The 72,089-nt window shown below is 42.0% G+C and overlaps 1 long non-coding RNA gene across 1 annotated transcript; it reads left to right on the top strand.

Annotated features, from left to right (window-relative positions):
• Window positions 1–20,260: 20,260 nt before the first annotated feature.
• On the top strand, window positions 20,261–60,056 carry LOC138753826 (uncharacterized). Its single transcript, XR_011351451.1, has 3 exons — window positions 20,261–20,653; window positions 56,578–56,637; window positions 59,389–60,056. It is a non-coding gene; the product is annotated as an uncharacterized lncRNA (long non-coding RNA).
• The last annotated feature ends 12,033 nt before the right edge of the window (window positions 60,057–72,089 follow it).

The raw sequence follows: 72,089 nt of genomic DNA, 5'->3' as shown, positions 1-72,089 counted from the left end.
TCTTCAAAATGGGGTTTTCAACAAGCCTGCCATCTTGCCATTTTGTAGTCTCAACTACTGGACTTCTCTCTCTCTCTCTCTCTCCCTCTCTCTCTCTCTCTCCCCCCCCCCCCCCTCATTCTCTCTCTCTCTCTCTCTCTCTCTCTCTCTCTTGACTTCTTCCAAGGCTTCAAATCCAATCCTTGAAAGATTTTATCAGTATCCCTGATCCTGGACCTTATTGCCCATACACAATAAATCAACATTCTTCATTGCTTCTGCAAAGCCAACTGGAGCCTCAACATCTAGCTTCAGCAAAGCTCTTGCATTTTAAATGAGATATGTCTTTTTTGAAGTGTCACTCTCTTTGTTAAGTGACCTACACTAAACTATCACAATCCATCTTTATCAAAGACATATTTTACCCATAACTATTCTAGCATGTCCCGTAACAGAACGTTCTCCCCCATGTCTGTGTGAGTTTCCCTTGGGGGCTCCGGTTTCCTCCCACCATTCAAAATGTACTGGTGGTGCAGGTTAATTAGGTGTAAATTAGGCGGCACGAACTTGTGAGCTGATATGGCTTATTACCTTGCTGTATGTCTAAATTTTTTTTTAAATAAAATTTAAAATGATGGCCAGGAAGACAGAGGAAAAAAAATAAACATTCCCACAGCCTCCTTTACGTGCATTCGTGATGATCTCGAGACCCTCAAGCCTCTACGTGTGGCATCTTGCTTTAAGAGGTGTTCCATCTCACTTGCTATCCCTAACATCACCTCTCCCCACCCCCAATTCAGGCACCTCCTGCCCCATTGAAGGAAGAGTCTCCAGTACACTCATCAGTCCCCTCAGGATCCACAGATCACCCTCAATACAGTCAAGGGATTGCCTTAGAGTAATGAAGCCATTGAAAGATATTGTGATACTAAGGGTCAGGCAAAGATACAACCACATTCATCCTGTTTAGTTACATCCAGCAGCTGAAGCATTCATATCTTTGGTGGGTGGACAGGGAAGGTCGATTTATTACATCGTTATGTAAATTTGGCTGAAATCTGACATTCAGCATCACTTATTATTCTCGTATTCATCAATGATTTTGGATGTAACTTACTTACATTTCCCCACCTATTGTGGCAGTTTGTCCAAATCAATTGGAAGTTAGCACAAATCAAAGCAGGAACTTCCTCCTTACTTTGTTGTGTTTTTGCTCTTTGCAATAGCAGCAAGACCTTTCCACAGTTTAGTCTAGGTGTTTTGAAAAGCAAATGGTGAGAAATAAAGCACGCAGAGGGTGTACTGTGAGTAAGGGACATCATTACACATATGTACCTAGAAACAGGGATACAAAGAGTGTTCTCAGAGAACCATCTTTTGTCCGTGTTCTTTTATTGTGGACATTTGGTTCGTTTACAGAAAAGCTTCTGTGGAGATTCTGCCCCAACGCTTTGTACTTTGAAATTCTTTCCGTAATCAGGGCGAGGACCACCGTTGAATCTCAGACTTTGTTTCTCTGTAGATGAGATGACAACAACATTTAACATAATGCTGATGTGAGCCTTAGTCTCGTTTGCCATATATTGGTCTAAGTAAGGCACCTATTGAAATTTCATTTAAGCTGCTACATTAGTTTGAAAATGAACCTGACTATATTTTCAATTGCTAAGATAAAACATTGGCGACGATTATTAAAGATAGGATCTTTAAGAGAATTATTCCATGCCAACCTCTAATTTGACATTAATTTATCTGGGATCAGGAGAGGAAATTATATTTTTAATTAGCACGCTTCAATTGCACTCATTCACTTTGGTGGTTTGAGGTTCAGATTCTGTGAAAGATATTCAAGTGGTTTTTTAACATTCCTGCTAATATGCTAAAATCTGGTGTTAATCCACCATTCTTTAGCTGCCTGGATGCGTGTGAAATGAATCATGTGGACAAAATAAACTGCAGCAGCCGCAATATTCCATTGTACGCTAAGCTTCCTTAAGGAGCCTCTTCAAAAGTCCTGCAAGAGCCACTCTAGGCACTTCACATATTTTCTGAAGATCTTCCCTTTATGCCCACAACACATTGCTTGCTGGTTGGGGAGGATTTGAAGCGGGAAAAAAAGGGAGCTGCAACATGAAGGGGAGGCTAAAGTAGGCCAAACTCATTTCTCCACACACAGGGAGATAATTGGTGCTGAGGCAACGTTCCAAACCTTGCATTTGTTGAATACGTCGTGACATGGGAAAGAGGAACCTTGAAAGGCCTGCATGCGTTCAGAGGGCTTTTTTGGGGGGGGGCCTCATAATTATTACATTGGGTCGCATTTTTTTTCTCCTTTAGATTGATTGATGGGAAAAACGAACAAAACATTTTTTCCCTCTCAGTTCTGCTGCAAACTTTTTTAAAACTACCTTGGAGTGTTTCCCTTTGCTAAAGAAAGGTGAAGGAGGTGAAGGGAAGAATGAATTGTCTTCTTGCTATTACCTATGGTGAGGATACAAAATGAAAAGGAAAGGGAATAGGCAGGACAGAGGGAAGAGAAATGCATTCTGCTGTGTTTATAAGAAATGTCCAAGCAAACACTTCACTGATCAAAGAAATTCAATTTTCAGAGAAACAAACTGTATTATTATCATAATTTATTTTATTTATTTGCTTTTAGGGAGCTGTGTGTTGCAAGCCCCTCCTTGAACGACTGAACAGGAGTTCTGGCAAAAGTTCTGCAATAATGCGGTTAAGAATAAAAAATAGATAGAAGCAGGATCCACACATGCAGAATGGAATTAAATAACCTTCAATCCAGTTATTCAATAGGATCATGGTTAATCTTACACCTTAGCATCACTTTCCAGAACAAAGTTGATAATGATATTGAGTTTATTGTCATATACATAAGTACAAAATCATTGAGGACCCCTTCCACCCAGCACACAGCGTCTTACAGCTGCTCCTGTCAGGGAAGAGATACAGGAGTATCAGTGCCAGCACCACCAGGCTGAGGAACAGCTTCTACTGTTATAAGCCCAGAGGACCCCAAAACCCAGCAGCCAAGACAAATGGATACTTAAACAAAGGTTGCTTTTAATTATCTTTAAACATGAAAACAAAATCACACTTTAACGAATCACTATTGAATTAACGAACCTAACTTAACCCCCCCCCCTTCTAATTCTAAGTGCACGTGTGTGTAATAAGTGTGTAAGTTCAGAAAAGTTCTTTGGTTCACAGTCCAATCTCACTTCTCATTCCTCCAAGTTCACTGGTTGCAGGCAATTCTTAATCTGTGCACAGAATTTAACATTTATGAATCTTAACCAGGCTTTGGTGCTTGAAAGGTAAATGGTTACTGCTCAGGAAGGTTATTATAGGTTTTTAGAGAGAGATTTGTTGTATGATGGACATCCTGCCACTTCATTGTCTTGCTGAAGAAGCTTTCCCCCTCAGGGTTCTCCAGATGATAACCTTTTTCTTTCAGGTCATCACCGAGATCCCACTTGTTTCACTTATTCTAAGTGAAACATTAGACAGCTAGTCCTCTCCTCCTCTATGAACCACAAGGGCTTTGACCAGGCTGAACTAAGCACTCACAACCCATCTTCCAAATGGGGGTTTCCACAAGCTTGTCAGCTTGTCCTGTTCCTGTTCCAGTTGCTGTTGCTGAACTGTAAAAGTGAACTCTCTCTCTCTCTCTCTCTCTCTCTCTCTCTCTCTCTCTCTCTCTCTCTCTCTCTCTCTCTCTCTCTCTCTCTCACTCTCTCTCTGTGAGAGAAAGCCTGTTTGATTCTCTTTATTTGCAAAACCACATGACCCTCCTAGAACAGCGAATTCCACTGAAGACAGAAAGTGGCTCCGACAAGTTCTTTCATCTGTTGACTTCTTGTAAACAACACTCCATTTACTCCATTTGTGAAGTCTCTTGGGCACTCTCCAAAGCTCTTGCAAAGGCTGTGGGGTCGATATGTCTAGCATTAGCAGAGCTCCAGTATTTCAAATAAGATCTGTTTTATAGTGTTTGTATGTGACCTACACTAACAACCTTTCCCAATTTATCTTCCAAAAACATGTCCATATTCTCTCTCACATTACCCAAGGGCAGTGGGAATCCTGAACAACCAAAGAAACTGTTCACACGAACCATCTGAGAATCTAATATTTACAAAACAATTTTTTAAATTATTTTTATATATGTACATTTTATCCTGCCTATATATTGTTTGTCTGTATGTGTGTTATGTCTGGTTGTGTGTCTGCATGTTCTGCACTTTGGACCGGAGAACGCTGTTTTGTCAGGTTGTGGATGCGCAATCAGACTTGGCTTGACGTGACTTACCTACAATGTACAAACAACATTCTTGTGCAGCCAAACAGGTACTAGTTAAAAAAAACTCCAATAGTAAACATGACGTTAACATATGTAAATAGATAATAAATATAAAAGATAATAAATAGTTGTAAGTCAACAGATGAAAGAACTTGTCGGAGCCACTTTCTGTCTGCAGTGTAAGATAAAAAGTGATATTTCAATAGTGAACAAATGGTGTTCGAATATTTTAAGATAGGGTAGTGAGGAAGAGGAACTTTCAAGAGCCTATAATTTGTGGGTAAGAAAATGATCTTGAATCTTAAGGTGATGATCTTTATGCTTCTATTCATCTGCCCAAAGGTAACAGTGGAAAGAGATTTTGATGCTTCTTTTAAGCAATAAAGAAACTTGGATTCTTTTAAAACAACTATACTTTATTAGCTAAAGTAAACACTCATGACTGTGTGGAGGCATCCATCTTGAATCCAATTGAAGCTGTTACAAACTAGTCTTCAGTTCCCTCTAGTGTTCAGGAGGATCACTAGCACTTTATCACTACATCCTCTTTCTTTGAGATGTTTAATCTAACAGGATGACACACTAATAGAATATTCATTTCATTTTAAAGTTCAAGACAGACATGAACACAAACATCAGCAGCACAAACTTTTTAAGTACGCAGTTTCTTTTCTCTTAGAGATTCAGTCCGTCAGGTGCTTTGATAACACGCGTGGATCTTCTTAACACAGGTGCTGTGTTGACTCTGCTGGTCCATGACTGTCGAACACTGGTGGTGTTTCCTCTGATGCTGTGCAGGCTGGATCTTTTGCATTTGTCTGTTCCTGCAGTGTCTCTTGTGTTTTCAGCAGGCTCTTTCCATTCTTTATAAGTACTTGACTGTCCTCTGTTCTGACAGTGTAGGATCTTGGATTTACTTCCTCCGGAACAGTAGCATTTTTGTCCCAAGTATTAGAATCTCTGAATCTCATTGTGTCATGTTGTGCCAGTGGCTCTAAGCTTGTTGCTGACTTGTCATAGTTTGCTTTTTGTCTCCATTGCAGACGCTTTTGTTTCCATTTGACATCTCTGTTCTTGATTGGGCCTGCAGAGAAGGGAAGTGTGGTGCGTAGTCAATGTCCCATCACATTTTCAGCGGGTGACCTGTGTTAGGTCTGCTTTGTTCAAGAATGAGTGAGTCAGACACCAGAATGAGTCGAAATCAAGGTTCTTTATTACCGGATTGTAACACTTACAACTAACAGTGTTAGTTGGAGAAGGCGCATTCTCCTGATATCAGCAAGTGGTGTTTTTTCATACCTCAGGACACATACTTAGTAAATTATCATACCATTACACTGTCCAATGAATAAGCTGTTGCTACCCTTCACTGTTAGTCTGCTGCTCATCAGCTTGTTAGTGCCAAGTTTATCTTGAATGTACAAGGTCACATCTGCATTCTGTTGCTCCTTAGTACTGGGTGACTCCTTCTCCGATCCCATCTCATGATGTTTTTACCTTACACCTGCCATGTTCAAGTGGTGAAGCTCTTTAACTCAATAGAGCTAGATATGGATCTGAGCCACTGTCTAGCATTTGCTTCAGCAACTCTTTAACTATGTGAACTCCTCTCTCTGCATTACTGTTTGACTCTGGATGCAGAGGACTTGAAGTCACATGTCAAAAATCATACTCTTCTGCAAAGTTCTAGAATTCTCTACAGCTGTAGCATGTCCATTGTCACTTTAGACAATTTGAGAAATTCCATGTCTTGCTAAAATCGATTTCATATATTGAATCACACAACCAGCAGACATATTGGGAAGCAGCACAATCTCTGGATAGTTTGATAGATAATCAATAACCAGCAAGTAATTCTTTTCATCCATGTGGAACAGATCAGTCCCAACTTTCTGCCGTGGTTCTCCTGGTAAGTCGGTTATGACCTGGAAATGTCAGCATTTATCCCTGGCCACTAAAGAGCCGTTCTGGCCCTCCTCTTGCATTTTTACATTCCAAGGTTTCCCTCATATGACCTTTTCAGCATCTCTTGTAGCAATGATTGAGGAATGACAATTCTGCTCTGCCTGAGTAGAAGCCCATTGACAACATTCAGCTCAGCTCTGATATTATAGTATGCCTGACATTCAACTCTAGGCCATCCTTCATTCAGATTCTCAATTACCTTCTGTAAAAATATGTCCTTTTCTGCTTTTTTTGTGATCTGCTTGGATTTCATGTCAGATACAGGAAGCGATTCAGTGATCAGGTTTGCGTGGAGACTGTTTCTGTGGCACTCTCATTGTGGGCTTCACTCTGCATCATTGCCCTTGATAACATATCAGCTAACACAAATGGATTCCCTGGCATGTACACTCTTTGACTTGGCTTAAATTTTCACATGCATTGTCATCAAGCAGTGATTCATGTCTATCTGGGACTACTGTGAATTTGATGTGGTGCTCTTTACTTTCACCTTGAGTTTACATGTACCTTCCATGTCATGCTCTGTTCATTGTAGGCTTTTATCTGTAAAGGAGTTGCATCGATGTATGGCTTGATCTTCATTGCCCTGATGTCACGCTCACAGAGCAAATTGACCTTTGCCTCTGTGTCCAGATTGAAATGAATAGTTGCTCCATTTGTATGCAATGACGCAGTCCACTTGTCCTGTTTGATTCTGTTCATGCTTGGCAGTTTATTGTCTGTTGGTTTATAATCTTCCTGCATTACCTGCTTCCTGAGGGCAGTTTCTTCTATAGTGTGTTCAGTGTGCACATTTTCACTTCAGTTTTGTTTCCGTTTGGAAAAAAAAATTGATTTGTTTAATGATTCTGCCCTTTGCACTTATTACCGACTTTTCCATATGCGAGGTATTGTTTTGGTGCATGTTGAGTGCCACATCATGTGCACTTGAATGTCACTCCATATTTTTGTGTTCCTATATCTCATTTTTTGTGTTTGTGTGCGTGGATACACACTCTGGCTATGACTGTGCCTTTGTTTTCACTGGCCCTTTCATTCTCATGGAAATTTCTCGCGTGCTGCATAACTAAATCACTAGTATGGCATATTTTACAGCTCCAGCTAAGGTCAGTTCTGTCTCTCATAGCAACTTCTCTCTCACTTTCTTATCAATAATCCTGAACACAATTTGATTGTGGGCCATTGAATCTTCCAGTCATTCAAAATTGCATGTTGTTGCTTTTCATTTCATTTTAAAAAGTGTCGAAGATCCCTCCATTCAGCTGCATGTGTGAATGAAACACATGCCTTTTGAATGTTTTATTGTTCTTTGGTGAACAGTGTTCATCAAACATATCATGAACCTTGTTGAACTAGCCCTGGTCTTCTTCTTCAGCAAAAACTAATGTGTTGAAAACCTCTAGTGCTTGAGGTCCCACCACGGTAAGTAGCAGTGCAATCTTCCATGCATCAGGTTTGCTATCGAGTCCAATGGCTTGCAGGTACAGCATGAATCTTTGTTTGAACAACCTCTTTCATGGTTGGCATTTCCAGTCCAATTTATAGTGTCAATAGCCTTCACATTTTCTATTTCTCTGGTTCTATTGTCTGATATACCCTCTGCACACTCCTGGTGTATCTCCCACTCCTAGTATCATGTGATATTTCTTTCAAGCAATAAAAAATTTGGGTTATTTTAAAACAACTATACTTTATTAGCTAAAGTTTACACTCATGACTGTGTGGAGGCATCCATCTTGAATCCAACCAAAGCTGCCACAAACTAGTCTCTGACTCCCTCTAGTGATCATGAGGATCACTAGCACCCTATCATAATAGAGATTGTGACCAGGGTCCTTTATGATGTTAGCTGCCTTCTTGGGCCATCAGCTCACATAGAGCTCTTAAATGGATGGACCTTGTTATGTTTGCTAATTTCTGCATCTTTTGACCCTTGAATTACCAAATCAGGATGTGATGCAACCAGTCAGTATACTTTACACGGTGACTAAATCGAACCTAATGATTCGAGTTTGGATGGTGTATAATTTGGAGGGGAATACATGTGTGTTTATTGGTAGAAGTGGTAATGCTTTTATAATCTTATATGACACTGATGAACAAGGTTTCATTTTAATATTCAAAAATGCAGATTTAGACTCTCTCATTATTCCTAAGTATTACTTTATAATCACCAGGGATTATAAAGATATCAATAAGCAATAAAGAAATTTGAATAGTTTTTGAGAATAGTGGGAAGAGATAATGAAAGCATAAAGGTGAAGGCACACAGGGAAAGGACTAAAATATAAACAGGAAAGTCTGATTGAGGTGCCATAAACAAAAGTGCTGGAGAAATTCAGCAGGTCATCCAGCACCTATTGGAAGCAAAGAGATATAACTAACATTTCAGGCCTGAGCCCTTCGTCAAGGTATAATCCAAAAGCAGACAGATAGGACTCCCTTGAAAACTCATCCCTTCCCACTACCATCCTCTTGGTACCTGCCTCTGTGACTGTAAGCAATGCTAAACATTTGCCAACATCTCCCACCTCCATGCAGGGCCTCAAATGTTCCTTTCAATTGAAGCAACACTTCACTTGTGAATCTGTAGGGGCCGTGTACTGCATCTGGTGCTCCTGTTGTGGCTACATCAGAGAGACTTGACACAGCATGAGAGATCATTTAATTGAGTACCTTTGTCTTGTCCTTTGTACTGGTCAGCCATTTAATTCCAGACCCCATTACCTCACCAACATGTCTGTCCATGGCCTCATGCACTGCCCAATGAGGAAATCAGCAAATTGGAAAGAATCTAATATTTTGTCTGGGCTCACTCCAACCAGATGGCATTAACATTGACCTCTTTAGTTTCCATTAGGCCCCATCCCCGTCTTTCTCTCTCTTTCTTTACCTATCCTTCTGTCTCCTTTCCTCCTGCTCCCCTCCTCCTTTCACTTCCTAGTTTTTTTTTCCTTCTGCCCTCTTGCCTGTTGGCCTACACTCCTCCCCTTGCCCCTTCTTCCCTCCTCTCCTCTCCCCAACCTTTATCAGTCAGCCTGCTTTTTGCTCATAACTTGACAAAGGGCTCAGGCCCGAAATCACTGCTTCGTTTCTCCAGCACTTCTGTGCATTGCAAAGGAATATAAGTATAATGTTGAGGCAATGACATAAAATTAGATTGGAGAGGCCTAGTGTGGAGTTCAAAGATTGCCATAGATTGGTTTAGTTCAATAGCATGTTTCTCTCCTTGCATTATCAAACTCTGAGATGATGAATTTGCAAAGACTCGGTATTCTCTTCGAGAAATGAGAGCCGATCTCATTGAAGTGTACAATGTAGATGCAGAGTCGGTGTTTCCCCTTGAAAGGCTGTCTAAAGTAGGTGTGGGGGTGGTGGGGAATGGTGGTCACTGACCCAAGGGGAGGGGACAGCCACTCAGGAATGAGATGATAAGAATTTCTTCACCCAGCAAACAGTGAGTCTTTGCATTTCTCTTCCCTCGATGTCTGCAGAGGGTGTCGTTGAGTATTTTCAAGGCCATGATCAATTGAGTCTTAAATATTAAGAGAATGAAGGAACATGGAATCAGTGCAGGAATGTGGTAAAAGGTTAGCCATTATCTAACAATGTTCGAGCAGGCCAGATTGGCCAAAAGCCCCTTCCTGCTTCATTTTCTGATGATCTCAAGTATTTTCTTTTAATTGAGTACAACATAATATCTGCTTCAGCCACAGCACTTGGAGTACATGGGCAAGTCAGTGAAGCAGTTAATCTGCAGCCTATATAGGTCATTCAGCGCTAGTGACTTTAAAACTGTAACTCAGCAATTTTATCAGAACTGGCTCTGTGGTTTCTGCATTACAATTATCTCTATCTTTCATGGAATGAGAAAGGGACATTTGCACAGAAGCTGTCTGCCCCCATTAAATACATAAGAATGAATTTAGCAGGGATTGGAAGTGGATAGCTTGCCTCATTTTTCAAAGACCAATGGTTTAGGTGAAATAGATTGGAAGCAGTTAAGTGGATTTATGTAATACACTGATTTAGCCACTAACAGAAAGGGGATTGAGCAGCTGCTATTGACTGTAATGCTACCTTGACTGATTTAAAATTAAAGCCACGTATCCTGAGCTGGTGCTGAGTGATTTAACCATATCATCATTAGTCAGGATTTATAGAAGTCAATATGTATGACTATTATTCCAGCCATTTTATGATTATAACCATATAACCATTTACGGAGCGGAAAGAGGCCTTGTCGGCCCTTCCAGTCCGCACTGGTTCACTAGAACAACTCCACTAGCTCAACCCTCCCGCTCACCGCCACTAACCCTCCAACCCCCTCACCTCCATGTACACATCCAACTTTCTCTTAAATGACAGAAGGGACCCTGCCGCAATTATCTCATTCGAAAGTTCATTCCATTCTGCCACCACTCGCTGAGTGAAAAAGCCACCTTTAATATTGTTGCCCCCCCCCCCTTAGCCTTAGCTCATTGCCTCTTGTTCCAACCTCCCCTGCCCTCAGGGGAAAAGAGTCTGTTTATATCTAGTCTATCTATTCCTTTCATAATTTCATCTACCTCTACCCCTTCAATCGTCTACGTTCCAATGAATAGAGGATTATGAGTTCAGTTCTTCAGCATGAAGAAGTTAAAGTTTATATTCCAATAGCCATAACACTTCACTGTTTAACTAATTCAGCGGGAACAGTCCACTATCTTGTTTATTGTAATGCTTCACGGTTAAAGGTTATCAACCGCTTACTTCCAGTTATATATCTACAGTGTGATGTGTGAGCAAATATTTCTTCATACATAAATTAAAAATGTCTCCAGCCAGATATCAGAAGTTCTTGCACTGATTGTTTTTGACAAATTACCCTCTTTCACGGTAAGAGCTGGGCCCTCACTAATCTCTGCCAGGTTTGATCTTGGAGAGTGTCATTTAGGGATTGGTTCCAAATGCGTGGAGGATATGGACAACAACAAAAAAAAACCCTGCAAATGCACAGGCTGCAGGTTTAGTTCAGCAAGTGATCAAAAAGGGGAACTTAATATCCTGGAAGAGCTTGAAAGAGAAGAACTCAAATCCATAGTTAAGGAATCATCGTAAATAGCACAGGGTGGGATACAATTTTAATCAAGGGGGCTTATTGGAATGATTTCCAGTGATGGAGAGACTGCGAAGATATTTATTCTTTTTTAAACTTTTGAAGTGTGAAATTCTGGAAAAATCAACAGGTCAGACAGCATCTGGAGAGAGAGGGAAAAAATGGTCAACAGTTCAGGGGCCCCTTAGCAAAACTGAGAAAGAGAGAAACAAGTTAGATAAGGTAACAGAGAAGATGGGGAGGGAGGGGCAAATGGTAGAACAAAGGATCATTCTCCTAATGTGGCAATTAAGGAACAGTTTTGCTCCCTTGTCTGTGAAACATAGCCTGGCTTATTGCGACAGACTACACAACTTTAATGGATAAACTGGGAACGGTTGATTCCCCTGATCCCGTGGGATCAATGAGGAGGAGAGCACTATATATTTTAAGCAACAGCTATGATGCAAAGTAGAGTAATTATAGAGAGAGTGCAGGGCATTGGGAGGAGTTCTGAAAGGATTCATTTAGCAAGGAGACAATATGGCCTCACACTGCCTTAAGGCTCCAATTGCTTGAAATGCCAGTGAACCGTACGCGCCTATTGCAAACCTTCAGTCAATAAGTCTAAATTAATTAGCCATGTGCTGATGGCACATCTCTATTTGATGTGAGTTGAATTGACCGTGCATGCCTTTACCTTTGTACTTGAATGCTAGAAATGAGTGGATGCCTGCGCAATATTTTACCAATGTTGAACTGGTGGGATGTGACCAGCAAACCAGAAACACAAGCCAATCATGATCTAATCAACTCTTACATTTCCTTTCTTTTTGAGATAGTTGTGTCACCAATAGGGTGTCAGTTGATTCTTATTTGAACTCTGTGCTGGTTCTTACCAGGTTTCTTTCGCTGTTGGGCAAGGTACCCAATAATTATCCAAAATAAATGGGTACGCAAGGTTATGGAACATTACAGCCCAGTACAGGCCTTTGACCCTCGTTGTGCCGACCTGTATCTTCCTACCAAAAAATACTAAGCCCTTCCAACCTCATAACCCTCTACTTTTCTTTCCATCATGTGCCTGTCTAAGAGTCTCTTAAATGCCCCTAATGTTTCAGCCTCCACCACCATCCCTGGCAAGGCATTCCAGTCACCTGTGTAAAAAAAACGTGCCCCTGATGTCCCCCCTAAACATCCCTCCCTTCACTTTGTACAGATGTCCTCTGGTGTTTGCTACTCCAACCCTGGGAAAAAGACGCCAGCTCTTTATTTTATCTATGCCTCTCAGAATCTTGTAGTCAGCTCTCATCCTTCTACACTCCAAAGGAAAAAGTCCCAGCTGTACTAACCTTGCCCCATAAGATATATTTTCCAATCCAGGCAACCTCCTGGTAAATCTCCTCTGCACCCTCTCCATAGCTTCCACATCCTTCCTCTAATGTGGTGGAGAGAACTGAACACAATACTTGGTGTGGTCTCGCCAGATATTTGTGAAGCTGCAACATGACCTCTCAACTCTTGAACTCCATCCCCCGGCGAGTGAACCCCAGCATCCCACAGGCATTCTTAACTACCCCACTAAGCTGCATTGTACACGTGCACTTGTTTTCATTATGGTTTTAAGGGCCCTTTCAAAAGTCGGCAAATTGTAAGGGTGGCAAATTTAGTGTAATGGTTAGCACAAGACTATTACAGCGCCAGTGACCCGGGTTCGTATGTGGCACTGACTGTCAGGAGATGGTATGTTCTCCCCGGGACCTGTGTGGGTTTTTCCCCAGTGCTCCAGTTTCCTCTCATATTCCAAAAACGTATAGGGTTAGTAGATTAGTTAGTCACACAGGTGTATTTGAGCACCACAGGCTCATGGACTGGGTGCCCTTTGCTGTATGTTTAAATTAAAATTAAAAAGCTAAATCTGAACTTCCGATCAGAAATGTCCTCATCCCCTCTTCCATTCCTCTGCTACCAGAATCAACCATTTTTCTCTCTTTCCCAGTTCTGATGAAGGATCCCAGTCTGAAAACATGATTGCTTTTCATTCCACAGGTGCTCCCTGGCCTGATGAGTGTGGTAACATTTTCTTTCATTATCTCTGCATTGAATTTGCCTTTTATAGCCCAGCCAGACAGATGAAGGAGTGCAGGAGAAAGCTCAAAATGATCACAAACAATGGTTCAGACTTATCTGATCTAGCAGCTGTTATAAGGTCAATTAATTTGCCATTAAACACTAACCTGCTGGTGCACAGTTCCAGCAGCAAAATAACTCATCATCTTCTATTTTTTTTAATTTGGGATACAGTACAGCAACAGGCCTTTCCAGCCCACAAGACCATGCCAGCCAAACACTCCCATGTGACTAATTAACCGACCAACATCACATATCTTTGGAATGGGGGAGGAAACTGGAGCACCTGGAAGAAACCCACGCAGATATGGGGTGAAAATACAAACTTCTTACAGACAGCGATGGATTCCCACCTGCGACTCGCTCTGGTGCATCGTGCTAACAGCTACACTAACCAGGCCATACTGCTAGTTATAGGGTGATTTACACAGAAGTCCCATGATATTACCGTAAGGAATACCCAGTATTAAGTCGGCTTTAGTTTTTTACACTGAACCGAACAAAGCTGGCATAATGCCGGGTCAGTGTGTCTTTTTACACAGCAAGCCGGAATTCTGGGAGCAAAAGAGGCGGGACATGTAACACAACAGCAGTGGTGTTGACATCTAGTCTCATGTGAAGCATACTGTATTTGACGGGGTGTTAGACCCTCTTTTTTTCCCCCCAAATGGCTCAAAAATATTCCCCCGGTTTTATATGCAAAGTTGAAGTTAGGGTGATAATGGTGAGCAATGCCAACAGTGATCATTGTCACTGTGCAGCTCACTAGCGTCACCGCCATCTATTGTTGGGGGCTGGTGGCGGGGCTATTGGGAGACTCTCCTGGAGGCCCACTGTTGGTCCCTGCACTGGTCCCTGTTATGTGGAGAAAGTTTCAGGTTCGAGAGAGACGAGTCTGGACACAAGGGTTTGCTATCAAATGTTACTTTTATTTACACACAACAATTAATAGAAGAGCATGGGAAAATCATAGCGGGAATAAAAGAGCATGGGAAAATAGGTGCACAATTTATAAAAGAGCACGGAAAAATCTACTGCAAGTATTAATGTACAGCAGTGGATTTCAAACTTTTCTTTCCACTCACATACCACCTTAACTAATCTCTATGCCACAGTTGCTCTGGATTACTTAAGGTGGTATGCAAGTGGGAAGAAAGGTTGAGAACCATTGCTCTAGACCCAATTGTTACTGAAATATTTTGCTTGATAAAAATTGTTATTGGCCCATTTCCTTTGGAGTTATGAAACCATGCACACGACGAGTCAATGAGGTATGATTAAAACAGTGGTTTTCAAACTTTTTCTTTCCATTCACATACCACCTTAAGTAATCCCTTAGTAATCACCACTATCTATCGTTGGGGGCTGTGACAGATAATGAAAGATAATGTTGAGGGCTTCAGACTGTTCAAACGGAGGACAAACCCACAGACCAGCTTGCTCACAGCACAAGGTGACTAGAGACAGGTGGGGACAGCTGAGAGCAGAGTGGTGGGATCAGTGTGGAGGATGGTCTTTTATCACAATGTCAGTCTCGAACACTAATCTCCACTCTCTTAATATCTGAAGGTCTGTCAGCGACTGTCTTGAATACATTAAGTAAATGAGCATTCACCCTCACCACTCAGGCCATGCCCTCTTAACTCTGCTACCATCAAGAAAAAGGTACAGGAGCCTAAAAACGAGCACTCAGCAGTACAGGGACAGCTTCTTTCCCACTGCCATCAGAATCTTGAATAATCAATGAACCAAAGTCATTGCTTTACTATTCATTTTATTTTTATAGTAATGTCATAAGATGGTTATAATATGAATGTTTCCACTCTGACGCTACTGTAAAACACTGAATTTCATGACTTGTTCATGACAATAAATCCTGATTCTGACTCTGAACAGGCCTTTCCAGGAATTCCAGGAATCTGGAATTCCTCCTGTAGAGTTCCAGATTCAGTACTCTTTGAAACATACTTTTATCTTATTCATGAATGACCAAGCGCTATTTTTAAAGCCCAAGAGCCACCCCTCATATGTCCTGTCAAAACCATGAATTATATACTGAGGAATTAAATCATCTCTCATTCTCCTCTCAGCGACACATCACTGCTTCACCCACCTAACGAAACGGTGAGTCTAGTCAAGGACGCATCACTATTTCACCACCAGCTCATTTCATCTCCAGCTCCAGCCGTTTCATCTACAGCCTGTTTCAGACTTTTATGGGACCATACATAGACATCCGAGATGGGCTAAACCCCAAATGCCAGCTAGTCAGGCATTCCCCAGTGAACTGCTTGCTGCCAGCCAGATCGACACGGCCTTTTACCTTTGCTGTATAATTGTGAGTTGCCAGGAGAGGGCTCGACAGTGGTATTATTATTAAAACAATTTTTGCTCTGCTCTGCTGCCTTAAAAACGCTGGGACTGGAAAGATCCCCCCATTCTATGTCAGTGCTTTTTACACAGCAGGCATAGCGTAAAAAAGCTGCCAATATCCTGGAACGAAGTGGCTGTGTAAAAATCCCTATTGTAAGTTTAACAATTTATATTTTTTTAATTTATATTTTTTCCTTATTTTTTTTAATAAATAATGGCATGATGTTGGCCTGATTTTACTGTTTGCATTTGCATTTAATATCCCGATTTGTTGTAATAACATATGTAAAAGTATCAGCCATCTGTTGGTCTTCTACTTAGAGACAACCTTCAGGTTTGGGGACTAATTAACAATCTGCCATGAGGTGGGAAGATGAAAACCAACAAAGAACTCATGAAATAAATTAAAATAAAATTCACAAGCAAAGGATGAAATCAATTTCATTAAAACTTTTCCATCAGCTGCTGTATTTTCCTTTTGATCTTTGATCACTGGAACAAAGTTCCACCCTCAGCTCTTCTGTTCTTCACTTGACATTCATTTCAACATCAGAAGGCTCATTTTGAGGAAATGAGAAAGGATCTAGAATGCGTCGAATGGGATCATTTGTTTCCGGGCAAAGATATGCGAGGTAAGTGGTTGTCCTTCAAAGGTGAAATTTTGAGAGCACAGAGTTGGCATGTTCCTATCAGGATTAAAGACAAAGTTAGCAGGCATAGGGAACCTTGGTTTTCGAGGGTTATTGGGGATGTGGTTCAGAAGAAGAGAGAGGTGTATAGCAGGTAGAGGCAACATGGAGGAAATTAGGTACTTCAGGAATATAATCAAAAACACAAGAAAAACTTTCAAAAAGAAATCAGGAAGGCAAAAAAAAAGATATGAGGTTTATTTGGCAGTCAATGTGCAAGAAATTCCTCAGGGTTTATACACATATATGAAGAGCAAAGGATCATGGAACCTATATAGATGAAAGAGGAGGACGTGCTCGCTGTCTTAAAGCAAATATGGGTGGATAAATCCCTGAGGGCCTGACAACATATTCCCTTGGATCTTGAGGGAGGCCAGTGTAGAAATTGTAGGAGTTCTGGCAGAAATATTTATATTGACCTTAGCCATGGGTGAGGTGCTGGAGGATTGGAGAGTAGCTCACGTTGTTCCATTATTAAACAAAGGCTTAAAGGTAACCCTAGAAATTATAGACTGGTTAGCCTGAAGTCGGTAATTGGTAGATTATTGGAAGGTGTCCTAAGAGATCGGAGATACAATTATTTGGACAGTCAGAAACTGATCAGCGATAGTCAAGATGGCTTTGTGCGTGTCAGGTCATGTTCAACCAATCTTACAGAGTTTTTGGAGGAAATTACCAGGAAAGTTGATGAAGGAAATGCTGTGGATGTTGTCTACATGGACTTTAGTAAAAACATTGACAAGATCCCACATGGGAGATTAATCACGAAGGTGAAATAGTGAATTAGTTTTGACAATGGCTGGCAAGAGAAGCCAGAGAGTAGTGGTAGATGATTATTTTTCAGACTGGAGGCCTATGATTAGTGGTGTCCATCAGGGATCAGTGCTGGGACCATTGTTGTTTGCCATCTCTATCAATGAACTGGATGATAATGTGGTGAATTGGATCAGCAAGTCTGCAGATGACAATAGGGTGCAGACATTGTGGACACCAAAGAAGGCTTTCAAAGCTTGCAGAGGGATCTGGACCAGCTGGAAAAAAGGGCTGAAAAATGGCAGATGGAATTTAATGCAGAGAAGTGTGAGGTGTTGCATTTTGGAAGGACAAATCAAGAAAGGATGTACACAGTTAATGGTAGGCACTAAGGAGTGCAGTAGAACAGAGGGATCTGGGAATACAGATGCATAATTCCCTGAAAGTGGCATCACAGGTGGATAGGGATGTAAAGAGAGCTTTTGGCATGTTGTCCCTCATAAATCACTATCTAGTGGGATGTTGTGGTAAAGTTGTATAATGTCTTATGACATTACTATAAAAATAAAATGAATAGTAAAGCAATGACTTTGGTTCATTGATTATTCAAGATTCTGATGGCAGTGGGAAAGAAGCTGTCCCTGTACTGCTGAGTGCTCGTTTTTGAGGCCAAATTTGGAGTACTGTGTGCAGTTTTGGTCACCAAATTACAGGAAAGATAACAATAAGATAGAAAGAATGCAGAGAAGATTTACTAGGATGTTGCTCAGACTTCAGGAACTGAGTTACAGCGAAAGATTAAACAGGTTTGGACTTTATTCCCTAGAGCATAGAAGAATGAAGGGAGAAGAAATCTTGGAAATGTGCTTTAGGTGTAATGTGGAGGTGGGAACCTTTATTCACTCAACCTGGCTGTGGTCTGGGAGGACCTGGGGGACCTACTGAAAACAAATGACAAAGGTGGATATTTTTTAAAAATATTTTATTTGAATAATCAATACAAACATAACAATAATTATTACATCTAAGTACATATATCTTATGGTCAATCATTTTTATATATATGAAATTCCCTCCTCCCTGCCCCAACTACAAAGAAAGAAAGAGAGGAGAGATCATTATTTAATCTTAAAGTTATAACTATGAAGCTTCTTGGCTGCAGGAGTGAAGATCGAGACCTCATACTTCAATATCAACAGTTTTCAAGTAAGGGCTCTAAACTTTAATAAAAAAAGAATATTTATCTCTCAAATTATATGTAATTTTTTTCTAAAGGAATACAGGCTTTCATTTCATTGTGCCATCTTTTCATCCCCAAATTTGAATCAGATTTCCACATAATAGCTAAGCATTTCTTTGAGGCTGCGATTGATAAATGAAAAAACTCAATTTGATACATATTTAGTTTCAATTTTAAAGCCGTCGATTTAATATCTCCTAACAAAAAAAACAACATTGATTTAAAAAGATGGAACGGTCTACCTATTATGATAGAAAAGTGAATTGTATTAAAATTAATATTTTTCCAAGAATACAATACCTATTTCAATCTATTCCTTGTTTTATACTTCAAAATAAAATTTAAGGATTCAAATGTAATTATATGTAAATTTTTGTGCAAAGGTGCATTTTCCACAGAATCTGGAATTGTACCTTTTGGGTAACAGTATAGACGTGTGCTTTAAACTGTCCAAGTACCAAATTCAGTTTGTGAAGGTCGCCTTGATGGTAGCAGGAAGTGCATAGCAGTTGTGTGGAAGTTCGACTCCCAATTAAATATTACACGATGGAATATGGAAATGCAGAGGTTCATTCCCCTGGAGAAAATCTCGTACAATTTAAGGAAGGAATATGACACATTCCTTCGAGTGTGGTGACCCTTTTTGAAATTCATAGGCATACAGGCATAATTTTCACCCCTTGGAATAAAGGAAATGAAGTAACCCATCCCAGCAGGGAAATGATTGGGATCAAAGAAGTGGGACATTGTTTTTGTTTTGTATCGTCTATATAACTTTATTCTTAGTTATACTGAGGCATGGGGGATGGGAGGAGGTAGGGAGGGGAAAAATGGACACAGTATGTTATACATAAGTTATATGTTTTTGAAAATGAAAAATAAAATATTCAAAAAAAGTATGAGGTGAATTTGGATAGAGGTATTTAAAATTATGAGGAGGACAGACAGAGTAAATGTAGAGAGGCTTTATCCACTGAGGGTAGGTGAGATACAAACCAGAGGACATAGGCTAAGGGTGAAAGGGGAAACATTAATGGGGAACGCGAGTGTGGAATGAGCTGCCAGCTAAGGTGGTGAATATGGGCTCAATTTTAACATTTAGGAAGAATTTGGACAGTTACATGGATTGGATAGGTATGGAGGGCTATGGGCTGGGTTCAGGTCAGTGGGGCAAGAGAGAATAATAGTCCAACATGGACTAGAAAGGCCAAAGGGTTTGCTTCTGTGCTGTAATGTTCTATGGTTCTAAGAAGAAAATTCTGTCTTTTTATCAGAAATAGATACAGGTACAAGAACATGTGATTCATTCTGGTGTTTGAGTCAAGGATAACCAGCAAACTCCTAAGCTGAACAGAAAGTAGCTATGGTGCCATTCTCACCATTAAGAAATGTGACCAAGCTCCATATTAAATTCCAACAGTGTTAAAGACGGGCTCAATTCTAACATTTAAGAAGAATTTGGACCAGGAACGTGGGAGAGAGAGGTATGGAGGGCTATGAATTTGGTGCAGGTCAGTGGGACTGGGCAAAAACTAGAAGGGCACAAACTAGAAGGGCTGATGGGGCCTGTTTCTGTGCTGTAGTGTTCTATGGTTCTAAGCCATATGTAATTGGACATGAAACCATGGCAAACATTTAATATTGATGGTCAATTATGTTAAGTCATAAATTCATTGTGATGCATTTCTGTTCTAAAACCACATATTCCAAAGTTCCATGGAAAATGTCATGGACAAATCAGTGGTTTATTTCAATTTTTACTTTCTTTTGGTACAGAATCTGTTCAAAGTATGAAAATAATGTGCATTTATATAGCAACTTTAATGATGTCAGGATATCCAAAATGTTATTTTTGAAAGATGGTTATTGTTTTATCAGTTGCTTTGCAAAAAACCTTTAGATTTATCTATCCAAAAGGTGGCTTCTCCGATAAGGTTTTGCTCCCTCAACAACATAATGGAGGGTTTACCTGGAACTTCTGCTTGGTTCACTGTGGGTGAGGGTGCTGTGGGAAGAACCACAGTCTAGAACCCTTCCATCTCCTGGCATTGAGGACCTGAGACCAAGGAAAATTCACTTAAACAACAGAGGAGGAAACAACAATCAGACTCCGCAGTAGTGGCAATGAGGTAAATAGAGAGCATCTGTAAAAATGTACAAGGATGGAAATCAATGGACATGAACAGTAAGGTTGTGAAGAGACTTTGAACAGTTTTCCTTTTTGTAAACAATTTATCGTGAATAAAGTCTATTTTTGGTAAAAATTAAGCTTGAACCCACAATTTTCTAACCTCTAATCCTCTGCTAGAAACCAGTTGTTTCTTATCAAGTTGCCACATAATTTGATAAGATGTAATGTTTTGAAAACTGAAGTTTAATGAAATGTGGCACACTTTTATGGACTATTTTAAAGTTTATTGAATAATGCAGTGGCTACTATTTTGTATGTAACATATGAAGCATTTGTAGTCTTTTCCTGAACTTACTTATTAACATATAAGACAATTTACCAAAGTACCATTACTGGTACCCTTTTTGGTGGGTTAAGACGTCCCAGCGGAATTTTCTTTTATTTTAGTTTGGGATAAGTTAGTTACAAGCTTTTTTTTCTCTTTGGTTTTTTTTTTCTGCAGGAACAAGAGATATAATATTGAATTCTGTCTGTTTGTTTATCATTAGTTGCGATGTTCATTTTAAATTCTAGGATACATTGTAATTACTCTGTACCTGTACAGCAGAAAATATTGGATCTTATCCTTGATTTTCAGAATTTATAATCTGTACTACTGGTCTTCCCAGTTTTTTTAACTGAAGTCTCGAGCTGAAAGGTTATTTTAAAATGTTCACAGCTCCAAACTCCCACCTAGATTCAAAGGTTAGAAGAAGTCATGTCTTGACAACATAGATTGCTTCATATTTCTTTGCTCAAAAGTAGTAGTTTTCCTCTGTAAATTCTTACAATGACATCCAAACATTACACTGTAAATGTTTTTAAAGGTGCAGATTAAAATTGACCTGTTATTATTGGGGCATGCCCATACAACATTTCTGGGTTTTTTTAATCCAAATTGAAATATCTTGCTTTAGGTGAGATCAAAGTGTGGCTTTTTAATCTTTCTTAGAGTTCTTTAGACTGCCAGACATAATAAAATCCTCCTTTATTCTGAAATTCCAGGTATTGATGATGTACTAATAACTATTTTTCTTTTGCTGGGACTGGTTGTTCTTTTTGCAGATTCGTTTTACTAAATTCACTGTGTGGCGCATAATATGGTGCCGTGAACTCTCTGCAGCACTGGAACAAGTAACGTGTGACAGAAACAGACCTTGTTAACCTCCCTCCGTTTTGTCAATGTCACCTCAATCTATTTATTTACTGGGAGACCATTTTCATAGGTTTCCATAGCAAGGATCTAAACCTTGTTTAAGCAGGTCACCAGTTCTAAGTGAGAGTGGTACACAAACTTGGATCTCAGAGACAAAATAAATGCTTAATTACCAGATGCATATAGTTCCAAGGCAGTTGTTGCTTCATTCATATGCACTGAGTGTTTCCTTTTATAAATGGCTTATCTTCTCTTCGCAGCTCAGACAGAAATTTGCCCATGTCATCTGACTTTCTTTCCTTACTGAAATTGATATACTCTACCTTATTTTTAAAAATAACTACTGTACATGTTTTAAATTTAAACTAAATATTTAAATTTAAATTTAGACATATGGCTGTGCAGAGTACTGGTGGGATGACCGCCCAGTTACACCCAATTAAACCCTGGTGCGTTTTGGAAGGTGGGAGGAAACCGGGGGCCCCACGGAAAACTCACACAGACATGGGGAGAATGTACAATCTCCTTACAGACAGAGCCCCAGTCCGATTGCTGACATTGTAGCAGCACCGTGCTCAGTATTTTTCTAACCGTGCCGCTGTTTTATTTGGGTAAAAACTGATGGATGTTAACCTCTTTGGGAGGATTATTTTGCCACAGACACTTTCACAAGATGTATGAGCAGAAGTAAACCCATCAGCCTATGGAGTCTTCCCCACGCTTTCAGTGTTGGACATTTCTAACACACTTTGCATTTTGTTAAACTGCAACTCATCGGGATGTTTCTGCATTTTGATGTTTCTGGAACCAATGCTACAATGGTGAGGTTCTCCAGAACCTAATCGTAATAAATCCACTAAAAGCAAGACCTATGCACAAGTACATGAGAAATAGGATCAGAGGTCGGCCATTTGACCACCTGACCCTGCTTTGTCATTCAATAAGATCATGGCTGTTCTGGCCATGGACTCAGCTCTAGTTAGCTGCCCATAACCCTCAATTCCCCTATTCTTCTAAAATCTGTATTTTAAATCTATTCAATGAGAAGTGCCTACTGCTTAATTCGGCAGAGAACTCGAGAGTCACTGGGAGAAGCAGCCCCTCCTTATCTCTGTCTTATTAAATCTACTCCCCTGAATCGTGAGATTATGTTCCCTACTTCTTGTCTCACCTACCAGTAGAAATAACCTCCCCGCTTTTATCTTTACCTATTCCTTTCATAATTTTATAGATTTCTCCAAGATCCCCTCTCATCCTTCTAAACTCCAATCAATCTCTCCTCAAGATAACCCCTTTCATTCTGCAATCAACCTGGTAAACCTCCTCTGCAGTGGCTCCTAAATCCATATATCCTTTTTCAAGTAGGGAGACTGGAACTGCACAGGTCATCCCACCAGTACTCAGGCACAGCTGAGCAGCACCTCCCTGCTCTTAAATTCAATTCTTGTAGCATGAAGGCCTGTCAAGGCCATGGAAACTCACAAAGCTTTTGTACACCCAATTACCTAAATGCTTTGTGTGACTATCTCTGATACAATGTAGAAATACAACAGGCATTTTTCATCCAGGTAATAGTTTTCCCTTTTAATAATGCTGGTTAAGGAATAAATATTGGTCAGGGCACTGTAGAGAACTTGAAAGATCACCAAGGCATTGTTTACATGAGCCTGAGAAAAGAGACAAAGACTCCATTTAATAATCAATCTGAGTGACAGTACCTCGGTGCAGTAGAGTGATAACCCACAACTCCTCTCAGGTCTCCTAGAGTTGGACATTAACCCACAACCTCTTGACTCAAGTAAAAAAAAAATCGTTTCATGAGCCACAACTGTTTGTACCCATGGTAAGGTGAAACACGGGGAGACAAAAGGGCACCAAGGACTTGCCCAGATTGGAGAAGCAAGGTTGACAGAGCTAGGGCTTTGCTCTTTGGAATGACGAAGGATGAGAAGTGACTGAATATAAGATTATGAGGGGCTCAGGTAGAGAGGACAGCCAGCACTTTGTTTCTAGGGCAACAACAGCACATACCAGAGGACATCTGTTCAAGGTGAGTGGAGGAAAGTAAGGGGAGATGTCAGAGGTAAGTTTTTTTTACTCAGAGAGTGGAATGCATTTCCAGGGGTGGTGGTGGTACAATAGGGACAGTCAAGAGACTCTAAAATAGGCACATGGAAGTAAGAAAATGGAGTGTTATGGGTGTGCGGTAAGGAGAAATAGGTTTATATTGGTCAGCACAACATGGAGGACTAAAGGGGCTGAACTGGTAAAGGTTCCATTATTGTCACGTAATTCTAAATTTAGAACATGCATGAAATCTTTAACTTTGTCTTCATAAGGAAGACAGAGAGTTGGAACTTTGTCCAGTGCCCCTCACAGAAATGAGGGCCCAATGAGGAACAAACTCACAACCCCTGGCTTACAAGACCAGTGCTCTAACCACCAAGCTATCAGAGCCTCTAATACCATATTGTGCTGTAAGCCTTTATGTTCTAAGCATGACTGTATTGAGTTCCTGGGATGATCAATGATTAAAACAACAGCCAAGAATTACATTTGGACGGCCATGTTTATGTGGCTGTAATGAGGAATTTATTTTTGTTGCAATGAAATGCAGCATTTATAAATATAGAGCAAGTTTTAAAAAAAGAAATTAAAATCAATAAAGAAAAACCAGATTCTAGAAATCTAAAACAAAACCAAATGATCCTGGAGATACTCATCAGGTCACGCCATGTCCATGGGAAGAGAAACAGAGCCAAGATTTCAGGTCGGACACCCCTCTTCAGAATTGAAAAGGACCCAAAGGAAGTTTTTCAAGGCGAAGGGAGAGTGGGGGAGAGAGATGTCTCAGGGTAAATTCGGGCTGACCGGGTGTGCAACAAAGTTATCTGGTCAATGACTGAATGCAAGGAGTTGGAGTGTGAGAACAGATACAGAAGTACATGGGCAAAAAGAATTGTAGAAGCTGTTAAATGCAGAGCAGGAGGACATGCCTGGCAGCATGTGTGACCCTTCACTGCAAGGGAGTTCATACTCAAAAATAAGAGAGACGATTCAAGGTTGAGAAGGACTGTGGTGATATCTTTGGAGTGTGTACCAACTGATCACCAGAATCTTGTAAAATTGCACCATGGCATATTTCTTCTGTTACTCAATTCCTCTTGAAATAAGAGAAAAAAAATACAATTTCCTTCTTAATTTTGTGTGGGCCATTAAACCATGATATTGCAAAGAAGAGAAAGTTTGATGGAGCTGATTGATCAAATTCTGTTTCCAATGCTTCATCAAAGGGCACTGTGGCTATTTTAGCTAATAGGCCACAAAATAGGTGCTGCTCTGACAAAGTATCTGACCATAGTGAATGATTGGTTAGTCCACCACAGTTTGCAAAGTCAGTTATTCTGCCATCAATTTGCATGGCTTTTTAAGCTGTCGTCCCCAAAATGATTTTTTTTTAAATTAGAAACAAATTTAAGAGGAGCAATGAAAAATATGGCTAAGTTATTTTCATTTCCATAGTAACCCTTTGTTGCTTCCTATCCTTTGAATTTTTTATAAATAGAAATCCCAACATGACCTTGTAAACATCACCTGTAGCCAACTAACAAACAGTGGCCTGCCTCTCTGCATTGTTGAACTGATATGGAAGAGATTGGAATGGTGCTGATATCAAGCAGCCCCATCCCCTTCTATAGTTCAGTAATTTCCTCGCCAGAATTGTGCAGCATGTTGGTCAAACATGAGAGTTGATTGTCATTCTGGATTAGAAGGTATGAGCGACAAGGAGAGGTTGGACAAATTTGCATTGTTTTCTCTGGAGCATCAGAAGTGACTTGATAGAAGTTTATAAAATGATGAGAGGATAAATAGAATAGACCACCAGAACCTTATTACCAGGGTAAAAATGTCACATGCTGGCTGACATGTGTTTAAGGTCAGGGGGAGGAGTTTAAAGGAGATGTGCATGACAAGTGTTTTAGACAGACTGGTCGGTGGCTGGGATGGGCTGTCAGGAGTAATGGTGACAACAGATCCAATTGTAGCAATTGGGCCCAAAATGCAGGGAATAAAGGGATATAGATCATGTGAACATAGCAGTTCTTTCATTGTGATTTGGGCATCACTTTGGGGTTCTGCTGGTGTACTGTGGAGAGCATTCTGGCCAGTGGCATCACAATCTGGTATAGAAGTGCCAACGCTCAGGACAGGAAAATAATCCAGAGGGATATTAACTTAGCTTGCACAGTCTTCATTCTATCAAGGACATCTACAAGAGGTGGTGTCTTAAGAAAGCAGCCTCTATCTTCAAGGACCCCCACCACCTTGGCCATGCCCTCTTCACTCTGCTACCATCAGATAAAAGGTACAGGAGCCTAAACACAAGCAGTCAGCGGCTACCCCTCAACTAAGGCGCTATCTTACTTTAAATTTAAATTTAGACATACAGCACAGTAATAACCCTTTCAGCCTTTGAGCCCATGCCGCTCAATTACACCCAATTAACCTATAACCCTCAGTACATTTTGAACAGTGGGAGAAAACTGGAGACTCTGGGTAAAACCCACGCAGATATAGGGGGAACGTGCAAACTCCTTACGGTCAGTGTGGGATTCGAACCTAGTGTCCCAATCACTGGCATTGAAACAGCATTGCACTAATTACTCCACTATCCTTATTTTGTAAGGTGGTTTCTATGAATATTTGCACTCTGAACGGCTGCAAAACAACGAAGGTCATAATAATAAATTCTGATTCTGTTTCTGATGTTTGGCCACAGACACGTGGGCTGAAGGGCCTCTTCCTGCGCTGTCCTGTTCTATATTCTATGCACATAAGTAGAATGTATTCATGTCAGTGCCAAGTGTACCAATGCCACATCAACTACACCTTCAAAATTGATGAAGATCCGCAAATTTAATATACTGAAAATCTGAAATAAGAAAAGTCCTTTAATTATACTCACCTCTACCATCTGACAGCTCGATCCATTTGCCCACCACCCTTTATGCAAAGTAGGTGCCCATCTAAGGTCTCTTACAATTCTTTCCCGTTTCACTTTAAATCTATATTATCCAGTTTTAGATTCCCTACCCTGAGACAAAGACTGTGACGATTAACGATGCCCTTCGTAAACTATAAGATCCCCCCCCTTAGCCCCCTCTACTCTCTAAGCCCTTCCTTTTTCTGCCTAAGGCTTTCCCTTTTCTCTCTAAGCCCTTCCCTTTTCTCTCTAAGCCCTTCCCTTTATGCTGTAAGGCCTTCCCTTTACTCTCTAAGTCCTTCCCTTTACTCCCTAAGGCTTTCCCTTTACTCTCTAAGCCCTTCCCCCGCCCCTCATATCAAGGGAATAAATTGAAGTAGATGTAGAAAGCATGATTTTCCCATGGTAGGAGAGTCGACGACAAGAGGACACAACTTCAGGAGGCCACTGTCTTAGAACAGAGGAATTTCTTCAGCCAAAGTGTGGTAAATCTATGGAATTTGTTGCCACAGAGGCAAGGTCATTGGATGTATTTAAGGCAGAGATTGATAGTCTCTTGATAGTAATGGCATCAAAGGTTCTGGGGAGTAGGCCAGGCAGTGGGGCTGAGGGGGAAAATGGATCAGCTCATGATTAAATGGTCGGGCAGACTCAATGGGCTAAATAGTAGTCTTCTAGGCAAAATAGTAGCATTTAAATCTTCTTTGGCTTGGCTTCGCGGACGAAAATTTATGGAGGGGGTAAAAAGTCCACATCAGCTGCAGGCTCGTTTGTGGCTGACAAGTCCGATGCGGGACAGGCAGACACGATTGCAGTGGTTGCAAGGGAAAATTGGTTGGTTGGGGTTGGGTGTTGGGTTTTTCCTCCTTTGCCTTTTAAATAGCCTTTTAAATAGCATTGAGATAAATACATGAATGTGAAGGGGGTGGTGGATATGTTCATGTGCTGTACTTTTCAGAATTCTGAGGTGAAATTGACATATCTTTCGTGTTTTTCCCTTTTTCTGAAGATGGGCTCGCATGCATTCTCTTATTCCAATGAAAGGATTTCTAAAACCAACATCTTCTCTGGCAACCTATTCAAGAAGAAATAATCAAAGCTCTCTCTAACTTCTTGTTCCTTCTCAGATAACTCGCTTTGTTAGTACCAGAAATGGCCGGTTCAGCAAGCAGTTGTCCATCTGTGAAATCCACTCCTTCTCCACTATCGCAGCATAGAACATAGGAGTTGGGAGGTGATGTTGAGACTGTTTAAGGCATTGGTGAGGCCAAATTTGGAATATTGTGTGCAGTTCTGGTCCTCAAATTATAGGAAGGATATCAATAAGGTAGAGAGGGTGCAGAGAAGATTTACTAAAATGTTGCCTAGATTTCAGGATCTAGATTACAAAGAAAGATTAAGTAGACTGGGTCTTTATTTATTGGACCGTAGAAGGATGAGGGGGGGATTTTGATAGAGGTATTTAAAATTTTGAGGGGGAAAGATAGAGTAGATGTGAATAGGCTCTTCCCCTTGAGGGTTGGTGAGATTGGAATGAGGGGTCATAAGTTAAGGGTTAGGAGGCAAAAGTTTAGAAATAACATGAGGGGAAATGTCTTCACTCAGAGAGTAGTGGCTGAGTGGAATGACCTCTGGAAGAGGCGGTTGCGGCAGGGTCAGTTTTATCACTTAAGAGAAAGTTGGATGAGTGCATGGATGTGAGAAGATTAGAAGGTTTTGGACAGGGAGTGGGTAGATGGGACTAGTGGAGTTCACTTAAATCGGTGTGGACTAGAGGGGCCAAGATGGCCTGTTTCCGTACTGTAATTGTTATATCGTTATACATTTCATTTGCCATTATTTGTTTGGTCTCTCTCTCTCTAACTGTCCCCATTAATCTACAGAAGTTACATAAGTCTGTTTATTGCCACAGGGATTGAAAATGCAATGATAGATGTTGTTTTGTGGGCAGACGAGTTCATGTACCATGCAACATGCAAGACGACAGATTAAAAGTAAAGAGGGTGCAGATTAACTAGAGAGAGGTAGGTTGGTATGAAGCAAAGATGACATAGTTTTACAGCAGTGAGGTTCATTCAGAAGTCTGATTTTGGCAGGAAAGGAACTGTTCATGGAACATGGTGTATGATCTCACACTTGGGAATCTAATGGGAGGGAGTGACAGTGAGAAATGCAAAGACATAAATTTTCCACAGAGGTGCAATCAATTCCATTTGGAACTGCCTGCATCTGCCTTCATAATTACTCAGGGGTTCCATATCTACAGGCAGTTCCCCCCTTGTACCAGATCAATTCCATTTGGAACTGCCTGCATCTGCCTTCATAATTACTCAGGGGTTCCATACCTACAGGCAATTTCACCCCTTCTACCAGATAGACTCATCAACGAATCCAGTGTGAGGGCTCAAGAAACAATACATTTCCCAGCAGTTATCCAGGAAATCTACCTGTTGGACCTGTGCCAAGTCAGAGCGGATACAAATGCAGAGTGCCCATTTATTTGAATTAAGAAGATCTGCTTCAGGGCAGAAGGGTATTATTAAGGTTTACATGTTTTTTTTTAAATTTATTAAGTTAATTAAAATTATCTGTATTAAAAGCACCTGAAAACTTAAAAAGCAATACTCTTGAAACATGTCCATTAACATGTTTCATGTATCACAGTTCTGAATGCTTCTAAATGCTACTGAATGTCAAATATTCACAAACATTCAATCTGTTGACAGTTTTGACAGCTGCTAAGCCTGGAGATTGCATTCATTCAGATGGGCTGAGACTTAACTGATCATCAAGGCTTTTCTGAAGTTATTGTCATTGAGTCAAACAGCCATAAAGCATGGAAATAGGCTCTTTGGCCCAACTCATCAACTTGCCCATCTAAGCTAGTCCCATTTACCTGTACTTGAACCGTATCTCTCTAACCCTTTCCTATCAATGTACCTGTCCAAATATTTCTTAAATGCCATGATCGCACCCACTACCATTACCTCTGGCAGCTCGTTCCATATCAACCTCACCCTCTGTGGGAAAAAGTTGTCTCTCAAGTCCCTTTTTTAAAATTTTTCCCCATTTTATTCTCCTGCCACGGGAAAATGTCTATGACTGTTCCGGATAGGGGGTAGGAGGGGTGGTGCCTAAAAGTGGGAATGGCCCTGCACTTTGATGGGCCCCACACTCACTAGCTTACTTGCAAAATTCTGGGCCCAGGTAAGAGTCTCAGAATCATAGAGGTATAGCAGGCCCTTCAGCCCACTGAATCTACTATCACACATTAATCCCATTCTTCCTACATTCTCATCAATTTCCTTCAATTCTTTCACCGACACACGAGGGGAAATTTACGGTGGCCAATTCATCCAGCAGCTTTCACGAGTTCAGGGCATGGGAGAAAGCCAGAGTAGCTGGAGGAAAACCACACAGTCACAGGGAGAAGAGGCACCTCACACAGACAAAAGCTGAGATCAGGACTTTCCTGTTTTATTCCTGTCTACTGCCAAGATCAGGATTGGACCCGAGTCTCATGTTTGCACAGTGAGGAAGCATGCCCTCTGGTCCTTTGGCAAGCCCGACTCACACTGACCAGCTGCTACCTCTTTTTCATTCTTCCCTCATTCCGATGTCCAGCTTCTACCAACTCACCAGGGCCAATTTACAGACCTATCCTTATGGTGTTTGCCTGTGGGACATTCACGGGAAAGTGCACAATGTCACAGGGAGGACATTCACACTCCCCCAGACATTTCCAAGCATCAGGACTGAGCTTGGGGCTGTGAGGCAGCGGCTCTACAAGTTACGCCAGTGTTCTGCCTTAGAGAAGGGATTTCTGCATTCCCATCCTGATCAAATGCTATTTACTTCCAGATCAGAATTTTTTTTTACCTGCCGCAGACAATAAAATTTGGGTGGGACGGTTAGCGCAATGCTGTTACCGCACCAGTGACCCGCGTTTAAATCCAGTGCTGTAATGATAAGAAGTTTGTGGGTTCTCCCCATGTCTACATGGGTTTCCTCTGGGTGATCTGATTTCCTCCCACCCTTAAAAACATACAGGGGTTGCAGGTTAGCAGGAGTATTTGGGCTGCATGGGCTCATGGGCTGAAAGAGCCTGTTACCATGCTACATGTATGTCTAAATTAAAATCATCTTGAAAATGGTGGATTTATTAACAACACATATTGAAGAGGGTAGAGTTGAGGTTCACGAAGAGAGTAAACAAAACCAGGAATGAGAAACCTCAACTGTGAAAAGATATTTGAGAAGGCACTTTGCTCTTCATACAGCCAATAAGAATTAATAGGGTTCTCCAAAGTGATCACAAGATGGCTGAGAAGAAATTAGTTCAAAAACAGAAGATTCAGTATTCCATATTTCAAAGTGAGGGCCTGAAGCTGGGATTACACAGGTCGAGGGAGAGATGGGAATCGAACTTGGGCACAACAATCAATGAGGAGTGGTGGCAAGACAGAGTGACTGGAGTAATTATTGCCAGATACAAGATGGTGAAATACAATTTCTTGCACCAGTAATACCTCACACCATAAAGATTAAACAAATCAAAGCGGTTTGTGGAAGTCTGACTCCCAACTAAATACCACATGATGGAATATGGAAATGCAGAGTTTTTTTCCCCTGGAGAAAATTACATTCAATTTAAGAAAAAAACATTACATTCGTTAAGGTGGCAAACTTTCTTGGCTCTCAGATTGATCAGATTCCCCCCCCCCCACCCCCGTCTTCGAAATAGGGGGTACTGTAGCAATCCGTCCCATCAGGGACGGATGTGATCAAAGAAGTGAGACATGACGCAGGCGGTAGGTTTCTTTCAGTTTCGTTTTGAGCTTCTTTATTTTCATTTTAATTTAATTTAATTGTATCATTGCAATTTAATTGACCAAACTTTCAGTTGTACGAGAGTGGGGAGGTGGGGAGATGGAGGGGTAAATACAGACAGTGTATATTACTTGATTGTTTTTTTTTTAAATTATATTGTTTATTTAAATTTTACAAGTCCATGAAAATTAAAATATTTTTAAAAACCCAAAGGTTCAGTAACTGGCAGATATGATTCAATGAGAATTGGTAAAAACTTTGAGTGGGCATGGGGAATGAGGAGAAACATTTTGTAGTGAAACGCACAATTCTGCAGTTGCTGTGATTGTAGTAAAAACACCCAGTAAATGCTGGAGGAACTCAGCCGGTCTCACAGCGTCCAGAGGAGGTAAAAATATATTATCAATACTTGAGCCCTGAGACTTTCTTTAAGGTATAAGCAAAATGTAGGTAGGCGTCTGGAGTGGGAGGAGTCCAGACTAATAGACAAAAAAAAGTTATATTGAATATGAGAAGGAAAGGTGAGAATAAATTTAGGCGCTGTGAAAGGAGACAGAGGGAAGACGGTAGAGAGACAGAACTAGAGGAAAGGAGACACAGGGTTAAAGATTGTGGTGATGGGGGGGGGGGTTTAATGGAAACTAGAAAAGTCGATGTTAATACCAGCTAGTTGGAGAATGCCCAGAGGTGTTTTTTCTCTAAATTGTGGGTGGTCTCTGTCTGGCAGTGCATGAGACCATGGACAGACATGTCAGCAAGGGAATGGGATGGAGAATTGAAATGGGTAGACAAATAAAGTCTTGTAGCACGTCACCACGATCTAGATTCTAGAATGCCTTGCCAAGTGGCAGAATCAGATGTAGCAGGAATTATTAAATGGGATTTGGCTAGATACCTGAAACAGGGACAGAAACATCATTTACAGTTGTAGGATTATACTGAACAGAAACAAGCCCTTCACCCCAACTCCTCCATACTGACCAAGCTATTGATCTGAACTAGTCCCATTTGCTTGCATTTCACTATATCCATATGTCTGTTTAAAAGTCTTATAAATGTCTTAATTGTACCCACTTCTATAGCATCCTGTGGCAGTTCATTCCACATACTCTCTGTGAGAAAGTCCTCTTTAGGTCCCTTTTAAATCTTTCTCCTCTCATCACATCCATGCTCTCTGGTTTTCAGTTCCCCTACCTTGGGGAAATGACTATGACTATTTACTTTATCTCTGCCCTTCGTGATTTTATAGACCCCTTTAAGTGCGCCATGTAGTTAGCACAGCGCTATTACTGCACCTCAACAATGAAGACGCTCTTTACCTCACGGATGGCAGTCTCTTCAATCTGAGGCGCCTGCAAGCTCACACCAAGACAAAAGAGCAATTTGTCCGAGAACTACTCTTTGCAGACGATGCCGCTTTAGTTGCCCATTCAGAGCCAGCTCTCCAGCGCATGACGTCCTGTTTTGCGGAAACTGCCAAAATGTTTGGCCTGGAAGTCAGCCTGAAGAAAACTGAGGTCCTCCATCAGCTAGCTCCCCACCATGACTACCAGCCCCCCCCCCCCCCACCACATCTCCATCAGGCACACAGAACTCAAACGGTCAACCAGTTTACCTACCTCGGCTGCACCATTTCATCTAATGCAAGGATCGACAAAGAGATAGACAACAGACTCTCCAAGGCAAATTAGCACCTTTGGAAGACTACACAGAAGAGTCTTGAAAAACAACCACCTGAAGAAACACACCAAGATCAGTGTGTACAGAGCCGTTGTCATACCCACACTCCTGTTTGGCTCCGAATCATGGGTCCTCTACCGGCATCACCTACGGCTCCCAGAACGCTTCCATCAGCGTTGTCTCTGCTCCATCCTCAACATTCATTGGAATGACTTCAACACCAACATCGAAGTACCCGAGATGGTAGAGTCCGCAAGCATTGAATCCATGCTGCTGAAGACGCAACTGCGCTGGTGGGTTACATCTCCAGAATGGAGGACCATCGCCTTCCCAAGATCGTGTTCTATGGCGAGCTCTCCACTGGCCACTGAGACAGAGGTGCACCAAAGAAGAGGTATAAGGACTGCTTAAAGAAATCTCTTGGTGCCTGCCACATTGACCACCGCCAGTGGGCTGATATTGCCTCTAACCATGCATCTTGGTGCCTCACAGTTCAGCGGACAGCAACCTCCTTTGAAGAAGACCGCAGAGCCCACCTCACTGACAAAAGACAAAGGAGGAAAAACCCCAACCCCAACCAACCAATTTTTCCTTGCAACTACTGCAACCATGCCTACCTGTCCCGCATCGGACTTGTCAGTTACCAACGAGTCTGCAGCAGACATGGACATACCCCTCCATAAATCTTCATCCGTGAAGCCAAGCCAAAGAAAGAAATTACTGCACCAGCAAGCTACGTTCGAATCCGACGCTGCCTGTAAAGAATTTGTTCATTCACTCTGTGACTGACGTAGGTTTTCCCAGGTCCTCCAGTTCCCTCCCACGTTCCAAAAATGTACAAGGTTGGTAGGCTAATTGGACGGCATGGGTTTCAATGGCCAGAATCAGCTTCTTTCCATAGTTGTAAATAAAATTTAAACATTTAAGATTTAGGTTCAGCCCTCAGCCTCCTTGTGGAAAAAGAGCAGGGGAATGGCACTATTTGGATAGCAATATCTTATGTACTGGGTCTAACTCTGTTTTGGCCAATTTAGAAAGCAATTGAGGATCGAAGCAGTTACCTTCATCGAAAAGGAAAGCAGATTTCCTTCCCTGTAAATCTGATGGGTTTTTAGAAAAATCCAGTAATCCACAAGCGTTGCAACTGAGACTAGCATTTTATTCAAGATTTATTTATTTGACATGAAACCTTTTATCTTTTTTTGTGCAATCTGAAGTCATATCGCTGATCCAGACATGAGTCTAATATTATAACCACTCTGTTGCCTTTCCTCACAATTTCACCTAGTGATATTAACAAGCCATTGGTATTTAATGTGAGTTCTAAAAGATAGAAGTAGTAGCACTAACATAAAACCATGTAATGGTTGCAAGGCAGAGGGAGACCATTCGGGCCTTCATGCCCCTGTCAGCTCCTTGCAGTACTATCTATTCAGGCACATTCTGGCGCTCTTTCTGCAAATTTTAAATTTGTATTTAAATTTAGACATTCCACGCCCATGAGCCTGCGCCACCCAGTTACACCCAATACACCTACAACCCCTCCTATGTTTTGAAGGGTGGGAGAAAAGCAAAGCACCCAGAGGAAACCCATGCAGACGTGGGGAGAAGGTACAAACTCCTTAGCGATGCCAGATTTAAACCCAGGTCACTGGTCCTGTAACAGCGTTGCCCTAACCACTATACCAACTTCCAAAAATCCAATTGATTCTGTATCTTCCACATCTAAGCAGTGAGTACCAGATCATTTTCTCTCTCTCTCTCTCTCTCTCTCTCTCTCTCTCTCTGCAATAAAGTTTTGTCCTACTGTTCTCCCATGCCATCACTTTCAATGTTTGCCCTGACCTCAAACTGCTTCCCTCTACTTGCCCCATCTACCTCCTAATTGCATTTACACCCCTCTATCAAAGCCAATAAGAAATTAAGGAAAAACAGCATCTTTACAAAAGGAGGAAATGAAGTATTTTCGATATCCCAAAATTTGGGTTTTGGCGAGGTACAGCCACGCTGTCTCTATTAAACTTCAATCTCTTGCCCAGGAGCCAGGTGCTATATTGCTTTAGCACCAACTGAAACAATACATCTGAAAGAAATTGTAAAGAGAATAATTATAGTGTTCTTGGAATTAGTCTCTGGCACTATGAACTGTTTGTCCACATACTCAATAATTTAGGCCGCTGTATGAAGCAAGCAAAACACGGGACCTTCTGTAAACATTACCCCAGGACTAAATATGTAAGATATGTCTGTTCAAAAAAAACCCACCTGTGGGAATTCAACTAACTTATGCCATATTGTGAAAAAACTAATACTGAGAATCTTTTGTCAACATTAGTGTAAAATACTCTCGGTCCAAAGCACAATGCAGGCGAGGTTTGATCCTAAAGACAACATTTTAAAGAATTAGCCGTCTTTGACATGGAATTTCTTGGGAAAGGTAAAACTGTGCCTGCGTGAAAGGAAAAAAAGAACCCACAGTTCATTTAATGCTTTTAGGTAGATATACAAAGCAAGAAAAACAAGTGACTTCACTTGTACATAGTCTTCTGTATGAATGCATGGTAGCGAGTTTGGGGACCAAAGGGGAAGTAGCTGTTTTTTCACATGTAAAGAACAAAGAAATAGTTCAAGTTTTAATGACACTTTTATACATAAGGAAAACCATAGTTAAAAAGAGAGAGGCAAAAAATCTTCCCGATGCCCTGAACAAAGATTAGCTGTGTAAGTTACTAGTCTTTCATTTTTGTGTTTCAATTGTGGCACCCTCGCTGTAACATGAAAAGATTCTCCCACTCTTTCTTGTCAATTGCGATTTGAAAAGCTTGGTCTGTACTAATTAGCCAGCTCAGCGTAATCCTATTGGCTAGATTTAGAAGTGGTAAGACATTCATTTGGTGAAATGCGAATCGAATGTGTAACTTATTATCAATAAATAATGCTAAAACGTACATTAAACAACTTTCTCCAACAATTTGAATTTGATTCGATGTGCTTCTGGGGAAATGTGGTGGAAAGAACATAAATTGCCTGCAGAATTCTCAGGACTTGAAATGTTACCATTTTCTCACAGTAAGATAGATCTGGCCTTGCAGAAGGAAACTGGTATTGCTGGTTCAGTTGGAGTCCATTTCTGGCTTTCTGAGGAAACTTGCACATTGATGACAGGCAAAACATAAGCAGGATACCTACTGCAATTGGCCAAAAACAATATTTTCTAAAATGGTACGAGAGAAGCTATAGTTTTCAAGAGAGATTGGAGTCCGCGTCGATAGAACACCCAAGATTATAGAGACGGACAAGATTAGGTAGGGTTTTGTTCCACTATTCAACAAGAAGACATACTTTTATAATCAACAATTCAATGCCCAGCTAGAACCTCCATGGCTTTACCATCACTGAAAACCCCACTTTCAATATCCTGGGGTGGGGGGGGGTGGTGTGTTACCATTAGCCTGAAACTGAACTACTTCAACTCCATGAAAAATAGAATATAGATTTAAGGTGAGAAAGAGTCTGAAAAGTTCCCTACTGTTGAACCCTTTATTTTTCTCAGTTCAATGTACCAATTTAATAATGTCTTAAAGGGGGTCTGAAAGGAAAGTGGTTAATAGCTGGAACTTGCTGCCAGAAGAGATAGAAGAATCAGAAACATTACTGCACTTAAGAAGCATTTAGAGGTGCACTTGAACAGGCAAGGCATAGAAGGATACGATCTGAGTTTGGGTAACTGGGATTATTGTAGTTGGGCAAAGAGGCACATGAACATGATGGGGGAAAGAGCTAATTACTGTGCTCTACAACTTGATAACTCTATGACATTTGTCTCTCTCTGGAGCCTCTGCTGTTTTGCCTAGATAACTCCCACAATTTTCCAGGGCTTCTTGGATTGCCGGTAGTGAATCATTGGGAAAACTGGTCTGCCCTGAAAAGGTGTTCCTTATTTCTTGGCTTAGTAATGCACAGAATGGAATGATCCCAGAGAGCAGGAGGAACTGAGAATGGTGTCTCTACTGAGGCAGAAGGATAAGGAGACCAGGCAGTGGCAGACTATAACTATAGTTTTATATCCATAGATTATACTCAGGAGTTAGAACAGAGAACACTACAGCACAGTACAGGCCCTTCCGCCATCGATGTGTGGAACCATATATTCCTTTATAAAAATAATGAGCCCTTCCTACCTCGTAAGCCTCTACTTTTCTTCCAATGTTGATGCAGCACACATGTCTTGCCGACATATACTGCTGTGATTAAAGAAATAGCATGTTAAAACCCTAATAATCCATCACTCTTTCCTGCAGTGAGAAGTGCAAGTCACCAAACTAAACCTTCTACCCACAGGTATGCTCACACCCACATTCCGCACTGTCAATTGCTGCTGTATTTAAATGTTGTAAGATATAATGTGGGACGGAACGTGAAATGCAATTGAACCAAGCCAACCCAATGTTATGTATCCACAGAGTCAGAAATTATCCTCTGTTATATTCATTAAACATGAGATGAGCAGTTCTGGTCAGAAAGATGTTAATATGTTGGAAAGGCTGCAAAAAAGAATCACTAGAGTTCGTAGAACATACAACATAGAAATCGGCAGCACACATGCCCTTCGGCCTACACGGTGTTTTGCTGACCTAATAACCTATTCTGAGTGAAACACGATAAGATAGGCTGCAGATGCTGTGATTGTGGTAAAAGCACCAAAATGCTGGAGGAACTCGGCTGGTCTTTTCAGCATCTAGAGGATACAAAGATATATGGGTTGACGTTTGGGGCCTGAGCCCTTGTTCAAGGAAAAATCAAGAAAAGACAGAAGCAGGATATATCAGAAAGTCCCAGAATTCGAAAAATGCGGGAGGAATCCAGACCAAAAAAAGGTGTTAATTGGATATGAAAAGGGACTGAGTAGAATTTATCATGTCTGTGCGAAAGGAAAGCCGGAATGGAGAGAAGACGAGGGGTAGGGGGGTTTAACGAAAGCCAGAGAAGTTGCTATTAATACCATCTGGTTAATGTCCAGTCTGGCAATACATGAATAGACATGGGCAGACATTTCGGATGCAATTGATGACACCTGCAGATGCTCCTGCTGTGGTCTCCTGTACATCGGAGAGACTGGACCAGACTGGGAGATCATTTTTTTGAGCATTGTCCACTGCAATAGCGTGGATCTCCCAGTGGCCATCCATTTCATTTCTCCATCCCATTCCCTTGCCAACATGTCTGTCCATGGCGGCTAAGGACATTTTAAATATTTCTGCCAGAGTCCCTGCAGTTTCTACACTAGCCTCCCTCAAGATCCAAGGGAATATTTTGTCAGGCTCAAGAATTTATCCACCCTTATTTGCTTTAAGACTGCAAGCAGGTCCTCCTCTTTAATCTGTAGATGTTCTATGATCTCACTACTTGTTTTCCTTACTTCCCACAACTGTGTCCTTTTCTTGAGTAAATACTGATTTGCAAAAAAACCATTTAAGACCTTTCCCAACTCCTTTGGCTCCATAAAAGACTGACCACTCTGATCCCTTACTATCCTCTGCTCTCAATATACCTATAGAAACCCTTAGGATTTTCCTTCACATTGTCTGTCAAAGCAACCTCATGTCTTCTTTTAGCCTTCCTGATTTCTTTCTTGCATTTTGTATGCTCCTCAAGTTTCTCATTTGCTCCATGTTGACTATATCTGCTATACACACCTCTCTTCTTCTGAACTAGATCCCCAATATCCCTTGAAAACCAAGGTTCCCCATGCCTATTAACCTTGCCTTTGATCCTGACAGGAACATACAAACTCCGTGCTCTAAAATGATATAATTGTTATGGAGGGGGATGGCCACAGGTGTGCGCTGAACTTCCTACCTGTTCCCCTTCCTTCCTTCTATCACGCATCAACCCTCCCCCTGTCTCCTAGATATGATAATGTCCCTGTAACATCTGTCTATCAGCCCCTCTGTCTCCTGAATGATCCAGAGTTCATCCAGCTCCAATTCATTAACTCGGTTTGTTAGGAGCTACAACTGGATGCTTTTCTCACAGATGAAGTCGTAACAGCTACTGTTGGCTTCCCTGACGGCCCACATTCTGTAAGAGGAGCATTCCCCTGCCTTGGCTGCCATTCCCACTGTTTATGACTAGAGAAATAAAATATATATCTGAAAATCCTGCCCTTACCTGTGCCAACCTGCTGAATCATCTTTGTTCCTGAAATAGGGTGGCCCTTTCTGACTTCAACTCTGACCATTCCTCACCTCTTACCTATTCTTGCTGAAGTCTGTTGAGCCAAAGCCTTACCACTCTGACTCAGCCCACTCTGACAATGTCCGCTCCCCCCTTCTTTGTCTTCATCTGTTGAACTCGATTGCCCAAAAGTCTGCAGTCACCATGGTTGAAGTAAAAACACATCGCTAGAAAAACTCAGCAGGTTAAACAGTGTGGATCACATAGCAAAGATTAAAATGCATAACCAACATTTTGGGTTTGAGCCCTTCATCAGGGTATCCATATTTGGAACGAAGTACCAGAAGATATTATAGAAGCAGGTACAATTACAACATTGAAAAGATACTTAGGCAGATATATGTATAGGATGGGCTAAGGATATGGACATTTACAGCCAAATGGGAGTAACCCAGAAGCTAAGTGGTTATCATGTACGAGTTGGGCTGAATGGCTTGTTCTGTGCTGCATGACTCTCTGACTCTGAGATGTAGTAGAGGTATTATTATCTCCCCTTAACATGCTACTCTTTTACAATAATATTTAACCTTTCCAGTAATATTTAATCTTTACAATAATATGTATCTTTGCAAATGTAATACCAAATAAAGGCTGCCACAAAACAGTGAAAGTCGTGACACATGTTCATGAAAATAAATTCTGATTCTGATTTTAGAACTTGTTCTCTTGATTCAGTTTTTGCCTGAAACTTTGGCCAGGGCCTCATATTGGGAAACACAGCTGTCAGGTATAGAAAAAAAATCTGATGGCTTATTTACTTGTTAGGAAAGTGCCCTACCCCGCAAAGAATGTGTTTGCGCAACTCCATTCCTGCACTTACTGACATTTACAGGGCCTCATCGCTCAATCATCTTTTGCCTTGTTGCCATTTTATCTGAAAGTGGTACACTACATAGAAGGATTATCAAACTTTCTGACATTCCTCGCGGCTTTTTAGTTACTTTGGATGTATAGAAGTTTAATCCTTTTCCTTAATTATTTTCAGAATTTATAAGGTTATTGCATCCCATTTTACAGTTTGGTCATCCTTTTTTCCATGCGTTAATAGAACATATATGTTTATTCATAACTTCATAAGGGAAGGATGAGATTGTTAGAATAGTTTTTGTTTTCTATACATTTTGGGATTTTTTGTCTCTTTCAAAGGTTGTTTACTGCTATTTGTAATATTTTACTTTGTTACCTATATATATATAAAACTCAATAAAAATATTGGAAAGAAGTTTCATTCTTTTAGTTATGTCTTGATGGGTTGTACCTTTTCATCCTGCTAATAATATTCCACTCATAATACAGGCCATTCCATTCACATAAGAACATACCAAGTAAAAACAGAATTAAGCCATTTGGCCCTTCAATTTTGCTGCATCATTTACCAAGTACCTTCTAACATCTGTGTCATTTTTGGTACAATTTCTGTAACCAGTCATTTTTGGTACAATCTCTGTAACCATTAATTTTCTTTATGTTTAGAGACCTAAAGATCTGTCTTTTGAATAAACTCTATGACTGAATCTCCACAGCCCTCTGGGTTAGTGAACTCCAAAGGTACGATATCAATTGAAGAGATGTCTCCAATCTCAGTCCTAAATGCTGTGTCCCTTATTCTGAGACAGTGACACTGGATATAATCTTCTCAACCAGCAGACACATCTTCCCCCCCGCCCCCCCCCCCAACCACCCCCATTAACATCTGTAAGAGTAATGTAAGTTCAATGGGACGTTATTTTTGAACGCACTAGGGAATACAATCTTGGTGTACTCAGTTCCACTTCATATTGCCCACTTGTGGAACTAGTCTCATGAATCTTCACTGCATCAAGGGCAAGTAGTTCCTTTTTTAGGAAAGGATTTGTATTGGTGAACAATATCGCTTGAGACTCTGATATCAAAAACTTAAATATTTGATTGTGTGCCTTAATCATGGAAAATTAATTGTGTAATTTATATTTATGAAGATTTCCGATGACTTGCACAAATTGTGAAATTAGTCCTGGTATGTCTGTAAACTATTCATGCCAATCCAGCAACCTTTCCATGGCATCAGGTGCATACCTAATGATGCCCATTTTCATGCAATGCCTTTCCACTGGCTGTGACTTCAAGAAGCAACACAGAAGAGCCTGCAGACCCTACTGCTATGCTGAGCTCGTCCAGGTGGATTCACCTCTGTACATTTTCCTCAGTCCTGATGAAGCATTTCAGCTCAAATCTGTTTCTCTCACAGATGTTGCTTGACCCATTGAGTTCCTTCGGCGGATTGTGTTTGGCTTCAGGTCAGTTTGAACGATGGATCAAGCTGAACATTTACCTCCATCTGCATTGAGCCTATTTCCATAGAGTTCTCATTTTAATTCCACTTTCTATATGAACATGTCTGTCCATGCCCTGTTGCGGCCACTTGCAATTGGAGGAATAGCACTTTGTATTCTGTCTTGGTCGGCTCCAACAACTTTGACCTCCAATTTCTCTTCCTACTTTGTTTTCAAAAGTCTTTCCCCTCTCTCTCCAGCCCCATTCCTTCTCCTCTCTTTCTCTTTCCTCTCCCACCCTTTTTATCAGTCCATCAGGCACACCTTCCTCTAGCACCCCACCCCCTATCCCTTCCCTCCTCCTATCACCCCTTATTTTTCATGTCTCCACCCCATGTATTGGCTTATCACCTGTCCTCCTCGCGCTCTTGCCTCCCCCACCCCACCACTTCCATTTAAACATCTTCTCACTTCTTGCCAGTCCTGCCACATCAACTATCTTTCGTCTTCCCGTTGAGTTCCTCCACACTTTGTGTGTTGCATCCTGCTAGAACCCTGCATGGAATCTCTGACTTTCTAAAGATGCCATCACTGAGATTTGGGTGGTGATCTTAGGCTAGGCTTGTGCTGGGTTAGCTATCCCCAGAGGTATTAAAGTCATATTGACCCTCAGCTTCATCAGCACAGCATCTCTCCAAGAGACCTCAACAGTTCTCTGCTCTGCATCTAAGCTCACTGTCAATCACATTTAAATCAGGCTCTGCCACTTGGTGGCATTGGTGGATTCCCACAAGAACAGGCAGCAATGGACTCCACTAATTAGGAATGGCTTGCAATTTGCCAATCTACAGTTTGTCATAGTTCAAGAGAAGGTTGAATGCGCAGTTTGTGGGAAGCGCGGATGGATCCGGGGAGAGAGCATGCAGGGCATGCTCTGGCTGGCACTCCCAAGAAGGACACATCCTGATGGGAAAGGGCTGCTCTCTACCTTCATGGCTTCTCTTGCCAGTGCAATCTCCCACAGCAACAGCCGAGATGGATACATTCTGCAACTAATGGAGATGCTCTCTGACAATTCCTGTGAGCTGGAGTCATTCTGGTTCCCCAGTACTCTCTGTGTGGGGACTGTACGCTGATAAGTCAATTCAAGTCAAGTTCATTGTCATTTGATTGCACAAGTTTAACCCGAAGAAACAGGGTTCTCTGGTGTTCGGTACAAAACACGCAGGCACACAACCAGGCATAACACACATACAGACAAACACCACATACGCAGGATTAGTCTTCATAAAAACAAAGAAATATACACATAAATAAATGTTGCTTTGTGAATATGAGAGTCTCAGATGGTCAGTGTGAGCAATTCCTTTGGTCATTGAGCATTCTCTCTGCCCGTGGGAAGAAGCCGTTCTTAACCCTGGTGGTGCTGGCTCTAATAATCTTGTATCACTTCCCCGACGCGAACAGCTGAGACACTATGTGCAGGGTAGACGGGGTCCTCAGTGATTTTGCACGGCCCTCTTCAGACAACGATCTGAGTAAATCATATTGATGGGGAGGGAGGAGGGGGTGGGGGGAGAGATGAGGGGGTGGGAGAGGATAACTCCAGTGATTCCCTCTGCCACTCTTATTGTCCTGTGGATTGATCTCCAATCCATTTCTCTGCAGGAACTATATCTGATAAGCAGGGAAACAGGCCCTGCAGGCCCAACCTAGCCATGCTGACTAAAGGTGATTTCCTGAGCTCATCCCATTTGCTTGCATTTGGCTAAAATCCTCTTTACCTTTCCTAACTTATGTGCTGGTCCAAATATCTTTCAAATGTTGTAATTGTATTTGCCTCTAGTTGCTCATTCCACATACATTCTCCTGTGTGAAAAATTATTTCCCAGGTCCGCTTTAAACCCTTCCCTGCTCACTTTCAACCCATGCCCTCTAATTTAAGATTCCCTTACCCTGGGAAGAAAATTATGACAAAAACACACAGGAATACTGGAGGAACTCAGCCATTCTGACTGCATCCATCGGAGGTAAAGATATATTACTGACGTTTTGGGCCTGAGCCCTTCTTTGAGATATAAGCAAAAAACAGGAAAGCGACAGAATAAAATCTGAAGAAAAGCTGGGGGGTGGGGGGTGGCGGGTAGTGTAGAGTCAATTTTAATGCCATCTGGTTGGAGGGTGCATCTTCCATCTGGGCACCCTCCAATCAGATGACATTAACAGTGACTTCCAGTTTCCATTGAACCCACTCTCCTTCCTTTTTCCCCCATTCCCTCCCCCCCCCCCCCTCTTTCTGTCTCTCTCTGCATTTTTGCCTCTGTCTCATTTCACAGAGCTGAAATCAATTCCCATTTTTCCACTTATCACATCAAATTAACACCTATTGTTGGTCTGGGCTCCTTCACCTGCCATCCTTCAATCATTATTCTGAAGACTTCCTGTTCTTTGCTTACACCTTCAAGAAGGACTCAGGCCCGAAACATCAGAGGTATATCTTTACCTCCTATGGATGGACATGTGAGGGCAGCTGAGTTCCTCCAGCCTTTTAGTATGTTTTTACTACAATCACAACATCTGCAGACATTCGTGTTTCACAGAAGATTGTGAAATTTCACCTTAATATTTTATAGTCCTCTGTAATGTCACTCCTCAGTCTTCTTCACTACAGAGAAAGTTGTCTCTCCTTGTAACTCAAGCCTTCCAATTCTGGCAACATCCTTGTGAGTCACTTCTGCACCCACTCTGGCTTAATCACATCTTTCCAACCAGAAACACAGCAGGTGCAGTTCCTTTCTCCACAATCTCTATCTGATTTCTGATTTAAACGTCTGAAGTATTTTACTTTTTGAAGAAACATGCTGATGGATTTAGAGTTTAACGAAAACTTCAGAAGATGGCCGAGCCTGTTCAAATGTTAACAGAGGTAGGCCATCTGGCCCATTAAGCTTGCTCTATCGTTCAGCAAGGTTATGGTAGATCTGGCCGTGATCTCAGCTCCACCTGCCTGCTCTTAAATTCAATCCCTTTTGCAATGAGGGACAACATTCCATTTGCCTTCTTTATAGCCTGATGCATCTGTAAATTAACATTTTGCAATTGAAATCCCTCTGCACAACAGCAATTTTTCACCATCCAAATAGTCATCTTATTTACTATTTTTTCTTCCAAAGTGGATGATCTCACATTTAACCTCATCATACTCCAGATGCTATTGTTCGATCTAGATCCATAATCATGATGTCTTTTAAATCTCTTTATGATGTTATTTTATGTGTGAAGAAGGACAGTGTGCAAGGACAACTATTCTCTCTATCCAAGAGTGTCAATGTTAAGTCCTAAGAAAACAAAATAGACTACAGATGCCAGAATCTGGAACATATAACAAAATTCTTGAAAATCTCAGCAAATCAAGCAGCACCTGTGGAGGCAAAAGTTTCCAAGAAAAGAGTGAAACACAGAAGTTTGCAGTTGCTGTGATTGTGGTAGAAGCTCATCAGGACTCACAGCGTCCATAGGAGGTAAAGATATATAACAGGCTTTCATGTTTTACTCCTGTCTACTGCAAAATCTCTTTGAGGGATGCCTACCCTGAAGTTCTTCTTTGACCTCCGAATGGAGTTCTGTGGGAATCTCTCTCACTGCTCTCCATCTGTAACCCCTGCTGCTCTCAAGCTCTATGACCATGGGTTCACCCAGGCCCGCTTCCACAGCCACGTTGCCATCCTCGCTACTTGCCTCCACTGCCATTTGCACCTCATGGGTTCCACTCCTCCCGATTTGACCCCCACCAGGATTTCAAGTATCTGGACCAGCTGTGATCTCACTTCTCCTGATGAATTCTACTTGTATCTTTATCTGGTCACGTCTCCAGAATGGAGGACCATCGCCTTCCCAAGATTGTGTTCTATGGCGAGCTCTCCACTGGCCACCGAGACAGAGGTGCACCAAAGAAGAGGTACAAGGACTGCTTAAAGAAATCTCTTGGTGCCTGCCACATTGACCACCGCCAGTGGGCTGATCTCCCCTCCAACCGTGCATCTTGGCGCCTCACAGTTCGGCGGGCAGCAACCTCCTTTGAAGAAGACCACAGAGCCCCCCTCACTGACAAAAGACAAAAGAGGAAAAACCCAACACCCAACCCCAACCCACCAATTTTCCCCTGCAGCCGCTGCAACCGTGTCTGCCTGTCCCGCATCGGACTTGTCAGTCACCAACGAGCCTGCAGCTGACGTGGACTTTTTACCCCCTCCATAAATCTTCGTCCGCGAAGCCAAGCCAAAGAAGACCTCACTGACAAAAGGCAAAGGAGGAAAAACCCAACACCCAACCCCAACCAATCAATTTTCCCCTGCAGCCGCTGCAACCGTGTCTGCCTGTCCCGCATCGGACTTGTCAGTCACCAACGAGCCTGCAGCTGACATGGACATTTACCCCTCCATAAATCTTCATCCGTGAAGCCAAGCCAAAGAAGAAGAAGAAGGTGCACTGTTTGACCTGCTGAATTTCCCCAGCATTGTGTTTTTACTTCTGTCGCTGTGCCTGCAGACTTCCCTATTTTACTCTCCCATCCCATTGCTAGTGAGCTACTTTCCTGTTCAGCCCATGCCTAGTGGATAGGGTTAAAATGTACCTCACTGGTTTTACTTAGACACAGATTTATCTTGAGTTCAAGATGAGGTCAGCCGAGGTCAAAAGCTGTCATTACAGTCAACAATTGTAGTCAAATTCAAATTTTATTGAGTAGGAAAGATGGAATGCTGGAAAGACTGTGTTTAAAAGCACATGAAAGAGAAAGGACAGCTTAACATTCTGCATGGGCTGTCTTCCCCCAGCTTTGACGATGGCCCCCTTGAGAAATATTTAACTCGCTTTCTCTTTCTCACTTTTGAAATACTGACACAGCTGCTGTGAGCCTCCTGCACCTGCTTTTATTTCGAATATCCAGCAGTTCCAGGTTTCGCCATGCTGCATCTCCACTGAAAGGACCTTCTCCTCTGTCTCAGAACAACATTCATTCACATCCCAGCCAAGGGTCTCGAGCGCAGAGCCCAGGCAGTCACCCAAGCTGCACATCTGAATGGGGAGTTGCAACTTCTGCCTTTTCAGGTGAACACAAAAGACTGTGGTAGAAATTTACCCTCAGATACTCAAACAAAACCTCCGGCATGGGTCTGCTTTGAAAAATTCGACCCCATTGACTTTTATTGGAACTGAATTTTAGAGATGGAATTCATTGCACAATCAGATTTTTGTCCCATGTTTAGTTCACGTGGGCCAAGGACCACATTCTATCCTAAGTCACTAAATCTAGGATTTAGGGCAGAGAAGCCTTAACCATCCACCGATCAGCATCACATGGTGCATGTTAGCGAATGCTCTGCACAAAGTGGGCACCTTGTTTCACTGGTGACTATATTTCAGAATTAAAATACATAAGGACATCTCAGATTCAGCATTTATTGTCAACAAAATTTGTTGTTTTCAGCAACATTACACAGTGCAAATATAGCGATAAATTAAAGTGAGGGAGTGTCCGTGGTTTACTGTCCATTCAGAAATCTGAAGGCAGAGGGGGAAGAAGCTGTTCTTGTGCCACTGGGTGTTCATCTTCAGGCTTGTGTACCTCCTTCCCGATGGTAGCAATGCAAAGAGGGCATGGCCTGGGTGGTGAGTGTCCTTGAGGATAAGAGGCTGCTTTTTTGAGACACCATCTCTTGTAGATTCCTTAATGGAGTGAAGGCTGGTGCCCTTAATGGCGCCATTTGAATTCACAACTCTCTGCAGTTTTTTTTTCCTGCCCATTGGCACCTCCATACCAGATAGTGATTCAGCCAGTCAGAATACTCTCCACTCTACTGCCATTTGCAAGAGTCCTTGGTGTCATACCAAATCTCCTCATACTCCTCAAGGAGTATAGCTGAAAGAGAGCCTACTTCGTGATTACATCAGCATGGAGCCCCCAGGATAGATCTTCAGAGATGTTGACACCTTGGAATTTGAAGTTCTTCACCCTTTCCACTGCTGAACCTTCGATGAGGACTGGTGTGTGTTTGTTGTGCCACCACTCAACTAGCTGATCTATCTTCTGAATGCTTCACCATTGCCTTCTGTGATTCAGCTGATGAAGGTGGTGTCATGGGCAAATTTATAGACAGAATTTGAATTGTGCCTGGCCACACAGTCATTGGTGTAGAACGAGTAGCAGTGGGCTAAGCACGCGTCCTTGAGGTGCACCTGTGTTGATTGTCAGTGAGGAGGAAACGTTATTTCCAATTTATACTGACTGTCAACTTCTGATGAGGAAGCCAAGAATCCAGTTGCGGCGGGGGTGGGTGGGGGCGGGGCGGTGGAGTGAGTTATATGCAAGGGAAATAATGTTAAATAGTAGAGTACACACATTTAATATGGGGGGGGTGATTTAAAAGAGATGATCAGGGCAATTTTATTCTTTCTTTTTCAATATTTTTATTAAAATTGAAAATTCACATCCAAAAATACAGAGAACATATGCATGTATGTTAAATTCAAAAGGATGCACTGCACTTAAATCACTTCATTTAATCCAAGGTACCACACATTTTAATCAAAGCGATTATATTGTATTGATATTATATTGCAGCAGGGTCAATTTCATCATTTAAGAGAAGGTTGGAGAAGTGCATGAGGAGTTTGGAGGGTTATAGCCAGGGAGCAGGTAGGTGGATCCAGAGGGTTAAGGGAAGAGTGCAGGTAAGTGGGGCTAGAGGAGATCACTTAAATCGGTGTGGACTAGAGGGGCTGAGATGGCCTGTTTCCAAACTGTAATCGTTATATGGTTATAAAAAGAAAAATGTAAACCCACTACCAAGAAAGAAGCTGTTTGGCCAAAAAAGAAAAGGAAAGCAGAATTCTTAGCAGAGAGATAAATTACCTCATGAGTCAACATTCCTGCCTTCATAACAAATCAAATATTATAAAAGTAACTCAAAAAGGGACCTTGATTTATTTTTATTTTAATTAAAGAGCAGTGGAGCTACCAGAAGTAGTGATGGAATTGAACCCAATAATAGTGTTTGAGGCTTCTGGATAGACACCAAGGGAAGGAGGGATATGGATCATGTATAACCAGCTCTGCAGAGTTACCGAGTCTTACTGCATAAAAACCACTCCAGCCCAACTTGCCACGCCAACCAAAATTTCAGATTTCAAATTTATTGGCAGACTCTCTACGTGACGTCTCTTTTTTCTGTGGGTGAGGCAGAATTACCACGTGCTGGTAGTGCAAAAAAAAACTGTACACAGCGTATGCAAGTAAACAAATAAGGATCTTTAAACAGATGATGAATGTACACAAACTGACTGTGCAATACAGAAAGAATTTAAAAAATCAATAATATGCACACGTAGGAGTCCTAAATGTGCCCCTGATTGAGTTTGTCGTTGAGGAGTCTGATGGTGGAGGGGGAGCAGCTGTTCCTGAACCTGGTGGTGCGAGTCTTGTGGCACCTTTACCTCTTTCCTGATGGCAGCAGTGAGAACAGAGTGGGTGTGGGTCTTTGATGATTGCTGAAGTTCTCCGACAGCAGCGCAAAGTGTAGATGTTGTCAGTAGTGGGGAGGGTTTGCCTGTGATGTCCTGGGCTGTGTCCACTACCTTTTGGAGGGCTTTACACTCATGGGTATTGGTGTCCCCTACCAGACCATGATGCAGCTGGTCAGTACACTTTCCACCACCCATCTGTAGAAATTTTCCAGGGTTCCTGATGTCATACCGAACCATCACAAACTCCTGAGGAAGTAGAGGCGCTGACGTGCTTTCTTCACGATGCTGTTAGTATGTTGGGTCTAGGAAAGATCCTCTGAGATAGTGACTCCCAAGAACTTAAATTTACTCACCTTCTCTACCTCTGATTCCTCCATTGATCACTGGATTGTACACCTCTGGCTTTCCCTTCCTGAAGTCTCCAATCAGCTTTTCAGTTTTGGTGACATTGAGTGCAAGGTTGTTGTTGGTGCACCATTCAGCCAAGTTTTCAATCTTCATCCTATATGTTGACTCATCACCTTTCTTCATACAACCTGAATTGATTGTTATTATTGGCAAATTTGTAGATGGTGTCATGGTCGTACCGAGCCACACAATCGTAAGTGTAAAGTGAGTAGAGCAGGGGTTGTTGAGTTCATGGTCTTGGAATTTGCTGGTCAGTTTTGAGTGGATGATGGTGTTAAATGTTGAACTGAACATGATAAAGAGCGTCTTGATGAATTCACCATTACTGTTCAGGTGTTCCAGAAAATATTTCAATAACAATTGGGTCTAGATTAGTGATTCTCAACCATCCCTTCTCACCCACACATCACCTTAAGCAATCGTTTACTAATCACAGAGCATTGATGGCATAGGGATGACTTAAAGTGATGTGTGAATGGAAAGAAAAAGGTTGAGAACCACTGGACTAAACCTGTCCTATCCATGTATCCATCCAGTTGTTGCAATAGCACCTGCCCCTGTTTATCCTTTTTCCCTTAAACCTCTTGGGATTATCCTCAATGTTATCTGCCAGATTTATCTTCTGTCTGCTTTTGGCTCTCCTGATTTCATTTTTTCAGTTTTCCCCTCAGTTCTCGAAAATCTTCCAGGTCGACGTTTGATCCCAGCTTGCTCCTGACCAGAGCCTGAATTTCCTTCATCATTCAAGCTTCCCTACCCTGCATGTCTGACAACAGGAACATGCATGTCCTGGAATCTTGTCCACACATTTTTAACAACATCCCATTATCCTAACGTCCTTTTCCTTCAAAGTACCTGTTCTAATTAACTTGAGCTCAACCCAACACCCAACCCCAACCAACCAATTTTCCCCTGCAACCGCTGCAACCGCGTCTGCCTGTCCCGCATCGGACTTGTCAGCCACAAACGAGCCTGCAGCTGACGTGGACATTTACCCCCTCCATAAATCTTCGTCTGCGAAGCCAAGCCAAAGATTCTTGTCTTCTACCTTCAATGTCAGTCTTGCCCAAATTCACCATTTTTAACTCATAGTCTTGCTCTATCTCTCTCCATAAATATGTTAAACCTAATAGAACTATGGTCACTGGTCCACAAAGCTCATGCATGAACACTTCATCCAATTGCCCTCCCCAATTTATCCATGCCTTAAGTTCATCCATCCTTAACCAACAAGCCTCTAGGATTAGAATAAGCACAATTTAAACCAACAGTCCTTCCGCGCTCCCTGCCTTTCTTCTACCCACTAAACCTTTTCTCATCACCCTCTATACCAATCAAATCTGTCCTGCATAGGATCCCACCCCCGCCAGTCTAGCTTAAACCCACCCATGTTGCACTGGTGAACCTACCTGCTTGCCCGAATACTGGTCCCTCTCTGGTTCAAGTGCAACCTGTCACTTTAGAACAGCACACCTGAAGATATCCCAATTAGCCAAAAACCTGAATCCCTGACCTAGCTACTCAGCCACAAATTCATCTGGCCTATCTTGCTCATTAGCACATGACACATGACACAGAGACACTACCCTTGAGGTCCTGCTTCTTAACCTCTGACCGAAATGCTTATATTCATTCTGCAGGACCTCATGCCTTACTCTACCGATGTGTACAATGACATCTGGCTGTTCACTCTCCTACTTGTGAATTTTCTCCATTCGCTCAGTGGCATCCTTGTCCCTGGAACCTGGGCAGCATCACACGATCCCAGCATCTGTTCCACAACCACACAATCTCTGGTTTGTCCCCTGTGGCTGCAGCATGTGTGTCTGCTCCCTCATTAGCGAGTTTCACATCACTATCTTCCTGCCTGCCTGCCTCCTTACTTTCTGTGCCTCAGGGCCGGTCATAAAAGTCACTGGCCTGACGACTGTTGGTGGACTCTAAAAGGTCATTCTCCCCAACAGCATCCAAAGTAGCATACCTGTTAGTGAAGGGAATGGCCACAGGAGAACCGTTTACTGTCCACTTATTCCTCTTCCCTCTCCTAGAGGCCACGGTCCACAAGATGTGATCTGCTCAGTGAGACCTCATCTAATATGCTCTCAGCATCTTGGATGATCTGAAGTGCATCCAAATGCAGCTCCAATTCCTTGACCCTGTCTGACTGGAATTGCAGCTGGGTACACTTCCCACAGATAGGGGAGTCCAGGACAAGAGGGCACAAATTCAGGACTGGAGGGTGTCAATTTAAAACAGAGAGGTGGAAAATTTCTTCAGCAAGTGGGTCATGGGTCTTCAGAATGTGCTGAGGGGTGTGAAACACGAAAGTCTGCAGACGCTGTGATTGCAGTAAAAACTGCTGGAGGAACTCAGCCAGTCTCACAGCGTCCATAGCCGATAAAGATATATTACCGATATTTCGGGCCTGAGCCCTTCTTCAAAGCTATACACAGCCTTACCTCACGAATAAGGACAGTGGTTTGAAGTCAGATTCTAACATTTTAACAAAGAATTTGCATCATAATTCATTAATTTGGTTCAATTCCCCACTTGACGACTCAATTTCTCTTTGACTGATAAGCACTAATAAATGCCTCTTGATAACTATCTAATCAGAACATTTGAAGCAATTGCCTCTTAGAGTCAGGAATGTGGGCTTCCACTTAGTTAATTGATAATTTATATTTCTTTATGGGTATTTGAGCTGCCTTTGAAGGTAAACGATATGCAGTTACTCAAATCCAGTGCAGTACTTAAAAGTGCTGGAGAAACTCAGCAGGTCATGCAGCATCTATGGAATTTTTTTTTTAAAGTGCAGGAGAAATTTTGAGCCTGAGCCCTTGCTTTTCAGAACTTTTCTTTAATGTACCAGCTGTACATGAATTAGGGGGTTCTCAGACTAAATGAGCTACCAAGTATGAGCTTGCAACTAAAACCTAATCTATTGGGGAAAAGTGTACTTAAAATGCTGATGCCTTTGAATCTTGATACTGTTTGATGAACATTGAAGTAAGGCCCCTTTGAATTGAAATGCATAAACAATCTTTTCAAATTGCTATTTGTTAATTTAGAAAGATAGGAGTTGATCCATCAAGTCTGGTCTGCCATTCAGTATGCTCAGGTCTCATTCCTTCATACTCCTTTAGCCCTAAGAATGATACCTAACTAATTGAATAAATTTAATTATTATGCTTCTTTGCTATAAAACGTACACTGTTTGACCTTTTGCGTTCCTCCAGTGTTGTGATTTCTCTTCAAACATTGCGTCTGCAGACTTTCGTGTTTCACTTTATTTGGTTTCAGTTTTTTTTCTTTGGAGAATTTTATGCTCACATCACTTTTTGGTAAAGACATTTCTGACTCAATCCCTTTTCCTTGATGCAACCCCGGTTGTGGACTCCGTCACCATTTTGGATCTGTTATATCAGTTTTTGAGATTTCTCCTCTTCAAATTCATAATTATGTCTAATCAACCTTACCTCTGTCCATCAGGTGCTGCCGTCCCAGGAGTCAGAATGGTGAACATAGGAACATAGGAAGTAGGAACAGGAGTAGGCCAAAAATGGCCCATCGAGCCTGCTCCACCATTCAATAAGAATATTTGCTCTAAAGAGGTGGTTTCAACCTTTTTCTTTCCACTCACTTTAAGTATTTCCTATGCCATAGGTGCTCTAAGTAAGGGGTTGCTTAAGGTGGTGTGTGAGTGGGAAGAAAAAGGTTGAAAACCACGGTTTTAATCGTACCTCATTGACTCGTTATGTGCAGGGTTTCAAACTCCAAAGGAAATGGGCCAATGACAATTTTTCTCAAGCAAAATATTTCACTAACAATTGGGTCTGGACTCTAGAGCAATGGCTCTCAACATTTTTTCCCACTCATATATCACCTTAAACGCACCAGGAGGAAACCCACGCAGACATGGAAAGAACGTCGAAACTCCTCACAGACAGTGCTGAGTTCGAACCCAGGTCACTGGCACCGTAGCAGCACAGTGCTAACCCCAAACTGTGTTCTCCAATCCAGACAGCATCCTGATAAATCTCTGCACCCTCTCTAAAGCTTCCAAATTCTTCTTATCATGAGGTGACCAGAACTGAACATAATACTCTGGGTGGTCTAATCAAAGTTTTTTAGAGCTGCAACATTATCTCATGTCTCCTGACCAATGAAACTAAGCATACCATACGCCTGTCAACTTGCGCAGCAACCTCAAGGGATCAAGATGCCTCATCATGTTAAGTTACAGTATATCAAGAAGCATCATGCCAGTCCTGCTATATCACCACCTCTATGCCATCCCCCTTTATACTCTACCCTTTATACAATACCCAGTATGTCATCACCTATGCCCCAGTAAGCCATGTTTCCATTTGCCTTTAAAGTCAGCGATTGGGACTGGGGTTCAAATCCCACGCTGTCTGTCAGGAGTTTGTACATTCTCCCCATGTCGGATTTCCCCGGGTGCTCCGGATTCCTCTCACCATTCGAAACGTACCCACGGTGTACATTAATTGGGTGACACAGACTCATGGGCTGAAATGGCCCGTTACCGTGCTGTATGCCTGCATTTAAATTTAAAAATACAAAATTTAATTTAAATTTTCTTGCTCACTGAGCCAAGTGCCATGCTTTAGAATGCCTGATCAGCCTATTCTCTAGCACAGGTGGGCCATTACCCAGTGGCAGTGGGGAAGCCTGAGGAAGCATAGGATGACAGAATGAATTGGGAACAAGTAGAGCGGGAGTTCAAACTCTCCCACATTTGCTTTGATACGTTTGATTTTTCTTTTAATCACCGTTGCCGAGTTCGGCTTCACTCCTTTTCAGGTCATAGCCTTTGTTACCTTCCAGAATGTTGCAAATAATTGAATAAGACCTGTGACTCTGAGTGGCATTAATGAGTTGTTTCGAAGGATTGTCCTGTGTCTCTCTGTTGTTCCCCTCGACGAGCAACTAATAGGTTTGCTGATACTTGTTTCCTAGCTACTTCAGTGTCATGCATTTTGTGTGATTGTAGATCTTGGGAATAATACCGAGGCTGAATATTTTTGTCTTAATCTATCAATACAACTGAAAACAGTTGCGCAGAGCAGGTGAGAAGAATGTGAGCCTCTTTGTGTGTTTATGTACTTAAAAATATAAAGTAGTTCCACAAAACTTGAAGTTTCTGATTTTAAACAGAACAAATTAAAAAAAATCACTGAACAGTACTACAAAATTCTCTCTTTAAAAATCAAACAAGCAATTATGGGAATATAAACCCACCACATTGATTTAGTTGTATAAACAATATTATAAAAAAATCAAAATTGTGTTTGTGACATGTTTGTAGGGAAGCTGATTAAAAGAAAGAAGCCCTTTGAGACATTCAAACCTCATTTCTCACAGTCTGTATAGGAGGAAGGCAGGGAACTCAAACAAGGAGGTTAAATCCAAAACAAACAGGCCAAAAAAAGGACAGGCCCAATCTTATGGGTAAACATTGATTTTAAAAAATTGGAAATCCTGAAATTAAGTGGATTGCTGAGTTTGAACACAGCCGTCAGAATGGTGTCAGGTCCTCAGATGAGAGATATGTGAAGGACTTTAGATTAAATAAAAAGATGCTTCTCACTGAGAGAAAAACAGAAAAGATTTCTGCTTAGAATTCTGATTCTTTATGGGCTGACTCCTGTAAAGATGGACAGTGGGTTGAAAGTTGGAAAGGAGGTGTCTGCTGAGGCGCTCCTTGACTCTCTGAGTAATAAAAATTTCAAGTTTCTAAAAACTACCAGTTCTCCAAACATAAAAGTAATGGCAATACTGATGAAATAATAAATGAAGCAACAATAATGTTTCAAATTTAAACTTTCAGTGTTCTTCTCAGCTGTTGTAAGCTCCAGCAACAGGTCTGCGAAGGACAAGCAGCAGGTTACAAAATGCAAAGGCTGAAAGCTACAGTAATGCAGCACTCCTGAAAAAAATGCCTTGTTAAAGCATCCAGCAGCTTAACGCTGTACTTGGGAGGATTTTTTTTATCCTTGTATACTCAAACACAAGGCAATAAAAAAGCCATTCACTTGCCTGGGATTATGAAAGCAACAATTAACGCAGAACTAAGAACCTGACCTTTCTACAGAGAAAAAACATTACTGTGTAAGAAACTATTTCATATGTAGGTGTCAATTTTTACATTAACCCTAAGCCTCAAAGGAGCAAACAAAGCTCAGAGTAAAATTCATCTCTTGCAAACAGTGGCGGCAAACACAAATATAGGTGTTTTGTGTATCTGGCGTGAGAGGGCTTGGGAACAGGGGAAATCATTCATGCTGATTGTGCGCTGCCCCTGGCTTCAATACTCGACAGATAATTTTAGCCTCTTGGTCAACGGCAGTTCACAGGGTCCCTTTTCACACGCATCTGCGACGTCTCAAGGTTCAAAGTATACCGCAGAGATTTGCACGGAAGATTAAAAGCATTGGTGGGTGTTTAATGAGTGCGAATGTTGATTTCTTCTGATCTGTGATAATTCCACAGTGACGGTTGCATTGTGGGGATTTTGAAACTAATTGCAGAAGGGGGTTGGGGCTGAGGACATGAAAAAGGGCCACCAGAATGCAAACACGACTTGTGTATGATCTTGTAATAGAAAATGCAGGAATCTTTGCACCTGGGTGAAATGCTGCTTAAAAGAAGAGAGAGAAAAAAAAATCTCTCAAGCTTATTTGAATATTTTTATCTTACTGACAACCTTTGTACTGGCATAAGAAATCCGTGCACCTGGTTTCAAGGGCTGTGTACAATTTTGATATGCTATTCTTATTCATTTACAGGATGTGATGATCACTCATCAAGGCAGCATTAATATCCCATTGCTAATTATCCTTGAGAAGGTGAGAGCAAGCTGGCTCCTGGAGCTGTACGATCCAGATTTATGCATTAATTAGCAGGTGGATTAACAGAAGCGGTCAACTTCCTTCACTAATTTCCACATTAGATAAGGAATCTTCTCTGGGGGCAAGTTTCACCTGGCATGCATGAGGTGTCTTCATCTGAGTAGTTCTTTCAGGATTGCTTCCACTCTGGTTCCCCCAGAGTTCTGAGGTGACTCATTAGACCCACGTGGGAACTGCAGACTCGTCCCCACAGGAGCCAGATGCTCTTAATAGGCCAATAGTTCGTGAGGTGATCCAGATTTCAAATTTATTGTCAGAGTACATAAATGACATCAAATACAACCCTGAGATTCTTTTCTCCTGCAGGCAGAAATACCACTTATTGGTAGCGCAATGTAAACAAAGAAATGTAAACAACTGACTGCGCAATACGAAGAGGAAAAAAATGTAAGAGCCCTTCAATAAATCCCTGATTGAGCTTGATGGTGGAGGGGTAGCAGCTGTTCCTGAACCTGGTGGTGCAAGCCTTGTGGCACCTATATCTCTTTGCTGACGGCAGCAATGAGAACAGAGTATATGCTGGGTGGTATGGATCCTGGTCTCCGATGGCAGTGTTCCCCATATATGTTCTCGGTGGTGGGGAGGGTTTAACCTGTGATGTCCTGGGCTATGTCCACTACCTTTTGCAGGGCTTAACGGTCGGGGGTATCGGTGTCCCCATTCCAGCGAGTCAGCACATTTTCTGCCACGCATCTGTAGAAATTTACCAGGGTTTCTAACATTATACCATTCTTCTGCAAACTCCCGAATGGTAATCACAGTTCCGGTGCATGGACCTAAGGTTCTCAATATCATTCCTCTTCATTTTTCATGTTTTTTTTTAGATATACAACACAGAAGTGGGCCCTTTCATCCCATAAGCCCTTGCTGCCCAATTACACCCAATTGACCTACATCCCTGGTATGTTTTTGAATGGTGGGAGAAAACCCACACAAACATGTGGAGAATGTAAAAACTCCTTACAGACAGCTCAGAATTTAAACCCCGATCACTGGTGCTGTAAAGCGCTGGGGCTAACTGCTATGCTAACCGTCCTGTCCATAATAACTGCATTATTGTGCTTTTTTTTTCTCTTCTTAATCTAAATGGACTCTCTTTTTCTTCTCTTTTCAATTTTGGTATTCTTGACGAAGGTCTCAGGCCCGAAACATCGACAGCCTATTGTTTTCCATGGATGCTGCTTGAACCGCTGAGTTCCACCAGCCATTTTGTATGTGTTGTTCCAATTCTCCAGCATCCCTGGACTTCTTTTGCTTCTCTTGTCTTGATAGGGGTGCTGGACTAGTGGGCACCACTGAGAACCTTTACAGGGTGGGCAATTTTTATTAAATGGGGCATCTTGTAAACGTAACAATAAAGGAATATGTTGTAATGAGTTGACCTAGGGAGGCTACAACAGATAAGAATTTTAGTGCATCTATAAATTGTGCTTATGTATAACAATGATCTACATTCATTCAAATGCTTTTATGGGCCAGAGAATACCCGTATTTATTCAATTTTTTTAAATCATTGATTTTAAATTAGACATACAGCATGGTAACAAGGCCCTTCCGGTTCACAAGCCCATGCCACCCTAATAGCCCAATTAGCCTACAAGCCCCATACTTTTTTGGAGGATGGGAGGAGATTTTCTAGAGGAAATGCATGCAGACATGGGCAGAAGGTGCAAACTCCTATGGACAAGTGCTGGTTTCGTTGAATTAGTGGTGTACTAACTAACTGTGCTTGGAGTAAAACACGAAAGTCTGCAGACACTGTGATTAAAGTAAAACCACAATGAGGGAAAAACTCAGCAGGTCAAACAATGTATTTTACATGAAAAACCTCACAAAGATAAGCGTATACAGAGCCGTTGTCATACCCACACTCCTGTTCGGCTCCGAATCATGGGTCCTCTACCGGCATCACCTACTGCTCCTAGAACGCTTCCACCAGCGTTGTCTCCGCTCCATCCTCAACATCCATTGGAGCACTTTCATCCCTAACGTCGAAGTACTCGAGATGGCAGAGGTCGACAGCATCGAGTTCACGCTGCTGAAGATCCAGCTGCGCTGGGTGGGTCACGTCTCCAGAATGGAGGACCATCGCCTTCCCAAGATCGTGTTATATGGCGAGCTCTCCACTGGCCACCGTGACAGAGGTGCACCAAAGAAAAGGTACAAGGACTGCCTGAAGAAATCTCGGTGCCTGTCCCATTGACCACCGCCAGTGGGCTGATCTCGCCTCAAACCGTGCATCTTGGCGCCTCACAGTTTGGCGGGCAGCAACCTCCTTTGAAGAAGACCGCAGAGCCCACCTCACTGACAAAAGGCAAAGGAGGAAAAGCCCAACACCCAACCCCAACCAACCATTTTTCCCCTGCATCCGCTGCAACCGTGTCTGCCTGTCCCGCATCGGACTTGTCAGCCACAAACGAGCCTGCAGCTGACGTGGACTTTTACCCCCTCCATAAATCTTCGTCCGCGAAGCCAAGCCAAAGAAGAAAAAAAGAAGAAGAAAAAAGATATATATAATATATAGCAAAGCCTGGCTACATTTTGCTCATGCCTCAATGAAGGGTTCAAGCCTGAAACATTATCTTCGCTATATAAAATACACTGTTTGAGTTTCTCCAGAATTGTGTTTTTACGTTACCTGCACTGCTAATTTATGTTAGTGAATTTTTTTTTTTAATCTACATACAGATGCTGAAAATCTAAAGCAAAAATAGAAAATCCTGGATCTACTCAAGAAGTCTAGATATATTCACCCAGGAAAAGAAACAGTGAATCATTCAGGTTGGAGACCCTTTGTCAGACCTTTCATGAGAGCAGAAGAATAGAGAAATGTAAACTCTTCCACTGCAAGGGCTATTGAAGGAGTCTTGATGGAGGTGGGCAAGATCAGAACTGGTTTCAACAGATTAAACAAAGTGAAACTATTAGCGGGGATGCCATGTACCGCAGGGCTTAAATTTAAAAAATTTGGTAAAAAGGAATGAGGGTGATGTGAGGAAAAATCTATTTTTATGCAGACGATGTCTATGAATAGAAATCACTCCCTGTAGAAACAGAATTAATCAGGGTTTTCAGAAGAATATTTGATGGCACAAGAGAGATTAATTTGCAGGAATTGGAGGAATGGGACTAATTATATTGCTCCACCAGAAGCTAGCACCATCTATGACCATTTAAGGAAGAATAATATCACAAATCAGGGCCTCAAATCTACTGCCTAATGCTCATGAACAATTGGACAATGGGCGATTCCTCCTCATCTGTATGTTTTAGAGAAAATGCTTCAAATCACCAATTACCACCAGGGCGGGACAATTACCAGCAAAATCTTTCAAATCCACTGTCAGGATAAAATAAAGGTGTCTGTTTATTCACAGTCCATAATCAATTGTGCTGTTAAAGATTTTAGTATTGTGTTGTTTTATGCCTGGTTGTCCATCCACATGTATTGCACCGAGGACCTGAGAACACCATTTCGTTGGGTTGTAGTTGTGCAATCAGTTGACAATAAACTTAACTTGACATGAATAAATTCCCCCTCATGCTTCCCTTAAACTTTTCCCCCTTCAATCTCAATCAAAGTCCTCTTGTCTGAATCTCCCCTACTCTCAATGGAAAAAACCTGTCCATATTAATTCTGTATGTCCCCCTCATAATTTTAAATACCTCTATCAAATCATCTCTCAATCTTCTACACTCCAGGAAATAAATCCCATCCTCTCAACCATTCCCTGTAACTCAAACCCTGAAACCCCAGCAACATTCTCATAAACCTCCTCTGCACTCTCTCTATTCTGTTCATATCCTTCCTATAATTTGCAACCAAAGCTGCTCACATTATTCCAAATTTGGCCTCACCAATGCCTTGTACAACTTCAACATGACAACCCAACTCCTGTATTCAATACTCTGATTTATGAAGGCCAACATACCAAATGCTTTCTTCACCACCCTATCTACATGTGACCCCACTTTCAAGAAATTATGTACCAGAATTCCTAAATCCTTTTGTTCTAATGCACTCCTCAATTGTCTACCCTTTAATGTGTATCCAACCAAAATATAGCTCCTCACATTTATCAGTATTAAACTCCATCTGCCATTTTTCAGCCCACTCTTCTAACTGTCCTATATCCTACTGCAAGCTTTGATCACCTTCTTCACTGTCCTCAACACCACCAATCTTCATATCATCTGCATACTTACTAATCCAATTTTCCACCTTATCATCTAGAAAAACAACAATGGACCCAGGACCAATCCACCGGCCTCTAATTTGATAGGCAGTTTTACACCACTACTCTCTGGCATCTCCCATCCAAGCACTGTTGAATCCATTTCACTACTTCATCATTAATACCTAATGCTTGAACCTTCCTAACTAACCTCTTAAGTGGAACTTTGTCAAAAACCTTACTGGAGTCCATACAGACAACATCCACACCCTTCTCCTTGTCAACCTTCTCAGTAACTTCCTCAAAAAACTTTGTAAGGCTTGTTAAACACGATCTACCATGTACAAAACTGTGTTGACTACTCTTAATCAGTCCCTGTCTTTCCAAATAATTATATATAGCATCTCTAAGAACACTTTCCATTAATTTACCCACCATCGATGGCAGACTCACAGGCCTATAATTACCAGGTTTACTTTTGGAGCCTTTTTTAAACAGCAGAACAACATGAGCTACCCTCCAATCCTCCACCATCTCCCCCGGGGCTAGTGACATTTTAAATATTTCTGACAGAGCCCCACTATTTGTACACTAACCTCCCTCAGGATCCTAGGAATACCTTGTCAGGACCCAGAGAGCAAGGAGCACCTCGGGAAGGGGCTCCTGTCAGTGAGAGGCTGGCAGCCCCCTGGACTTAAGGGCAAAGAGGATGGCTTCCACATGGTGGCATTCTTGCTTTCCATCTGGCTGTTCTCTCGAGGGTTATAACTAGCGATCCTGCAGGTGGTGATACATTTGGCCAGCAGATATTGGCGCAGCTCGTCGCTCATGAATGAGGACTCCTGGTTGCTGTGGATGTATGATGGGTACCCAAACAAGGTGAACAAGTTGCACAGTGCCCTAATGACCATGATGGTGGTCATGTTCAGGCAGGGATGGCAAAGGGGAAATGTGAATACTCATCAATGACCATGAGAAAATACACATTGCAGTTAATGGAGGGAAGGGGGCCCTTGAAGTCCATACTCAGGTGTTCGAAAGACCATGTGGCTGGTTGGTATAGGTGCGGTTTTCACTCTGAGCAGACCAGGCAGTCCCTAGTCATGTCTCTCACATCCTCGATGGAGTACGGCAGATTGTGAGATTTGATGAAGTGGAAGAACCTCATGACACCAGGGTGGCAGAGGTCATTGTGGAGGGTTTTGAGGTGGTCTATCTGTGCACTGGCACATGTCCATCAGGACAGGGCATCTGGGAGTTTGTTGAGCTTACCCACCCAATACAAAATATCATAGTTATAGGTGGAGGGTTCAATCTTCCACCTCAAAATTATATCATTCTTTAACTTACCCTGCTGTGTGTCGTTAAACACGAATCCCATGGCCTGTTGTTTTGAGAGCAGGGTAAAATGTCTGCCGACCAGGTAATGCCTCCAGTGCCACACTGCCTCAACTATTGCTCTTTCTCAATGGAGGAGAGTTGGACTTTAGGCCCTTGGAGGGCATGGGAGAATAAGGTCACAGGCCAACCTGCCTGATTAAGGGTGGTAGCTGGGGCAAAATCATCACATCGCTCTCCACCTGAAATGGGCAGATTCATCTACCGTTTATGTTGTGGCCTCAGTGATGTCTTCTTTTATGTGTCAGAAGGCTGCCCGGGGCTCTCTTGTCGGGGGAAGGATGTGGACTTGATAAGGGGGCAGGCTTTGTCTGGATAATTAGGGATCCACTGGGTGTAGTAGGAAAAGAACCCCAGACAGCTTTTGAAGGCCTTGAGACTGTTGGGGAGGGGGAGCTCTTTTGGGGGTGCCTGTGTTCGGGGTCGGGGCCAATTGGAGTTCTCCACAACTCAGACAAGGATCGCCAGGTGGGTAATGTGGAAAAACACATTTATCCCGTTGTGGGTTAGATTGAGTTGTTTGGCAGTTGTGAGAATTTCTGGAGGTTGGTGTCACGATCTTGTAGGTCGTGGCTGCAGATCATGACCTTATCCTGGAAGGGAAAAGTGGTGCTCAGGTCATTTTGGTCACCATCTGGTCCATCTCTCACTGGAAGACAGAGACACCATTGGTAACATCGAAGGGTACCCTGAGGAAGTGGTAGAGGTGGCCATCTGCCTCAATGGCAGAGTATTGGTGGTCCTCTGGGCTGGTTGTAGGCGTATTTCAGGTCGATCATGGAGAACACACAATATTGGGCAATTTGATCGATTATGTTCACATTGCAAGGGAGGGGATATGCATCCAGCTGTGTATAGCAGTTAATAGTTGAGCTATAATCAATCACCATTCTGTGTTTATATCCCATTCTTGTCCACCACCATTTGAGCTCTCCATGGACTGGTACTGGCCTCGATGATCCCCTCATTCAAGAGTCACCGCACTGTATCGTCTGCTTTTTGTAGTGACTGGTTTACAGTTGGGGGTGAGTTCTGCAAACAGTGGTGGGGTTTGATATGGAGAGTAGAGAGATTGCGCATCATTAGACCAGTGAGGGGTGGATGGGGGTGGTTGGGGAGATCAGGGCGGCCAGCTGATGAACTGTGGGTTGCCGATCGTGAGGTGGGGGGAGTGGACTGTCATATTGCATCGTAACACTCTTGAGGTGGCACTGAATGTCCAACCCCAGCAGCACTGGTGCACTGAGCTGCAGCTTGAAGAGTTTGAAGTCCTTGTAAGTTGGGCCCCGCAAGGTCAGCATCACGGGGGTGTAGCTGTGGATCTTGCCTTTGAGGTCAGGGCGACTTTGTAATTTACTGGCCTTGCTTTAAGGGAGTAATGCTGCACAATATTGGGTTGGATAAAGCTCTCAGTGCTCTCGGTATCAAAAAGGCATCTTGTCACCTGATCATTAATTGAGATGTCCATCCTAGTCCAGGAGAGTTGATGTGGGCTGTTTTGCTCCAGTACCACGGAGGCCAGTGTTGGTTCGTGGTCTCGTCTGTCCTGACTCTTATTCTGGGAGCATATTGGCAGCCCTCATGCAGTGGCGAGGTTGTCCCTGGAAGTTGACTGTAATCGACATGCCTTCGCGAAGAGTCCCTTCTTTAGCACTTTGAGCACATCACTTCTCTCGCCAGGCAGCGTTTTCAGGGGTGTTTTGGTTGACCATAAAAGTGGCACCTCGGGTGTTCCTGAGAGACCGTGGCTGTGGTGGACTCGCTCATCAGACATGGTAGTGAACTGCTAGCCTGTAAACCCATGTCCCAAGATGGCGGCCCCTGTGTGGACCCCGCGCTTCCATGTTACGGAGGGGAATCTCCAGCGATTTCTCTCTGCTCAAGTAGCCACTGGTGCACTTAGTCTGACCTGATGCCTGCGACATCGGCATCTTGGATCACGTCCTCCGTGTTTTGGGTGACCGACACCAACTGGAAGTTGTACGCTTGTGCAAGTCCACGCAGGGCCCGGAGGAACTTGTCGCTCGATTCATACTGTCACTGTGTGTGGGTGGCCAGCATGTGCTTGGCATATACTTCATTGACTTTCTCCCTGTACTGGTCCATCAGTACGTCCATTGCTTCCCTGTACGCGCTGGGATGTCCCTGATCATCAGGAACATTCGATGTCCGACCCAGGAGAAGAGGAGGTGCAGCTTGTTTTCCTCCATGGTCACGAGTCCAGAGGAATTTTGCAGAAAGACCTCAAAGCACCGTAACCAGAGTTTGAAGCAGTCTGAGGTTTCTGGCGATTGCGGGTCGAGATCTAGCTTCTCAGGCTTTCCATCGTTGGAAAAAAATAATCTAAATGAAATTGATGCACTATCAATAACTCAAAAGAGCTACAGAGTAATAGGCTTTTATTTACAATAAACTTGAAGGTCATCCTTTGATGTGACCCAGGCTTTCTGAGGAAGGATTATGAATTTGGAGCCTTTATACAGGGTCAAGAGGGAGGGATCACAGGGTACAGTCACTGAATGGGGTGGAGCCAGATAAATGAGGGTACAGCAGTTCACCACAATCCTACAGACCTGTTGAGAGATTTGGGCTATCTATTGTTTTTGTTGAGGTATTTAATGTTGGTGATTATTATCCCAAATCCTAATTCAACCTCAAGACTTATAGCTATGGACATCACGGTTAAAAACATGCATTAGATACAATTATGGTGTACAAATCTATTGCTTTAATATGCTGATTTTAAGTGTAATGAGGTTCAACTCCCTGGGGTTATTTTGAAATTGCACATTAAGTGTCTACCTCGACTCTATCTGGGTCCTGAAACAGTGTACTCCACCAAGGGTTAGTCAAACCTTTATTGATTTTTGTCATGTGATTTGAGATTCTGCATGTGGGCAAAATGCCATGGAAATATCCACCAACCGTGCCAGATCAGGCCTTGGGAAAATCCCAGCCATACATAATAGGTCAAAGCTTAATTAAATCTCATATTAAATAGATCCAAAGAATATTATATAATGAGATTTTAAAAGGTATTTCAAATTATCAACTGAAGCAACAGTGGCCAAGGTGGAAAGAAGTAACCTGACAGCTTAAATCTGAATTCATTTGAATAACTGATCAAAATGCTTCCACTACAATTACTACAGCTCATTACTAAATACAATTTCATTGCAAGAAAGAGGCAAGTTGCAAATAGGACAGTGAGAAATTGCAATAAGATATATAAAGGCTGGTGGATGTAAAGATTCATAGCAGATGACATTTAATGTTAAAAAATATGAGGTGATGCACATTGGTAGGGATAAAGCCGCTTTTTCCTTTCCTTCTAAAGGAGGGTTTGCAAAGATGGCCTTCACCATATCACCTTTCTCTGCAGACGTGCATTAACTTCAATAACAAGCTCCCACCATGAATGTGTGACAGGCACATGCTATTTGCAAATTTGCCACGACACCCCGGTTGTTGGCAGAATCACAGATGGCAATGATAAAGTGTACAGGAGGGAGGCAGATCAACTAATTGGGTGGTATCGTAAGAATAATCTTGCACTCAATGTTTGCAAAACTAAGGAGATGATTTTGGACTTCAGGAGGAAATCAGGAGAACATGAACCTTCCTCATCAAAGGGTCAGCAGTGGAGAGGGTCAAAAACATCAAATGCCTGGATGTCAACATTTTTGAGGATCTGTCCTGGAGCCTTCCATGTCAATGCAATCATGAAGAAGGCTCACCAGCGGCAGGTGTTTGAGAAGATTCAGTATGTCACCAAAGACTCTTAAAAACTTCTACAGGTGTACCAAGGAGAGCATTCTGGCTGGTTGCATCACTGTCTGGTACAGGGGTGCCAAAACTGAGGACAGGAAAAAAATTCCAGAGGGTTTTCACTTGGCCTGCGACATCACAGGCGCTAGACCACACTCATCGAGGACATCAACAAGAGGCAGTGACTTAAGAAAGCAGCCTTTATCGTCAAGGACCTCCATCACCCAGGTCATGCCCTCTTCACTCTGCTACAGTCAGGAGAAAAGTACAGGAGCTTGAAGACAAACACTCAGTGACACAAGGACACCTTCTTCCCCGCTGCCATCAGATTTCTGAATGAACAATGAACCACAGACACTGCCTCACTTTGTCTTTATTTGTACTATTATTTATTTTGAAAGGTAGTTGGAATGTTTGCACTGTGATGCTGCGGCAAAACAAGGAATTTCAAGACATGTTTGTGGTCCACCGTTAGCCAGAATCTGACACACACAAAGATAAAGACTGTACAACAGGCTTTAATCTACAAAGACTTCCACAGAGCCAGTCTGGCTGTGGCTGCAGCGACTCTGAGTGAGGCCTCGGGAGGCTGGCGCAGGCTTATATCCCGGAGGGTGATTGACACCCGACCGGGTGGGGCTTGATCCATTCAGGACAACTGATTGACAGCCGGCCAGGTGTTGTCCTGTCCCCTTACACTCCTGCAGGTACAGAGGTTGCCCCCTGCAGTAGGCCGGTGGTACACTCCTGCAGGTACAGAGAGTGCCCCCTGCAGTAGGCCGGTGGTACATTCCTGCAGGTACAGAGAGTGCCCCCTGCAGTAGGCCGGTGGTACATTCCTGCAGGTACAGAGAGTGCCCCCTGCAGTAGGCCGGTGGTACATTCCTGCAGGTACAGAGAGTGCCCCCTGCAGAAGGCCGGTGGTACACTCCTGCAGGTACAGAGAGTGCCCCCTGCAGTAGGCCGGTGGTACACTCCTACAGGTACAGAGAGTGCCCCCTGCAGTAGGCTGGTGGTGTACCACCACAATGTTCACGACTGTAAATTCTGATTTTGCATTTTCTCTTCTTCATGGCAGCAGATCTTAATGATTCATTGCTGGGCCAACCATATTGGACTCTACAATTGTCCTAAAACATTGGCACTATTCTTGCTTTCTTCTCAGGCTGGATCCAAGGGAAGCTGGGTGGATTGAAACAGGTGAGCTGCAGCAAATCAGTAGATTAAACTACTGTCTCTGTGCCTGAATTTTAATCTGAATTTTATTAATTTAAGGGAGGTCTTGTTTCTTAATGCAGGCTCTATTCTGATCAAGTATCTCTCCAATGCATTTTCAGAACCTACATGTTATGATATTGCACTCACAGATATTTTCCTGGGAAAATCTTGGCCACTGATGCTCCAGTAAAGAAGGCAATAAGCCTTTCATAAAAATGCCATCCAACTTTGAAGAGGAACAGGGCATTCGCTGTGATTTCATGGAAATTCAGAAGGCTTTTGGGAAGACAAAGAGAGCGGCTCATTGCAAAGGTCAGAGTCTGAGGTCAGGTCACAGAATGGAGTCTACAAATTGGCAGCTGACAGATGATAGTTGTTAAAGATGGTTTAACAAATTCGCTGAGAATGGAAAATGATAATCCACCATTGGGATTTTAGTTAGTAAATAGAAACAGATAATTTGGACATGGAAATTGAGGCGTGTGATTGATATTGATCCAGCTCATAATTTAACAGGACATTCACGTTCACAGTGGGTGCCTTCAATGCAGTAACGTCTAAAGGAGAATGAGGCTACATCCTGTGGATGGTAAAGAACTGAGAGAAGCTATTGATTTCAGTCAGGTATGTAATATGTAATGTCAGATTGGAAGCCAATTTCCATGTCTCCACAAATCCTCATGCACATTGACATCCTTCAAAGTTACAAATGGGCATCAGGAACCAACGCAATGCAAGGTACTCCCAATGTACCTTTTCCAACTTCAAGACCATACACTGGCACAATCAATGAATTTTAGAGCTCTTCACAGTAACCGATGCCCTGAAAATTAAGTATAACACTTTTTGTTAATTAAGGAGTGTTTCTGAAATATGGCTCTCATGTGTGCTATGAGAGAATTTCTAAGGTGGAGGCTAAAGGAAGAAAGATTGAAGAATGCGTGTACTGTTTGGAAGATATTTGATAAAACATGGATAAAAGAAAAGTGCACAACATTGGAGGGAAGCGGATGGAATCATGGATGAGTAAATAGACTTGAAGGATCAAAAGGCCTCCTTGTAAAACGTCTATTCTATGAACTGCAAACATTGTATGTGTCATGGCTACAGCCTTTCACATGATATAAAAGTCCCTTTGATTTGTGAGTGAAAGGCATCTAAACTTTTATGCGACGAAAGCGAGATGTAGTACGTGACGTGACAGAAGCACAGAAGGCAGAGCAATGCTTTGAATATAGGAAAACTTGATAGAAATATAGTTCACTTCAGGAAGTATATAATAGACATAGAAAAGATAATGGGTGTACAGGGATCTGTGCTATTAATAGGTAACATATAGGGAATTCAAATGACACATGAGATTGGGTTTTATCACAGGATTTCAAATACCCGAACTTAATTTTGAGTGACACACTTTGGAAAGGATACAAGAAAGACTTGTACTAAGATGGCATCTAAGTAATGTGTATTCATTGATGAAAAGATGTTGAGCCAATTGTGACTCCATTCCTTAGAACTAAAAATATTACTTTCTTAAATAATGAATACACTGTTAGAGTACATTATAAATTAATCCTTATTTTTAGTATGATTGTAGAAGGAACACGACTATGCTGGCCAAGTGTTTTCGTGGACTGGGTGAAGATATCGGTTCTTTTTCCAGTGGCGGAACCAGTTGCTTATTTTTGAATAGTCTGTGTAAAATCTCATATGAAAGATGGCAATTTTACCTCTCTATTGCACCATTATTACAGCACAAGTGCCTTCCCAAATCTTATGCTGAAGTCCATAAAGGCTTGGCCTCTAATTCAGAAGTGTGACCTGCTCCTGATTGACCCAGTTTAACCCAATGCACAACAATCATGGAATGTGTCATTTAATTTTCCCATTAGTTCTTCCAAGGCTGCTTCATGTGTGTTGAAATGGACACATAAACATTAACACTCCTGATCAGCATTAACTGGGATTTACCTGGTATTCAGTAAACAATAGCTGAAATAGTGTGACTGGAAGTTAAAGCAAAGGCACTCAGCAATGAAACTGTGCTCAATGGTTTGGAAACATTGAATGAAAATCAGACACAAAGTTAGCGGCAATATTGGGATAATTCTGCAAAGAATATTATTTTACGTCAAAGATTTGACCGAAGAAAAGTTGATTCAAACTGGAGAAAAAGTCCAATTCCAATGAGGTCATATAGATATTTAAAATACATTTTAAAACATGGAAAAATTAATTTATCTCTTAGATTATAAAAATTGAGAGAATGCAGGCTGAAGGTTAAGAGATTTCAGCTGTGCAGATAACTCCTATCTTTCCAGAATAGAAGATAGGTCTTTTGCCAAGCTCAGTTACTGAGGTTCCATTGTTATATTGTATGGATACAGGGTGAGACCTGGAGTTGTTCTCCGAAATCTGAAGGCCACAAGGAAAAAAATCTTTTATTTATATGTGTGTGTGTGTGTGTGTGTGTGTGTGTGTGTGTGTGTGTGTGTGTGTGTGTGTGTGTGTGTGTGTGTGTGTGTGTGTGTGTGTGTGTGTGTGTGTGTGTGTGTGTGTGTGTGTGTGTGTGTGTGTGAGGATGATCACCTGGCCACAATGGCATTATGTATGCCATACAAACCAGAGGACAAGTTGAGGGTGAAAGGGGAGAAGTTTATGGGAAACATTAGGGGGAAGTTCTTCACTCAGAGAGCGGTGGGAAGGTGGAATGAGCTGCCAGCTGAAGTGGTGAATTGCAGCTTCAATTTTAACATTTAAGAAAAATTGGGACAGGCACATTCATGGGAGGGTATGGAGGGATATGGCCAGGGTGCAGGTCAGTGGGACGAGGCAGAATAATCGTTTCTGTGCTGTAATCTTCTATGCTTCTTGGGCTGTTGATCAAAAGTTTGACCAGACATATGTATAAAGTAATGAGTTACAGAAAGAAGAGTTGGGGAGATCTAGGTAGGGAATTCCAGAACTTCATTCCTTGGAATTATAAATTTGAATATCAGCGGTGGAACAAATGAAACTTAGATGTTATTAATATAGAGGTGTTGAGGAAAATAAGGAAGGAGATGCAGGGGTCAATAAATAAAAATGAGAGTTTGAAAATCAAATTAATAGATTTTAGGTAACATTTAGTATACAAGCACGAGAATAGGTCCTTGATTTTTAGTTGAGACAAAGAACCTTTCACCTTGTGGCTTTCAGTCCTCAGATAATTGCACCAGCTCTCATCTAACAATGATACCTTTTCCTGAGGCAAATGGAGGAAACTAGCTTGAGAGTTGGGAATGGCCTCTCTCTGGACCAGATACTACCCTAAAAGGAAAGTTTGTGGTTACAATGTCAGCTGCCAACTGAAGGGTGTAATACTCTTGTACCATAGGGTCAATGCAAAGGATTGTCCAGATGTCTGCAATTGAATTTTGATTGAACTCCTCACAAGTTCAAACTTGCATCTGCTTTGTCACATTGTAGCATTACAAGCAAATGTAGCTTGAACTGAAGTGCATGTCAAACATGAAAAAATGTTCTGCCTTGAATTCAAACCATACGGTTACAGACTTTATAACATGAAGCCATAGAAACAGCCAGAGTGCCGTTAGAAATAACGCAGCAATTGCTGTAAATGCTGTGTCTACAAATGAACGGACAGGTCAACACTACATGCCAAAACACTCTTTAGAAGAAAGAAGTGAAAGATGAATGAACAGCTTAAAAGAATCAGATTTGGGGAGTTGGGTGAAGGTGGAATAAACTGGAGAGAAAACTACAGGGGAATAACAAATTGATGGTACATCAGTCGCAAGAAACATTAAAGATATTTTCTTCTTCCTCTGCCATAAAGTTGAACCACATTTTTAAATTAAGTATGAGGTTCCTAAGGCATTATTTGGGCTTTATTTCAGAAATAAATCCTCTGAATTGATATTGGAGGCAAAATGTGATGGTGTGGCCTATCGTTTGGTCTTTACGCATTATGTCCTCTCCATCCATGTCTCACTGGGATCCTGTTCAAGGCTGACAAAACTTGCCCTGTACTTGGAACAGTCTTCCCAGCTCTGGTCTCATTATGTTTGATGGTTACTGTTGAAATTAACAAGGTAAGGGTCGTGGACTCAGAATGTGTTCCTAGAGACCTTTGCATAAGATGTAGAGGAGGGGCAGGGATTCAAGAATGTCCCAAGGGATTTGTAAAGTGTAAGGTAAAACATCATGAGATGGGAATGTGTAGGGAGTTACCCTGTACAGGGCAGTAACAAGAAGGGGAGGTGTCCTTGTACTCCTGTTAGGTAAAACATCATGAGATGGGACCGGAGAAGGAGTCACCCAGTACTAAGGAGTAACAGAATGCATCCTTGTACTTACAAGATAAGAGAGACATTGATGGATTGAGAGGCAGGAAGCTAGCAGGGAAAGGATAGCAACAGTTTAAGAGAGACATTGATGGATTGAGAGGCAGGAAGCTAGCAGGGAAAGGATAGCAACAGTTTTAGTCATTGGACAAGTAATGATATGATGATGTTCTAAGCATGTATCCAAGGGTATAAAAAATCACCATTTTGCTGATAACGGCAGAATGCATTCTCCGACTAACCTGGTTGGTCGCAAGTGTTACAATCCGGTAATAAAGAACAAAGAACCCTGATTTCGACTCAGCCTGGTGTTTGTCTCACTCATTCATGAACAAAGCAGACCTAACAAAAGGCAGTCAATTCTTAGATCACACACCCTCACTGAGAAACGTGCTTACTATTATCCACTATTATATTTCAAGGAGTATTCTTTTGACTCCGGCTCTAAGGGTATCCAGCTCTTGAAGCAATCCTGCAAGCAATC

This window comes from Narcine bancroftii, chromosome 1 (genome assembly GCF_036971445.1).
Source record: "Narcine bancroftii isolate sNarBan1 chromosome 1, sNarBan1.hap1, whole genome shotgun sequence".
NCBI classification, from domain to species: domain Eukaryota; kingdom Metazoa; phylum Chordata; class Chondrichthyes; order Torpediniformes; family Narcinidae; genus Narcine; species Narcine bancroftii.
The sequence above is the reverse complement of the archived record's forward strand: the minus strand, read 5'-3'. Positions and strand labels throughout refer to the sequence as shown.